Below are 72,089 nucleotides of genomic sequence, written 5' to 3'. Positions count from 1 at the left end.
AAGGTCCAGGCATGGCCGTGTGGCCAGCCCTTATGGTCTAAGAACAATGCGTTCAAAGATGATCCTAAGATCCTCAGATGATCAAAAGATGCCTAATACAATAGTAAAAGGTCCTATTTATAATAAACTAGCTACTAGGGTTTACATGAGTAAGTAATTGATGCATAAATCCACTTCCGGGGCCCACTTGGTGTGTGTTTGGGCTGAGCCTGAGTGTTGCACGTGCAGAGGCCATTTGTGGAGTTGAACGCCAGTTTCTGTGCCAGTTTGGGCGTTCAACTCTGGTTTTGGATCCTTTTCTGGCGCTGGACGCCAGATTTGGGCAGAAGGCTGGCGTTGAACGCCAGTTTACGTCATCTATTCTTGGCCAAAGTATGGAGTATTATATATTGCTGGAAAGCCCTGGATGTCTACTTTCCAACGCAATTGGAAGCGCGCCATTTCAAGTTCTGTAGCTCCAGAAAATTCACTTTGAGTGCAGGGAGGTCAGAATCCAACAGCATCAGCAGTCCTTTTTCTACCTCTGAATCTGATTTCTGCTCAAGTCCCTCAATTTCAGCCAGAAAATACCTGAAATCACAGAAAAACACACAAACTCATAGTAAAGTCCAGAAATGTGAATTTAACATAAAAACTAATGAAAACATCCCTAAAAGTAACTAGATCCTACTAAAAACATACTAAAACAATGCCAAAAAGCGTATAAATTATCCGCTCATCAGTGAGTATGAAGCTGAGAAGGATACTTTGAACACCTTAGTTCCTGGCATACTTTAAATGTATGGATACACTGTGTTCGTCTCAAAATATCTGTCGGTGCATTACTTTCTAGTTATATTTAAATTATGAAAAATGGCTTCTGTGCAGATGTGGGAAGATCTAATCAGAAGGCAAAATGGTTGTTGAGTCGCAGAGAGACAGTTAAGTGTTTCGATGGTGTTGGGCGTAACCGCCTTTCCCTTCACATACGTGGTTCACGTCCTTAGTCTGGTTGCCATCACCTCCTCGTCCTTGTTTCCCTACTACTTTTATAATGTTTAATTTAATTTAATTTATATTTTTTAGTTGTATATAGAGGATTTCCTGTGTGGCTGAAGTATATTTTAGGAATAAGCTTCAGAACAGACAATGAATCTTTCAAGGTGTGACACATAACTAAATTCAACATCTTTTATTTTTCTAATGAATTAAACCAATTTAGAACTTGATTTGCAGAGAGCAATGCAAGGATTTACTAGAAGATTGTAGGATTGATGAAGAGTGAGGGTCTCTTGGCTGGAATTGGTCAATCACGTAAGTTTTCCAACTTTCCACTACGTTTATTGGGTTGTAACTATTAGGAGACTCATTTTTATTGATTATATCAACATTGCTCTTTTCAAATATATTAGAGTTATAGATGTCATTCAAAAGAAATAGCTGGTTTTAATGTAGAAGATTTGGAGGATTAGATTATAGATCAAACTGATTGAGAAGTCGCTATTCATAAATTGAATGCATTAATTAATTGAGTATGCTAAATAAAACCACTAATACACTCATATACCGATCTGTATTGTGAAAAGGATGAAAAGCAAATGAAACAATAACTATCTTGTAAACATTGATATTTGATGGATCTTTTACTTGGATGATTCTAGCATCAATTTTTGTTATTCTTCCTCCTATTGTTTCATTTCATTGTCCATGCTGGATTTTTTTTTCTTATTCTTCTTCTTTCTTGTGTTAAGTTGCACCAAAATGCATGTGTTAGAGTTAACATGGGTCTAGTGCTTGTTTATGTTCATAAGATTAAGATGTTGAATTAGTGGATAGCTTTGTTTTGTGAAAATGGTATAAAGAAAAAAAGGGCTAAACTTTTTTGGTTATTTGAATGGAGATATATATAGGGCAAATTGATTGAACTATAGGTTCCAGGGAGTAGTATAAATTTGATTTTGTTCTTGGAGCAGGACTTGTTTGGTAGTGAGCTTGGAAGATAATAAATCCAAATCATCGCCCTCCTTTGAAGCAACTATTGCTTTATTACTTTATTTGTGTGTTATAAATATAAGGTTCCTGATTTTTGTATTCTAATATTCCACAGATTCTGGATCCCAAGGGACAGTACTAGATCCCAACCCCATCTTAGATTCTGATTGGTCCTACCTAGTTTTCTTGCACTGTTTGCTGCAAAACCTTCAATAGATACAACAATATGCAGGTACTTGCCTCCATGGAAATCTACTTCATTTCTTTATTTTCTCTTTCTTCACTTCAATTTCACCTTTAATTTTTTGCATGCTTGCTATAAATAATATAATAACAAGGGAGAAAGGGTGGATCAGTTCCTTGTGCACTACTTTAGTTCATTCCTTACTATTATTATTCTTCTTCTCCTTCTCTCCTGAAAATCTTATTCTCTGCCACTTTATTTTCCAAGAAGAAATAGGGTAATTTCATATTGCAACTCAAAGTGGTAACCAAGGTGTTTTTGAGATTGTAATAGCAGTTTTAGGATTGTACAATGAAGTTGTAACACAGCTTGAATTTCTTGACTTGAAGATATGCCCTCTGAATGTGAGTTCCTATCCCTGAATAGTTTAACAATATTTGATATTGGAGTATTTAAACAATATTTGATATTGGAGTTCCTGTCCCTGTAGTTTCTCTTCGATATACCCCTGGATGGTTAATAATTAAGTAGAATGATTCAACTCCCAAAATAAAATTCTAATCATATTTTGTATTTATTTATCTCTGACGTACATAATATTGATAAGTAGAACATATAGCAGTCTTCATATTCTCCTTTGCCAAGTTACTACATATCTTTAGAAGCCATACATTTAGTATGACTGGTTGCAAAATATAAAATAAAATAATAATAAAAATATGTAGTTTATTATCATTACTCATTCCGATGATTGGTCACCTCTTGCTGAAGTTAGTAGAACCTTTATTAGTTCAACTGGTTAGATGGAATAAAAACCCGCTGCTGGATTTCAATGAGTTCTTAAACATATAGAGTAGATGGTGGCATAAATCAAGAGTTACATAGTCACTTGCCTAATATGTATTCAAAGTTGATTGTCTACTATTTTGATGTTCTATTTTAGTTTTTAAGTGGCTGATATAATATTATATTAGTTGGTTTGTACTTAATTTGATATTGGTCATACATTTCACATTCAATGAGACATTGGCATATGGAAACATACATATAGTTACATCTTAGACTCAGTATATAATCTTATTCTTATTAAAGCTTTTCTGGAAATCTGCAAGCCTATTTTATCTGTTGTGACATAATAATTTAGGATTATATGATATCAGAAGGTAACGATATCTGTTGTGACATAATAATTCTTATTAAAGCGTTAATTGACCAACGTGCTAAAATGGTCATTCATTCTTTATTGGGGGGAAAAAGACTGACTAACGACGTATATATATTTGTACTTTGTACATAACAGCACCTTAGATTTGATTATTCTTTTTCAAGGAGCTAACTGTTTCTTTCTTTTAAAATAAACGAAGACATCTTAAATGTAAAATCCAATTCATTAATTAGTAATTACTTTAGAATATATAGTCATCAATGATGATCAGTTTATAAAAATCTATCTAATGAATTATATTAGAGATATAGCTATTACGTAAAATAGTTAGGTCAGCGCCAAAAGTGGTTAGCTCACTTGAGAGTTAGTTACAGTTAGCAAGTTAATTAGTTATGTAGTTAGAAGATATTTATGTGGAGTCAGGTAAAGATAGTGTAGCAGAGTAGTATATAAGTTAGAATAGAGAATTGTAGGTGTGATTTGTTCTTGTAAGTCTCACAAGTCAAAACTCATTTCACTGAATAAAAAGAAAACCAGAAAAGCTTAGCTTGGAAAACCAGAATTGTTTATACTAGAATGGGTCATGTTTTTTTTGTCCAGATCAGAGAAGATGTCAAATCTGGCGTCTATGTTGAAAATCTTACAGAAGAGCCTGTCTGTTCTATGAAGGATGTGACTCAGCTTTTAATTAAGGTGCACTTTGCCATACTTCTTGGATTCATAGGAAATGAAGATAAATCTTTTTACCTTGTGTTACCTCATTTTGAGTATCATAATGTTTGATTTTAAAACTAAAATTCTTCATGAGGTTAACTTTTGACGCTCTGAAGCATGAATAACTGAATGGAAAACAACATTCATTTATTCCATAATTCATGGAAAATTAAATTATTTTCTTCAGTGCCTTTATAAAAAAAACTCTATTTAATAAACTCTACTCAGAAGTTTCAACCAGCTATATATATTTAATAAACTCTAATTAAATTATTTGAATCAAGAACAATAATATCTTTTTTTGTGGTTAAAAGTTGAAAGTTGTTACTTGTCACTTGTCACTTTAGGAGCTTAAGGAACAAAATAGAAGTGTCACATGAATCAAGATGGCGAGCTGCTTCATTACCCATGTTGCTGTGTCATGGAATATGTAAGTATCATTATTGACTATAGTTCTAGAGGTTCAAGTAAAAGCAAATGTGTGCATCATTAAATTTCATTTTGCAGGTGATGATGTAGTTCCATGCAAATACGGAGAGAAATCAGCCCAATGCTCATGTTCAGCAGGATTTCGATTTGTTGCATTCAAAAGCTAATTACAAAAGGAGGAAACTTTTGACCTCCAAATTTTATTCATCATCACTTAGCTAAACTATTTGTCTTGTATATTATTAGATATTAAGATAGTTTGGGGAACTGGATAGTAGATTTGAGTGATTAGTGCTTATTGCAATGCTTGTATTTTGATAAGTTTAGTAAGACAAGTTTTTGTATAGGAGTTATTACTTGTAATTTCTAATAATAAAAAATTATATATTATATTAATACTTTTTTTATGAGTTATAATATTTTATTTATGGATTATAATTTTTTGTTATTGTGAAATTTTAATCACAAAATTATTTATTTAATGCGATAAAAATAACGGTAAAAATTGCTTTTTAAACAATAAAAATGTCACTATCAGGGTAAAACGGCAGTTCAAAAATGTCATTTTAACCAAATAAAATGCTACTGTCGGGGTAAAAAAGGCAGTTCAAAAATGTCGTTTTAACCAATCAAAACGCCACGTTGTCAGGGTAATAATGGCAGTTCAAACCGTCGTTTTAACCTATTCAAAAACTGTCATTTTAACCAAACAAAACACCACTCTGCCAGGGTAATAATGGCGGTTTAAACCGCCATTTTAACCTATTCAAAAACCGCCATTTTAACTTATTCAAAAACCGTCGTTTTAACCCAGAAAATTGTGGCGGTTTTCAGAAAACCGTCATTTCTGATAATAATGGCGGTTCAAACTGCCGTAAATACCCAAAAAAACCGCCATTTTAACCAGATTTTTTGTAGTGGCGGAACAATACACTACTCAATTGAGTTAAAAAAAATCAGTACACTATAAAATGATTAGTAGCGAGATATCAAGAACATAGATAGAGAATATTATTAAACACTTGCTCAAATTCATATTAAAAATAAAAAATAGACGATTATTTTAATTATAAATATTCACATTAAGGGAATTAAGATTCTTTATGTGTTTTGTTTTATCTTTGTTGATGAGCTGCTACAATTGTGACTATTATGTTTGTTTTTTTTTTTTACTTATATGATTATTTGATATGTATTGTTTTGTTTATAGTCTAATATGCTCATTTTTTATGTTAATATCACTAAGTCTACTTATATTTCTTAATTATTAACAATTCTAATAAAAATTAATTATTCATTATTTTTTATAAATTATTTTATATAAAAAATTTATTTTAAAAATTTTGTAAAATTTGAGTAACAATAACTAATATAACTCAAATAAGATTCAAGTTTAGTTTAAAAATATTAAGGTGTTACAACAGTTATTTTAGTGAGATTTAAATAAGGCTAAGAGAATAATAATAATATTCAAAAAAAATTTTCAACTATGTCATCGGTTCTTTAACTAATCCAATTTTATTTAAATTAATTAATTTCTTTCTTTTTATAGATTATATTAGGGAATTCTTGTCTAGTGGTATAATAAATTAAATTTCGGAGTGACAAAATTATAGCTTTATTAGAATTTCATTTGCTTATTTGCTCTTTTCTTCTTTTCAGTCAAAAGAAAAGAAAAGAAATATTTTTTTTTCCAAAATGGCTTACATTTTTTTGTTGAAATGACGGGCCAAATTTGTAAGTTAAATATTTATAGTATTTTGTTTTCCTTTTGATGATTTAGCATTTATTTACAAAATAACTATATCACGTCAACTATTTGTCCATATATTTGGAAGTCATTGAATGCTTCATATCTTCAATTGTCATATATTTCAGGAAGCCTTAGGTTAAGAAAAAGTGAAGTACTTAAAATTTGTCAACATATTCATACTCATATAATATAACCCGTATAAAAATTGTAGTCATGATTTCTTAATCACATAAATTGCACTCCCAAAAAATTTCTTGATCACATCGACGGTTGAAAACCGTACCATACATGTCGCTTCAACTCCAAAATTAGAACAAAAGGGTGCAAGTTAATTATACTTTTTGTTTATCTTTCTAGTAATTCCTTGTTAGGGGTTTACATAGTGAAGGTTTTTCGAAAATAAAACATAATATTAGGGGTGAGCACGGGTCGGTTTGGTTTGAGTTTATGATAAAATTAGAACTGAATCGATCAAAATATAATTGGTTCAGTTTGGTTCGGATTTGTATTTTTTTTGTATATGTACCCGAACCAAACCAAACGGATTAAGAACGGATTGGTTTGGTTTGGGTAATTGGGTACCCGACGACTTTGAAATTCATAAAAAAAAAACTAAACTTTTTATCTTAAAAATTCAACAAGTACAATAAACATGTAACATCAATAGAAATAATCCAAACATGTTAAACACTAAATACATTAAAAACTAAACTCATTAAAATCCAAACATATTAATAATGAATAATCATTTTTTAATAAAAAAGTCATTTTTATTTTTTATTTTTTATTTTTTATTTAATTAATATATGATCGAATTCGCGGGTTGGTTCAGGTTTTGCACCTCCAAAATCGATACCCGAACCAATCACTAACAAAAACCATCGATTTGGTTCGGGTCGGACCCGATTACCCATTGGTTTCAGAACTAATTTAATTGGTTCGGTTCGGATTCGGACGGGTAATCGAATACCTGCTACCCGTGCTCACCCCTACATGATACCAAGTTAACGAGAAATATAATTAGTTTAAGATGAGTAAATCAATCTGGTTTCAAAAGATCAAACTGGTTATTAACAAGTTTTAGAAATAATAATTAAACTGCTTTTTAATTGGTTTTAAAAAAAATCAAATTTTATACTAAAAAATGATTTTAAAAAAATAAGAATTGTTTTTTTTCTTATTAAATTACTAGTTTTATTAATGGCCAAAATTACTGAAATTTACTTGCCCCAAGAATTTTTCTTTTAAATATATTATGTTTTGTTAAATATGTTAAGGTATACTAGGGCCAACACATTTACGTAAAAAAAGGGAAAGAATTTGTTAAATGTTGATTCAAAAATAATATTTGAAAAAAGATAAGATAAATTGAATTTTAATATTATATAAAAGAATTTTTTTGAAATAAAACTAAATTATATTTTTATATCTTTAATTAATTAACTTATTATATATTTAAAGAACATGCATTATTTTTTTATACATTATAAATTTTAATTTTAATTTTTTATAATTTTACATATTTATTTAATTAATTATGAGATGGTCAGTAAGTTAAATTAATAATTTACGGTAAAATTAGTGATCTTATTAAAATACCCAGTCTCTCACCTTTAACAAGATCAGTTAAGTATTAAAAAGAAAGAAGATAACTAGAATAAAAAAATAAAAAACTGTCAAAATTACTTTGGAAGTGGCAGTAAATTAACATTCTGTTTTAAATTTTAGAAGATAATAAAATTAATTAAATATTATTATTAGTAAAATAAAATAAAAAGTAAGGATAAAAATCAGTTAAAAAGTCTTAATTTTAACTCAATCATCTACATATCTAGACGTTGACGTTAAATTTAATTTAAATAATTGGATTAATGAGGAATTTAAGAGGCACAAAATTTGAAATATACATAATTTAAATTTAAAAATTAATACATTACTTATAAAATTTAAAAATTTTGTTTTAAATTTTTTATGTACTCTTATGAGTATTAATTTAAATGAAAAATATTAGAAAAAATAAAAAATTTATAGGTTTATAGAAAAGATTTACCGTATGTTATAACGTAAGATAAAAATTACTTGTGAGTTAAAAAATAATTATTAATAATTTTTTCGAAAAACTATTTGCAGTTATACTTTATGATTTTATTTTGTTTAATTAAATTATATTATATCTAATTTTATTTATAAATTGAGCTTTTGCTTTCTGCTTTTACTTGAGCTTTTGATTCTATTTTTTCTATTTTTGGGTTTGTTTCTACTTCTACTTTTAATCTGATTTTGATTTGTTATTTTTTGATTTAATTGTTGTTAAATTTGATGTTGTTATTTTTGGATTTGAATAATGTGTTATTGTTGATGTTCTTAAATCTGATTATTAGTATTTGATGGGAGTAAGGGAGGTGGTGGTGGTGATAAAGATGCTGGTGGTGGTGGAGGGTATTTTTACCAGTAAAAAGTTAAAATGATGATTTTAATGTGAAATAAAACGTTAAGGATGATTCTAAATCAAAAATTACGTTGAGGACGGTTTCGATTTTGACCCTAAATATTAGGGATTAAAATAATACTTACCCCTTATAATGTAGGATAAAAATCACTCCTAAGTGAAAAAGTAATTATTAATATTTTTTCTCGAAAAACTATTTACAATTATACTTCATGATTTTATTTTTTTAATTAAATTATATTATATCTAATTTTTTTTATAAATTGATCTAATTTAATCTAAACAGTAATTAATTGTATCTTTTTATACATATTTTTTTATCAAATTAGATCGAATTAAATTTTACTTATAAATTTATCTAATTTAATCTAAATAATAATAAATTGTATCGTTTTTTATTTTATAAATTGATCTAAATTATACCATAAATATTATTTTAATTGTAATTTTTTTATAATAATACATATATCTTGTTTATATTGTAAATGAGATATATGTATTTTTTAAATTTTCATATATATCATTTACATGGTAAACAAAATATAAACAATTTTAATCGTTTATAGTGTAAATGAAATATATAGTAAAAATAAAAAATAATAAATATGCTATAAATTATTTATATTCGTAAACAAATTATTTATTTATAAAAAAATTCCTATATACTGTTGAAGTAAATAAACCTATATTTTTGGAAGTCACCAAAAAAAAAAAACCTATATTTTTGGGGTATATGTAAATAAGCCTATATATATGTTGTTAGGAAATAGGAACATCAGGTTTTTTCGGGTCTTAAACAATTGGGTTATTTTAAATGGCAGGATTAAAGTAGAGATATTGGGTCGGCCCATATAATTGTGTGATACTTTGCTTCTAGTGCTCAACTGTTCATTGCTCTTTGACCAAAAAAAAAAAATATTCATTGCTCTTTGACCATCTAAAAAAGGAAATGTTCATTGCTCAATCATTTTAAGATAACCTGATTCCAGGTATAATTGGTTTATTGATTTATTTACTGGATATATAGATTATGTATTTGTTTGGACGCTATTAAATCGATAGAAAAAGATTTTTTTAATATTTTTTTTTTATTTTTTAGTGTGTTTGACAAATTTCTAATAATAAAAATAAAAGTATTAGAAAAAAAATCTCTTTTTTGAGAAGTTATAATTTATATCTTTTTTAATAATTTTCTTTCTTTAAAAAAAATATTTTTATATAATAAATGAACAAAAAAATATTTTTATCTTATTTTATCTAAACATAATTAATAATAAAAAATCTTTTTATATTAAAATATTCAAACATAAATCACTTTTATTTTTATAAAAAATCTTTTAAAAAAGTTATTAAAAGAAAAATCTTTTTTAAAATAACATTTAAGCAAGTTTATCAATCGCATTGACCTTTTTCTAGACTCAATATGCCAATTTATTTGCATGAAGATTACTCATATATGAAACATAATGAGTGTGCACAAAGTACAACATGATTTTTTTGTATTTAAAGTTTTAAACACTTCCATCTTTTGCTAAACATTTTTTTATAACCACAATTGTTATACTGTCACATTTAGAAAGCCCCCTTCTCCTCTCACCTTTTTTTTTAGAAAAATATTTGGTAACAAAAAATTTTTAGTCATAATTAGTCAAAACTTTTTAAAATTTATTTTATTTATATAACTTAATAATATTTTGATTTTTTTTATCTCACTTTCCTATCAATTCACTTAGGTAGGTTTGTTTTGAGATATTGAGACTGAGACTCGGTATCGTATTTGTTGATTCAGAGACTGGTACTAAAATTTCTATCTCTGTCTTCAAAATTTCAGTATTTCAGTACCTCCAAAAAGGACACAGGGGACTAAAATTTTTAGAGATGGAGACTAAAACTTTAATAACATTTTATACCTAAAATACTCTCATTTCAATTAATTAATTTTAATTTTATCCTTTGTGCAAATTAAATTAGAGTTTCACTTTTGTTTCAATTCTTGTCTCCCATTTTGCACCAAACAAAATACTGAGATTTATTTCAATCTCTGTCTCTTAGTCTTTGTCTCTCAGTCTCAATCTTTCCATCTCTATCTCTCCACCAAACGCTACCTTATCATACTCTTATCAACGCCACTTATTAATAATACTAATTATAATATCATATCCCTAATTATTAGGCATTCTTGTAATTACTATTTAATATTTCTTTTTATAATTTGAATTTATATTTAAGAATAAAATAGATACTAATAATAATGAAAAACTATAATAATCATTAAATTACTTAATTAATTTTTAATTCTTTTATTTTATTTATTATCATTCCAGAAGGTAGCGAACATAGAAGTCTTGTTTAATAGGTTTATCATTGTTAGAAGAATCATGAAGGTCGTATACTCTCTCATAGGACAAAAATCACAACTCTAGTTCAATTACAAGCACAATTGGGATAAGTCAAAGAAGTTTACAAGAAATCGTCTTTAATATTGCAAATAATATGACATTTGAATTCGACCTTAACATGATACCTATGTCGGAAGGAATTAAAGAATAATTTGAACAATAAATAGACTCACCCAATAAAATTATTGCCAATCAACTATAATATCTCAATTTTTTTTAAAAAATTAAATAATAAATTATTCATAATTAATTATTTTATTTAAAAAAATTATTCTCCAAAAATAATTAAATTAAATTTTATAATACTTTAAATTTAAAATCTATAAAAAAATTTTAAATTATTTTTATTATAATAAGTTATTTTAAAAAAGATAAAAATTATTATTATTATTATAATTATTATTATTAAAGTTAAAAAAAAAAAAAGAAATTGGCTGAAGCCATTTGGGAGTAAAAGAAAGGAAATGAAGCATAGTTTCTATGTACATATACATGTATATAGTAATGTCGGGAGCGGGTAGGCAACCGACACATGAGCTCATGGTCTGCGTTAGGAATAGACATGCATCATGTTGTTTGCACATTTGCATTTGATTGTGTCTGCTTATCTAGTTTCTCTGTGATTGTGCTATTTGTCTTATTGCAATTTGTTTGTGTATTAATCTGTTTTTTGTGCTATTAGTTGGTGTATTGAGGTGACTGAGAACCGAGGTTGTGATTGAGAATTGTTTTAAGTTTAGAAATTTAAAGAAGGTAATTAGTTATATAAAGTTAAAGTAAAAAGTATTTTTAAAGGTTTAACAAAATAGTTTTATTGAGTAAGTTAATTATTTGCATTAAATTCATTACTTTTACGACATTTTCATTCCCTATTGAGAACGTGTGGTTTGTTCTCACCCCAAAATCTTCCACCCTTTCAGTGACAGGTTTGAAGATTCAATATGAAACTGCGGACGATTAGTAGATTTACTTGTGATACATGTTGTTTTTATAGAGTTCCCTCGCCCTTGTTGCTTTAGCTTTTATTTTATTCAGAGGGATAGGTATTGTCTTCAAGTTTTATATTGAATTCATTTGTATAATATTTATTATTATTAATAATTATGTGATTATTATTATGTGAAGATTTTTTATATGTGATTTTAATTACTAAAAATAATTTTTTAGAATTTTCTATAAAACTGAAACGCGATATCGAACTAAAGTCTCAATATTAAATAGTTAAAAAGGAAAACGAGTTAGTAATGCCTTATTTTTTGTACGATCATGACGTGCTAAAAGTTAGGGTGTTACATCAACCATCTTCGAGAATATGAAAAACCACACTAACTTTGACGAGGTATGGTAATAAACTGATTTTTTGTTTTTTTTTTTTTATTTTTTGTGCATTTATAATTATACTATATTAACTAAGTTCATACACATAACATTTATAAATTCATATACATAATATCCATAATTACATACAACTAATATCTAAAAATTAAATTCGTGTTTATTAGATATTACATCCATACACATATCATTTTTTAGTTATTGCATAAATAGTTATTGTTCATACCCTGGCCCAATAAATAGGGCCCAGGACACAAGCAAAGACGCCCAACCCAAAGGGTTGACCCTTTCTCCAGTACCGGCCTTCATCCCAGAAGTCGGTACTGAACACGACCTGTTCCAGAGAAGTCGGATACGAGGGTCAGCTGGCAGATAACACTCATTCGAATGAGTAACTGCCCCTAGAAACTCTCTAACCACTTCATAGAGCCATATCTTAACTTCCCTAAGATATGGGAACGGTTATCCACCTAAAAAGGTGGCACTACTTCAGCGGTGGTTATTGGTTCACCACTATAAATACACTGACACCCTTCAGGTATAAAAAAGGTTCCAATATACTCTCTAACCTGCTCCCACTCTTGCTAACTTAGGCATCGGAGTGTCTTTGCAGGTACCACCCCCCATTCTTTCTCACGCACAAGTCGGACGGAGGAACACCGAGTACCAGGTCCACTCGATAGTCACCTCCTTCATACGTTTGGGCCAACCAACGCCATCCAGCCCATTAATCTCCGGTTACCCACCGTAACATTGGCGCCGTTGCCGGGGACCCGAGAGATCAACCAGTGATGGCGGGTAGATCCCCTTAAGAGGGTCATGTGGAGACAGATTCTGAACAAGAGAATTTGAACACTGGAAACAATGAGGCAGATCAGACCCTCCACCAGGAAGCCAATGATCAACATAGGGAAGGCACCTCCGGAATCAAAAATCCGAAGGTGAACTCTTCGGAGGGGCGCGAATCAGAAAAAGAAGGACCCTCTCACACTAGTGAGCTTATGGGATTAATTCACAGTCGCCTCGAGCAGCTAGAACAGGAGCGGGAACGACAAAAGGAAGCCGAAAAGAACCTAAAAGAGGAGATGGAGCGACGAAAAGAGTTAGAAAGAAAACTCTTAAAATTAGAATCCTCCCTCAAAGGTCGGAATTCTCACGGCGATAGAGAAGATTCTCCCTTAGGAGAGAAAGATCCTTTTAGCGAGGACATAATGAGGGCAAAAGTTCCAAGAAACTTTAGAAGCCCCGATATGGACCTCTACGACGGAACCACTGATCCAAAGCATCATCTGAGCAACTTTAAAAGTCGGATGTATCTGACTGACGCTTCTGACGCTACGCGATGCAAAGCTTTTCCGACAACCTTGTCAAAAGCAGCGATGAAGTGGTTCGACAGCCTCCCTCCGAGGTCAATTACCAGTTTTGAAGACCTCTCAAGAAAGTTCTTGATGAGGTTCTCCATCCAGAAGGACAAAGTAAAGCATGCACCAAGTCTCCTGGGAATAAAACAGGAGGTCGGGGAGTCCTTACGGGCCTATATGGAAAGATTCAACAAAGCGTGTTTGGAAATTCAAGACCTGCCCACCGAAGCAGTCATCATGGGGCTAGTCAATGGTCTTAGAGAAGGCCCCTTCTCACAGTCCATATCAAAAAGACACCCCGCCTCATTAAATGATGTACAGGAAAGAGCTGAAAAGTACATCAATATGGAAGAAAACGCTAGGCTAAGAGACCCGAGTTTGCGATCCGGGCACCCTCCCTCAACGAAAGAAAGGGAGAGGGAAGCTAAGAAGAAGGAAGAACTCGGCCTCGATAGGCCAAGAAAATATCACTCTTATACTCCACTGAAAGTTCCTGTGGTGGATGTGTACAGAGAAATTTGCAATACCGAAAGGCTGCCTCCTTCCAGGCCCATTAAAAATAAAAGAGGAGGGAGCCGCGGTGATTACTGTGAGTACCATAAAATATATGGGCACTCCACAAACGACTGTTACGACCTTAAAAATGTGATAGAAAAACTGGCCAGAGAAGGTCGGCTTGACAAATATCTCATAGAAAGGTCGGACAGTCATGGAAAAAGAAAGCGAGATGATATGGATAAAAGAGACCCACCACCACAAACTCCGGAGAGACATATCCATATGATCTCAGGAGGGTTCGCGGGAGGGGGACTCACAAAATCCTCTCGTAAAAGACATCTCAAGAGAATTTACCAGGTCGAAGAGGGATCCTCCGACCTCCCAACCATTTCATTCACAAAGGAAGATGGGCGAGGAATAATCCCTGGGCACGACGACCCAGTGGTAATCACCATGATCCTGGCAAATGCCCACCTACACAGAACACTAGTAGACCAAGGAAGCTCGGCGGACATCCTCTTCAAGCCCGCTTTCGACAAACTAGGATTAGACGAGAAGGAGTTAAGAGCCTACCCCGACACCTTGTACGGGTTAGGCGACACGCCAATAAAGCCACTAGGATTTTTGCCCCTCCACACCACCTTTGGAAAGGGGGAGAAGACAAAGACTCTGAATATAGACTTTATAGTCATCGACGTGGGGTCGGCCTATAACTCTTTAATCGGCAGAGCTACCCTTAATCGACTCGGAGCGGTGGTATCGACGCCCCACCTTTGCATGAAATTTCCGACCTCAGCAGGGATAGCAACGGTGAGGGGAGATCAGAAGCTAGCAAGGAAATGCTACAATGAAAGCCTAAACCTGAGAGGAAAAGGCAAAGAAGTTCACACAATAGAGCTCGGGGGAGCAAGGATTAAAGAAGAGCTGCGACCCCAGCCCGGGGGAAAAACCGAGGAGATTCAGGTCGGCGAAGAGGAAGGAAAAAACACTCACATAGGGGCCAACCTAAGGGAAACCCTAAGACAAGGGTTGACCAAGCTTCTAAGAGATAACTCCGATCTCTTCGCCTGGAAGGCCTCCGATATGCCTGGGATAGACCCCGAGCTCATGTCCCACAAGCTTTCGGTCTACTCGGGATCTCGACCTGTACAACAACGTAGACGCAAGCTCGGCCCAGAGCGAGCTCTAATAGTAGAGGAGCAAGTACAAGCGCTCCTAGAAGCCGGTTTTATCAGAGAAGTCAAGTATCCAACATGACTAGCCAATGTAGTGCTAGTCAAAAAACAAAATGGTAAATGGAGAATGTGCGTCGACTACACCGACTTAAATAAGGCATGTCCCAAGGACCCTTATCCACTACCAAGCATTGACGCCCTAGTAGACTCTAGCTCGGGGTATCAATACTTGTCGTTCATGGACGCCTACTCAGGATATAACCAAATCTCGATGTATGAACCAGACCAGGAAAAAACATCATTCATCACGCCCAGAGCTAACTTTTGCTACGTGGTCATGCCATTTGGATTGAAAAATGCAGGGGCCACATATCAGAGGCTGATGAATAAGGTGTTTGCCCCTCACTTAGGAAGCTTAATGGAAGCATACGTCGACGATATGCTGGTAAAGACCAAGAAGGAAGTCGACCTCCTATCTGACCTCTAACAAGTCTTTGACACCATAAGGTTGCACGGGATGAGACTAAATCCTGCAAAGTGCGCCTTCGCAGTGGAGGCAGGAAAATTTCTAGGATTCATGCTAACACAAAGAGGGATCAAAGCCAATCCCGACAAGTGTAGAGCTATCCTAGAAATGAAAAGCCCGACTTGTTTGAGAGAGGTCCAACAGCTGAATGGCCGACTAGCAGCTCTCTCCAGATTTTTAGCAGGATCAGCACTAAGATCCCTTCCACTGTTCTCCCTATTGAGAAAGGCACACCAGTTTGAGTGGACTCCCGAATGCGAGGAGGCGTTCCAGGAGTTCAAAAAGTTTTTGAGCCAACCTCCTATTCTGACTCGACCTATAGCCGGAAAAGACCTCGTCTTATACCTATCCGTGGCAGACAAGGCTGTCTCAGCAGCCTTGATAAGAGAAGACGAGGTCGGTCAACACCCAATCTATTTCATCAGTAAAGTTCTACAGGGCCCTGAACTAAGGTATCACAAAGTAGAAAAGTTTGCCTACTCCTTAGTAATAGCCTCTCGAAGGCTACGGCCTTACTTCCAAGCTCACACAATAAGAGTCCGCACGAACCAACCCATGAAGCAAATCCTTCAAAAGACGGATGTTGCAGGAAGAATGGTTCAATGGGCAATAGAGCTCTCCGAGTTCGACTTGAAGTACGAAACTCGGACGGTGATTAAAGCCCAGTGCCTCGCCGACTTCATTGCAGAATATGCAGGGGATCAAGAGGATAAACCAACTACCTGGGAACTCTACGTGGATGGATCCTCCAATAAAACAGGAAGCGGCGCAGGCATAATATTGGTAGATGAAAGGGGAACCCAGATAGAGGTCTCCCTCAAGTTTGAGTTCCCAGCTTCAAATAACCAGGCAGAATATGAAGCCTTGATCGCAGGATTAAAGCTGGCAGAAGAAGTCGGTGCTACCAAGGTAATGGTATACAGTGACTCTCAAGTGGTGACCTCCCAAATAAGTGGGGAATATCAGGCAAAAGACCCAAATATGAAGAAATACTTGGAAAAAACTCTGGAGCACCTCGGGCGTTTTGCAGAAACCGAGGTCACGCACATAACTCGGGACCTAAATAGCAGAGCAGACGCCCTATCCAAGTTAGCAAGTACCAAGCCAGGGGGAAATAACAGAAGCCTGATCCAAGAAACTCTCCAAGAACCTTCAGTGGTAAAAATGGAAGACAAACAAGAAGTCTTCGAAGTGGTTGGATTAAACCTCGGATGGATGAACCCCTTGGTCGAATACCTGAAATTCGACATCCTCCCCAAGGAGGAAAAGGAGGCCAAGAAAATCCAAAGGGAAGCGCAACACTATACCTTGGTGAAAAATATTCTCTATAGAAGAGGGATATCAACACCATTGTTAAAGTGTGTGCCGACCTCAAAAGCCACTGAGGTATTAGAGGAGATACACAGTGGAATCTGCGGGAACCACCTCGGAGCGAGGTCATTAGCCAGAAAGGTGATCCGAGCTGGATTCTACTGGCCAACCTTGCAGAAAGATGCCACAGACTTTGTGAAAAAATGCCAACCGTGTCAAATGCATGCAAATTTCCACGTGGCCCCCCTAGAGGAGCTCATCAGTGTCACCTCCCCATGGCCCTTTGCAAAATGGGGAATGGATTTGTTAGGTCCTTTTCCCCAGGCGCCAGGACAAGTCAAATACCTAATAGTGGGAATAGATTATTTCACAAAGTGGATAGAAGCAGAACCACTGGCCACCATCACTGCACAAAGAAGTCGGAGGTTCCTCTACAAAAATATAATCACAAGGTATGGGATACCTTATTCCATTACCACAGATAACGGAACCCAGTTCACCGACTCCACCTTTAGAAGCCTAGTAGCCAGTATGAACATCAAACACCAGTTCACCTCAGTGGAACACCCACAAGCCAATGGGCAAGCCGAAGCAGCCAACAAAGTCATACTGGCAGGGCTGAAGAAAAGATTACAAGATGTGAAAGGAGCCTGGGCTGAAGAACTCCAACAAGTACTATGGGCTTACAGAACAACCCCCCAATCCGCCACTGGAGAAACACCCTTCCGACTAGTTTATGGCGTAAAAGCCATGATCCCAATAGAGGTCAATGAGCAAAGCCCAAGAGTGATTTTCCACGACGAGATCAGGAATATACAGGGGCACAAAGAGGAGCTCGACTTGCTCCCCGAAATCCGAGAAGAAGCCCAGATAAGAGAAGCAGCGTTGAAGCAAAGGATGACCGCGAGATACAACAAAAAAGTCATTCGAAGGAGTTTCACCCCAGATGACTTGGTCCTAATCAGAAACGATATTGGAGTCAACAAATCAGGAGAAGGAAAGCTCGCTGCTAATTGGAAAGGACCATACAAGATCAACGAGGTCTTAGGAAAGGGCTATTATAGGGTAACCGACTTCGACGGCAACGAGTTACCCAGGTCATGGCATGCTTGTAATATGAAAAGGTACTACAGCTAAAAGCGAACCCTACTCCCTGATGTACTCTTTTCCCGATTTCATGATTTTTTCCCAAAATCAAAGGGTTTTTTCTGAAAAGGGTTTTTAACGAGGCATCATAGTAGGGGCTAAGGGAAAACAAATAATCAAAAGCCCTTAGTAGCAATAGGGTACCTCCTCAATTAATAAAGATCTCTTTCATTTTGAATATCTCTTTTAAATTCCCTTTTTATTCCCTTTCTACGAAACGCGCCAACTTAAGCTCGACAAAACGTGAAAATCCCATGAACCGACCTAGATGGTCGTCAGGATAAAACGACGAGGTACAAGTCGGCGTAAAGAGGCTATAGAAGTCGATCATGATAAACTCGGGAGCAGTCCGACTCATAAGTCGGAATGCGAAACCGAGTAAAATTAAAATGAATCGCAAAAGTAGCCTAAGTCACGAAAAACTCAATAAAACAAAATTGAGTACTAGGAATAACAAAAAGAGATAGGAAAAAACTAAGAAAAAATTGTAAGGCTGCCTCGAGGATCAAGGAGATTCAAAAAAGCAGGCAAGCCCCAAAGAAAAGGTTTTTCCAGAAAAAATCAAAGAGTCAAAAGAACCACGAACAGAAAAGCATGCGCGCATAAGGTAACTCAAAACCCTTATCCAAAAAAGGGCATTTATTTAAAACACTAAATTAAACCCTTATTAAAAAAGGGCATCATAAATTGTTTTGTTTACGGCCTTAAAAGGCCAAAAATTGTTCAAACACCAACAAATAAATATAAAGAGTTTAAAAAGGGGGGGGGGTCCACAGGCCGGACCCCCAATAGCCAAATCACTTCTTTGCAAGAGGAGTAGGAGGATCACCACCACCAGGACCAGGAGTTGGAGAGAAAGTCGGAGGAGCAGCAGAAGAACTCGGAGCGTCCTTAGAGCGAGGAGGGGACTCTATGATCCTCTGCTCCCGAGTCTTCAAATCAGACTCAGACTCCACCACGGGGACAGGAGGATCCACGATGGCACCATCAATGACAACCTTATCAGGGTCCAAAGGAGAAAGGTCCAAGTCAGGAGCAATGACTCCGACCTGCTCCTTGAAAACCCTCCAGGCCTCATCAGCACCATCCGCAATAGAGTCCTCCAACTCGGTATAGGCCTTTCGAGCATTCAGCAAGTCATTCTTTACAGACACAAGATCAGCAAATAAACTGTTGTAGCTGGCTTGCGCTACTTTCCTCAAATTCACCTCCATGTTGCATTGGGCTTGCAACTTCTGCTCCTTCTCCCGGAGGCTGTCCCTCTCCTCCTTCAGCCTGGCAACTCTCCCCTCCAACTCCCTCTCATGCTCCTGATATATGCGAAGCCTACCCTCCAGCTCCTCGACCCTCGAGGTCGTCCCTAAAGAGCTGATAGGAGTCTTCTCAAATATATCCAAGAGTTTGCCACAAACCCCCGCCGTCTTGAGACTCTCCTCAACCACAGTGGTGAGGTAGTGCCGAACAGAAACATCATCCATACTCATACGAGCATGAGGATAGATGTTCTTTCGGACGAACGCAAGAGCGTCCGCCTCACCAGAAGCGCCAGACTCTAAGGTCTTGCGCTTCTTCGGCTCTGGTTCAGGAGTAGGTCGGACAGAAGGGGGTGGCAGAGAGGAAGCAGAGGAGGAAATCACAATAGGTTGGGAGGGAGTCCCAACATTCCGAGGAGGAGGAGAAGGAGAGACAACCACCCTAGCACCACCAGATCTGGCACGAGACTTCGCCTTGGCTTCCTGAACCCTCTGGAAAGACTCTTGAGCATTTTTCTTTGCCATCTCTGCAAAAACAAATTGGTAGCTAAAAGTCAGACAAATCGGTAAAAGAAATTACAAGTCGGAAATAAGTGAGAAACGCAAAAAGCTACCTAGTTGTGACTGGACAAAGGCCGGCGACCCCTGGAGAAATTTTTTAGTATCCAAGTATGGGGCCCTCCTCCACACTTCTCGGAGGAACCCCACGATGGCCGCCTCCACCTCATCCAGGTCGTCCAGACCATATTTCTCGCAGGGGGAGGCCTCCAGCCAATATAAAGGAAATCGGGGAGAAGAATCATCATCCAGGAAAAAGGGGTGGTGACCCTCTACTGCTTGAACTTTGAAAAAATAGTTTTTGAAATCGTGAAAGGATTCGTCAAAAAGGGTAAAAAGCCTCCGACCTTGAATGGCCCGGAAGGACACCCACTGTTGCTTATTATTTAACCCACTGAAGGGCTTGGTCATATGGAAGAGATAGAAGAAAATCCTCAGAGAAGTCGGGAACTCTAAGGCCTGGCTAATAAATTGGTAAATTTTCAAAAAACCCCAAGAGTTGGGGTGAAGCTGGGTGGGAGCAACCCGGCAATGACGCAACACAGACATTTCAAACTCTGAAAAGGGGAGAAAAACGCCCAAACGAGTGACCATACTCTCATACATAAAAAAGAAATGAGGGGCCGCCTCATCGGCCCTCCCAAAGCAAACCCGGTCTTCTGGACCCGGGACTACCAACTCGTACTTCGGCTCATCTTCTTCAGAAGTACAAATTCTATAGTGAGTACGAAGGTGGGTGATAAATTTAGTATCAACTGAAGGCTCCTCCCCTAGGACCGTAACATCAACCCACTGGGAGAGAGCATCTACGGAAGCCATTTTCTTTTCTTAAAAAGGGTGACAAGAAACCTACAAAAGAAAAGGAAAATCAACACACGGTCTCTAAGGGAAGGGGTACAGAACTAAAGCCTACAAACCAATCTACCTACAAGATAAAGGCACGCAAATAGAAAGCATGTTACAGAAGGGGAAAAAAAGCTAACCTTTAAGTCTGAAATCAAGACTGGAGGAAGTAAAAACCTTCGAAACGCAAGAAATGCAACACGAACGAATGCAGGGAAAATTTGAAAGATCGCAGAAACGAAACAACGAAAGAGAGGGAAAAGTATTTATAAGAACGTTAGGGGCATAATGGTAAAATTGGGGCAATCCTTAATAAAGGTGCACCGTTACCAAGGCCATTAAATCCCTACGCACACCCAACGGACACGACGCTTGATTAGACGTAACCGTCAGAACCGAAAGGTCAAGAAAAATCACGTCGGTTCTTAAACCATCACGTCGGTCCTCTCGCAAATCGGCCAAGATCCGAGTTGAATACTCGAACCCAACTCTTAAAAAGAAATTGGGCTCGAGTAGGGGCACTGTTCATACCCTGGCCCAATAAATAGGGCCCAGGACCCAAGCAAAGACGCCCAACCCAAAGGGTTGACCCTCTCTCCAGTACCGGCCTTCATCCCAGAAGTCGGTACTGAACACGACCTGTTCCAGAGAAGTCGGATACGAGGGTCAGCTGGCAGATAACACTCATTCGAATGAGTAACTGCCCCTAGAAACTCTCTAACCACTTCATAGAGTCATATCTTAACCTCCCTAAGATATGGGAACGGTTATCCACCTAAAAAGGTGGCACTACTTCAGCGGTGGTTATTGGTTCACCACTATAAATACACTGACACCCTTCAGGTATAAAAAAGGTTCCAATATACTCTCTAACCTGCTCTCACTCTTGCTAACTTAGGCATCGGAGTGTCTTTGCAGGTACCACCCCCCATTCTTTCTCACGCACAAGTCGGACGGAGGAACACCGAGTACCAGGTCCACTCGATAGTCACCTCCTTCATACGTTTGGGCCAACCAACGCCATCCGGCCCATTAATCTCCGGTTACCCACCGTAACAGTTATCAAGTTAACACATATGTTTTTAAATTTTATCATAATTGAATTTAAAAAAATATTAAACTCTTAAATTAATTTATTTAATTGATAAGTTTACTCATATCATCCATAAATTCATACACATAACATCCATAATTTCGTATTAATAACATCCATAATTTTGTATTTATAATATTCATAATTTTATACGTATGATGTCTATAATTAATAAATTTTTATAATTAATATTTCTAAATTTTAAACTATGCGTCATATTGTATTCTTTAAATTATATCATATGTATACTAATAAGTCATGATTTTAATGATTTTAATATTTTTTATTTAATATTTATATGTATGTTTATTTATTGATTTTAATATGACGAGTTAATAATTAATTTTAAAAATTTATTTTTTAATTTTTGTTTATATTTTATATTTTATTTTTTATTTTCTAAAATCTATCTGTAAAATATGAGTCATATAGTAAAAGTTGTTAAAATTTTTTAATTTAACTTCCATAATTTTTGGAATTTTTTTAATAAATAAATTAATTATAATAATTACTAAAATAAATAATTTAAAAAATATTTACCGAAATAAATACCCATCTCTTATCTCATTTAGACTGTAAACAAGATAATTTTGTACGTATCTTGTTTGCAGTGTAAACGAGATACGTGTAGTTTTTTAATTTTCATATATCTTATTTACACTGTCAACGAGATACATGTTATCTCGTTTATACTGTAAACGAGATATATGTATTTATAAATAATAAAATATAATTTTTAAAAATAATAAAAAATATTAATGATTTAAATTTGACCAAACTCTTAAAAATGGAACGTTTTAAATAACAGAAAAGATGGACGATTTTAAATAATAGAAAAGATAAGCAATCCATTTTAAATAATAGAAAAGATGAAATGTCAAATAAGCACGTTAATACATTTACCTTCTTAACCGTTAAAATAAGTGAGAACACACATAAGTGTACCGTTAAACTACCCACTATTAACACGGTTATTTTTTTTTTTAACTATCCATTATTAATACTATTGCTTCTTCCATTCACTTACTTCCATCTAGGGTGACAAACGAACCTAAGTCTGCCGGGTCGGCTTGCGTAACCTGCCAAAAAAGGCGGGTTGGGCTGAAAAATTAGGACCGCCAAAGAGAAAAAGTCCGCCTAACCCGCACCGCTTGAACTGCGGGTTTTAGCGGGGAGGAACGGGCTTCCTGTGGGGCTTAATTTTTTTGGCAAGGTTTTTTTTATAATTTTTTGGCCAAACCCAAGTTTCCTCAACCCAACTTTCAAGAGTATGAAGATTAAAATTGAGTGTTTTGGATTATATTTATGTTGCTTTAGAGACAATATTTATAATTATGCTTTAGATTATGTTTATTTTGCTTTATAGACAATATTTATAATTATGTTTTGGATGAAAATTTGGTTTATAATTATGTTTATTAGATATTTATAATTACAAAAACTTTAATATTTGTGAATATAAAAAATATAATTTTTTATGCCTTTAGAAATTATAAATTTATTAATATGGTTGTTAAATTATATATATTATTTAGTAGTTAATAGTAAAAAAGAAAAAGGAACCAAGGGCGGAGCTAGATGAAATATTAGAGGGGGGCCAAAAATATTTACACAATAAAATAAGATTAAAATAAAATTTTAAGGGGGGCTAAACTGAAATTTACATATAATTTACATGTAAAAAATTAAAATTAGGGGGGGCGATTGCCGCTCTTTCTTTATAGGTAGCTCCGCCCCTGAAAGGAACTTTGACGAGCTTAGCCCGCCAGCCCGAAATTAAGCGAGGCGGGATGAGATTTTAGGACCACCTCACTAGGTGGGGTGGGGCGGACCAGCCCACCAAAGGGCGAACTTTTGGCGGGACGAAATGGGGCAGGCTTTCCCGCTTACCATACCTACTTCCATCCATTAACCGTTTTTTATTAGGATTTATATAAAAATTTAAAATTTCGTTTGTTGACATAAAAATTTCATTTGTTGCACGAGAGTATATAAAAATTTGAAATATAATTTAAATAATTTTATCCCATAAAGAACTGAATCGAGATGGGTTGATTAGTTGGATGATTCCCATTAATGAATAGAGTCAATCACTGTTCGATCGAAAAAAATGTAATCGTGTTAATAGTGTGCAGTCTAACGATGCAATCTGCTTTCAAAGTAAACTTGTTAACGTGCTCATTTTAAATGGACAGTCCAATTTTTTTTATTATTTAAAATGGACTATTTATCTTTTTTATTATTTAAAATCGTCCACCTTTTCTATTATTTGAAACATTTCATTTTCAAGAATTTAATCCAATTTAAATCATTAATATTTTTTATTATTTTCAAAAATTATATTTAATTATTTATAAATACATATATCACTGTAAATAAGATAACATGTATCTCGTTTACAGTGTAAACGAGATATATAAAAATTGAAAAACTACACCTATTTCGTTTACATTGCGTGAAAAAATTTTCTCGTTTACAGCGTAAACGATAGATAAGAGAAAGGTATTTATTTCGGTAAATATTTTTTAAATTATTTATTTCAGTAATTATTATAATTAATTTATTTATTAAAATAAAAAAATTCTAATTTTTGCAAAAAAAGTGTATTTTAATGGATAATAATATGATTAAAAAATGTTAAAAATTTGATTTGGAAGAAACTAAAATTAATTTTAAAAAGAACGTTATTAAATCCAAGCACCTAAAAAAATGATGGATGATAAAGAGGATGAATAATAAAAAAAAGTGTATATCACTTACTTATTTTTACGTGATATTTCTATGTTATAATTATTTTTAGACTACTTTTTTTTTTTTTTAATACTCTCCTCCTTCCCTTTTTTTTTCTTAATTCAAAAGAATTGCTAGGATGGGGAGGCACTCCAAAAATAGAGTCTTTTCTTTAAAAAAAAATAAATATTTTATATTTTATGATAAAATATTTAAAATGAATAAAATATATTACTATAATAATAAATATATATTTTATATTATTTTTATTATCTAAATAATTATTGATAATTTAAATATATTATAATAATGAATACGTACTAACGATAGATGTTTTAGTAAAATGAATTAAAATATATATTATTTTAATTTTGTAAGAGGAGAGAATATATATCTTATAAATAGAAGGAAAAAAGACTCTCATTTAAATACATACATTTATTTTCATATATATTATACATGCACTTCAATTTCAAGTTCTCGTTTTTCCTTCAAAAAACTAAAGACCTAATTTTCATTATTTTATTTTGTTACTCTTGCACATAAAATTCGAAACTGCAATGGGTTTACGAATTCCCCGTCGGAATGTTCAAAATCGCAGTCAAAACTCAAAAGTGTTAGTTTTTCAAAAATCAGTACATTTTCCTTCACAAAATTTCACCTTTAAAATTCCTAGTTCTTAAATTTTCTAATTCAACGTGCAATTCGGTGATTAGCCTTAAGAACAATCATGCAGAAGAACAGTGTTCAACTTTTATGACTCTAATGGTTTTAGCTTTTATAGTACTTTAGATTATGTAGCTAATTTAATGAATATAGCTGTGTTGATTTCAATATATAGTTTAATTGCAAGGAAGATAAAAATCAGGTGACTGCTAAAAAGTTATCGTTAGATTCTGTTTTCGGACGGTAAATTTATCGATAATAATTAAAAAAAAAAATTAACACGTACATGAATTAGTAAAATTTATTTGTTGAAGATAATTTAGTGTTTGTACTAATTAAATAATGACTAAAAATTGTAGATCCCAAAAATTTTTTTCTACATATATTATCTTTTGTTAAATATCTTAATATATGCTAGGGCCACTTTTACATTAAAAAAAGGAAAGAATTTATTAAATGTTGATTCAAAAATAAGATTTAAAAAAAATAAGATAAATTGAATTTTAATATTATATGAAATAATTTTATAAAAATAAAACTAAATTATATTTTTATATCTTAAATTAATTTATTTATTATATATTTAAAGAACATGCATTAATTTTTTATACATTATAAATTCTAATTTTATTTTTTTTAATTTCACATATTTATTTAATTAATTATGAGAACGTGAGCAAGTTAAATTAATAATTTGCGTTAAACCCAAGATCTTATTAAAACACCCAATCTCTTTACCTTTAGCAAGATTAGTTAAGTATTAAAAAGAAAGAAGGAGTAAGAAAATAAAAGACTGCTAAAATTATTTTGGAAGTGGCGGTAAATTAACATCCTATTTTAACTTTTAAAAGATAATAAGATTAATTAAATATTATTATTATTAAATTAAGATAAGAAGTAAGGATAAAAAGATTAACTTAATCATATCTAAATGAGGAATCTAAGATGCACGTCGAGTTTTCATTAAATTCATACTTGCAAACCTTTCGTTAAGATTCAAAACTCCGAAAGCTATGGCTTATGCCTAATGTAGAAATTTAATCCGTGTTACTGTTAATGCCTCGTGCCTATTATATTTCTATGGCTTATTATTTATGGACAATGTATTTGTATAACTTCATACATTTTGTATCACGAGTTGTTACTAAGACTGGTATATATAGGCATCTTCTCATCAATCCACATTGTTCATAATCCGCTAGAGGGTGTAGCGGATTATGAGTGTAGCACCATATGAGCATAAACCGCTACAGAGTGTAGCGGTTTATGAGTAACGCAGCCCTCAACGTAATCCGCGGTACCCTGTAGCGGGATTACGTGCAATTGAGTTCCGCTACAAGGTGTAGCTGATTATATATAGTTGCGTTTATTGCATTTGCGTCTGGAAATTGCCAATGTTGTATTTGCGTAAAGGTTTTGCTCATTCATTTTATTTGTGTAAATTGCTCTAATATATATATATATATATATATATAAATAAAATGGGAATACGGAAGGTTTAGTATCCAATTCTTTTTTTTTTCTATTCTACCCTCGTTTTTATAATTTAAAACTATAGACTCAATCATGTACTCACGTTCTCTAAATTATGTAACTGCTTTACTTTCAAATTGTTCACCCTCAATAGTAAGATTATAAAATGGCTCCAATTGCACAATAGTTTAAACAGGGTAATTTTTTAATTAAATGTAGAACGAATACTTTTTTTTAAAATTATTATCATACTATTTTGGTTTAATATATTTTTGATACTTATACAATATATAATGATAATTGGTGTCTAAATTTAAGATCCAATATTACTCTTAAAAGAGAGATTTATTATTAAAAAAATTCTTTCGTCAATTACGTTAAATAAAAAAATTTCTCCCCATTTTTTTACAGTAACCTTGTTAAGATATTCCTATTAGATATAAATTATTATTACAGATTTTTTTATTAGAATATGTTTTTAAGGAATAAAAGTAAAATAGTTCAATAAGGATAATCTTTCTTGAAAATAAATTTACACAAAATAATTTTTCTCTTCAAATTATTAGCGTACCCTTTTAATATACTTTACGTATCTACACAATATATAATATTGATTAGCGTTCAAATTTAAGTTCCAATATTGTTATTAATGAGAGAGGTTTATTATTTTTTTAAAAATTTATACACAATAATTTTTGTGTCAATATATTATGATTCATTTTGCATGTAATATTTATTCATCTAAGTTCACGGAGTGGCTTAAAAAATTATATTTAAGTAATTTTTTATCTTTCAACTATTTTATATTTTAGGATTTAAAATTTTGTATTTTTATTTTTATTTAAGGTTTATTTTTATATTTTATTTTAATTCTGTTAATCAAAACTATGAATATTAATTTTAATTTTTAATTTGTAGGATAAATAAAAAGATGAGACTTTTTTTATAAATTAAATTATTGAAAAACTTACTTATTATAGAAGAAGTTAAGTCTATGTGTTTGTTTGGGTGCCATTATTTTAATAAAAAAAGATCTTTTTTCAATAAAAAATATTTTTTTATTTTTTAGCGTGTTTGGCAAATTTCTAGTAGTAAAATTAAAAGCACTAGAAAAATAAAAAAACATCTTTTTTGAGAAGCTATAATTTACATCTTTTTTTAAAAGATCTTTTTCCCTTAAAAAAAGATGTTTTTCATGTAATAAATAAATAAAAAAATACTTTTACATTATTATACCCAAACATACTTGATAGATAAAATGATCTTTTTGCATGAGATACCAAACATAAAATTACTTTTACTTTTCCATAAGATCTTTTAAAAAAAGATAACTCGAAAAAAGATCTTTTCTTAGAAGCTCACCCAAAAAAGCCCATATGTATTTCTTGACTATAAGAATACATATCATTCACTCTTGAGTGTAACCAAAATAAATATTAATTTATTCAATTTTTAAAATTTACATTAATTATTAAAATTATGATATAATGAATGTCCTCCTATAAAAACATAAAAATGACTTCATAACTATTTTTTTGTTAGGAAAAAAGATGACTCAATAAATATAAAATCTAATTAAAACAATTATAGATAAGTAAAATAAGTAACAAAAATGAACATAAAATTTAATTTTTTAATTATTTGGTATAAAAATAAATATAATAAAATAAATCATCGTTCTCATATATAGTGACATAAAATTTGATATTATCCTTTTTTAGAACTATTTATTTTTTTAATTTTTATCTTTATTTTTGTACTTTATTTTAATTTTATTAAATAAAAAAAATACTAATATCATTTAACTTTAATTTTTAACCTTTATCATAAATGAAAATATATGACTTTGTGTGCATTAAATAATAAAAAAAATACTCATAAAAGTAAAAATTAGGGGTAAGTACGATTTTGGTCCCTTAAGCTTAGTGCCAGAATTGAATTCGTCCCTCTTGTTATTTTGCCATTAAAGTCGTCCTTAATGTTTTTTTTCGTATTAAAATCGTCCTTTTTAATAAATTTTTTTGTTTTATTCCTAAACTACCCCTATTCCTATTTTAATAATAAAAATAAAATTAAAAAAAAAAACAAAACAGGTGTTTGGGGAAGGGGGGAAGAAAACGCGTGGGTGGGGGGGGGGGGGTTACAAAGGTGCAGGGGAGGGGGGAGGGGAGGGGAGGGGAAGGGGGGAGGGGGCTGGCGCCGGGGAGGGAGCAGCTCGCTGCTGCTCGCATTACTGCTGTCAGACCTTGTCGCCGCCGTTTGTGCTTCAGTCGCCGCCACCATCGCACCGTTTGGAGCCGCCGTCAGACCCAGTGAGAGGGGTCACGGGCTTGGAGCCGCCGCGCGTTCATCACCACCGCGTCCTCGCCGCGCTGCCGCCGTCGTCCTCACCACGCTACCGGGGGGTGGAGGTGGAAAGAAGGGGGGAACAGGGAGGTCGCCGCCGTGACCTCCTCGTCGTCGTCGCTTGCGCTCCGCTGCTGATCGCCGCCTCGCCACTACTGCTCGCCGCCTCTGCTTCTTGCTTCGATTTCTTTCTGTTTCGTCTTCTGCTTCTTGATTTGTTGAATCTTTGATTTGTTGAATTGTTGTTGGTTTTGAGTTGTTGGTAATTTCTTGATTTCTGAATTGTTGTTTGCTGTTGATGGAAGAAGTTTGTTAATTTATCTCTGTTTGTTGTTTGCTGTGGTGGTGGTGGTGGTGGTGGGGGTGGAGGGGAAGGGAAGAGCGGGGAGGGGGGTGACGTGGGGTGGGATGGGGTGCTGGGAAGGGAAGACAGGGAGGGGGGTGACGCGGGGTGGGAGTGGGGGTGCTGGGAAGGGAAGAGGGGGAGGGGGAGGGGGAGGGGAGGCGGGGAGGACGATGCAGTGTGGTGGTGGTGGTGGGGGGAAAGAGGACGCAGGGTGGTGGTGGGGGTGTGGGGGTGGGGGTGGTGGTGGGGGGTGGGGACGTAGGGGTGCTGGGAAGGGAAGACGGGGAAGGGCATTTTTGTCCAAAAAAAATAAAAAGGACGATTTTAATACGAAAAAAACATTAAGGACGACTTTAATGGCAAAATAACAAGAGGGACGAATTCGATTCTGGCACTAAACTTAAGGGACCAAAATCGTACTTATCCCTAAAAATTAAGTTTACTCCTTCGTTATATTTATAGGAGTGTAAATGATTCACACAAGTGTTATAAGACTTTTTTTTTACTTTATTTTTAAAGTAGTATTCACTTTTGAGTGTAATAATTACGAATTAATATATGGTCATAACTAATTGCGATTGAAAAGAAGGTAGAAGGAGAAGAAGAGAGAACAAGCTAATATAAGAGTGGCGGTGAGCCAACGATAAATATGTAGATAGATAATGATAAGAAAAAAGAATAATGAAAACAAAAATTAAAAATTTTAAAAGAATAATAAAACTAAAGATAATTTAAAATGTTGAATATAAAATTATTAGAAATAAAGGTTTTTTAGCCATTAAAATTATGCGAAAGAAAAGAATGATTTAAATATAAATTTTTATATCTACTTTAGATTAAATAAAATTGAGAAATAAATAAATTTATAAATATTTATAAATTTTTATCTTCATTGTTACACATAATAACAACTTAATGATTTTAGTATTATACCTAAATTAATTTAAATTATATTATTCTATATATTAAAAAAATTAAATAACTTATAGATTTTTTTATTTTTATTTATTTATTCTATACAAAATTTTTGAATGCTTGATATCTTAAATATTTTCTTAAAATGATAAAGTATGAAAAATAAATATCTATATAATAGTTGTACATCTAGATATCTAAATCAAATAAGAAAATAATCCTTTTAGCAAAATTTTAACAACTCAAAAGTTAACACAATGGATAGTTATGAATCAAAGTGATAAACAAAAATGAGAGATATCATAATGGTATGGTGGTAATTGATTACGATTGGGGTTAATAAAAAAAGAAAACAAGGAAAGAAAATAAAACAAGGCAAAGTGACGATAAGACAATAATAGTTATTATACATTGTAAAAAGAAAGATTAAAAAAATGGATATAATCAAAATAAAAATTAATAATTTTAAAAAAATAATAAAATTAAAAATAATTAAAGATATTTAATATAAGATTAAAGAAATAATTTTTTATCTATTAAAATTATGCATAAAGATAAAAAATATTTTAAATATAAATTTTTAAATTTATTTTAAATTAAATAAGATTGAAAAAAATAAATAAATTTAATATATAAATAACTAATTTGTAAACAATGTTAGTAAATTTTTATCTTAATTTTATTATACATAATAATATAATTTTTTCTTACTTTTTTCAATTTAAATTTAATTATTTTATATTTTTTACGTATATTAAATAATTTAAAATATTTTATTTTTAATTATTTATATTAAATTTATTATTTTAAAAATAAAAATATAAAAATAATTTTTTAATTCAATAAAAAAGCAGATGAAAAAATTAAATTAAAAATATTATAAATTAATAGACAACCTTCAAAGTTTTTAAAGAAATACAATAGAGGTATTATCATTCTGAAAATACTCTTTATATATTTAAGCATAATTGAAAATAAAAATCTACTCTATCCAATATTTCACTTCATATATTATCTAAAACTTTAAATTAGGACAATTTTATATTACTTCTTTATCATGTGTTTTTATAATTTAACATTTTAAAGATTTTTTACAGTAATTTTAATTTCAACAAAATATGATATAAATAAGATTACATTAATATTAAAATAAAAAATACTTATCAAATAAATTTAAAAAATAAATAATATATTAACAGAAAAATAAAATTAATTTTTTAAAAACAATAAAAAAGCGGCTCAACAGACACTAACTGCTTGTTCAGCCGCTAGTATATATAATAGGAATATTTTAATAATTTTTTATAAAAGAAATCTTGTAGTTATTTTTATAAAAAATATTAATTTATACCAGTTCAAATATTAATATTTTGGTTAAACTGATTTGTTAGTCTAATTTTAATAAAAATAACATAATTTAATTAACTATATATTTATATGTATTAAATTTTAATTTTTAAAAAATATCTTAAAAAGAAAGATAATTTTAACATCTTTATACAAGTGGCTCCCAAACAATAAATGGAGAGACGTTTATGTTTATCCCCTGAAGCAAGAGAAAGGAAAATCACAAGGAATTGATTTTGTTTTTGCCTTTTTTTTACAAAATTTAATTTAATTCCAAGATTCCAACGTCTAACCGAGTATCTCTCTACAATCCTATCTATCCTATCCAAGCTTCGTACAGTAAAAAACGCGCCTACAACACTTGAATGAAGGTCAAGTAAAACGACGTCGTTTGACAAGGCGTCGCCAACACTTCCAGAGTGGAAAAGAATAGAGACCAGCCCAAATACAGAGTGTACCGAGTAACGAGTCAGGAAGTAAAGTGCGTTTCTTCTAACTTTCAATTCCTCAACACTGTCCCACCCACCAAAGCCCAAAAGCAGATTAAAAACACAGACTAGCGTTTCAAAGAAGCAGATAAGAGATTCGAATACTGAGTGTAGGAGATGGAGGTTTCGACGCCTCTGTCAATGGCTACTCCCACTAATTCTACCAAGCACTTATCCATAACGCCGGGTTCTAGGGTTTTGAGAAGCCCTCTCAGTGATGAAGAGATTTGGAAACGTCTCAAGGAATCTGGATTTGATGAGGAATCGATTAAGCAGAAAGACAAAGCTGCCCTTGTTGCTTACATCGCCAAGCTCGAAGCTGAGGTTCTTAAAATTCTTCATTACAATTTCTTTTTTTCCATTAGTTTGATTTTAGGTAGTAAGAAATCGTGGGTTTCTTAGGGATTTTGGACAACCGAGTTTGCATTTCTTGGTTACATTGAGCAGAGTCATAATTGTATGAATATATTGGGTTAAATTGTTTCCGGTTTAAGATAATAGGGATGAAAACGGCCTTGTTTTCATGGTTTTTATATTTGGGTGTATGTTCATTAATGATATTTTGAGAGGGCTTAGATCACTGTGTTTTCCTTTAAGACGTACTTTGATTCCAGAAGATAAATGCCACTTGATATGGCATCTTGTCAATTCTTTTCATGTTGCCGGTGTTGCTTGTCAACTATAACCTTAATGGGTTGATGCTTTGCCATGTTCTATATTGGTAAATAGCTAAATAACTTGAAATGTTGATGTTATGGTTGTTTAAAAAAAATGTAGTTTTTTGGATTATTAGTGGGATTTTGGAACCTGAGGATTAATGGCCATATGTCTTTTTATAGAATGCTTTGAAGTTTGGATTGCACATTCTAAAGTTTGGATTTTGATATAGGGACCATGTAACTAAAGCGGTTCAAATTTGAATTTTTAGCTTCTCAGCCTAAGAGTTCTAGGAAGTTAGATCACAGAGCTCTGAGTTGAATAGTTTTGTTACTGCTTACACCAAATCAACTTCTGCCCCTCACTTAATTATCTATTGAATTGCATTTTCAAGTGAAAACTCTGAATGATGTTTGATGTATTTCGTTTCAGTGAGAAATGTATGGTTTGAGGCCTTATATAATTGCCTAGAAAACTCATTATTCATTTCTTACTTTTACTTTTTATCTAACCTGCAACTTTGATGTAGATATATGATCACCAGCATCACATGGGCCTTCTCATAATGGAGAGAAGGGAATTGGCTTCCAAGTATGAGCAAGTTAAGACCTTGGCTGAGTCTTCTGAGTTAATGCATAAACATGATTCAGCCATGACTAAATCTGCTTTAACTGAAGCAAGACAACGCGAAGAAAGTTTGAAGAAGACAGTAGGTGTCAAAGAAGCATGCATAGCAAGTGTAAGCTTGTTCAATACTTTCTCTCTCCCAACATAAGAAAAAGTTTGTTCTGCCCAAATGTTATTCTAACGTCTAGAGGGTTATGTTTTATTGATTTTGGTAGCTTGAGAAGGCGTTACATGAGATGCGTACTGAATGTGCTGAAACCAAGGTTGCAGCTGAGAGTAAAATTGCGGAAGCACACCAGTTGATAGATGAAGCTCAGAAAAAATTTACGGAGGCTGAGGCGATGATGCGTTCGGCTGAGTCTTTGCAAGCAGAGGCTAACCGATTTACTGGTGTTGCAGAAAGGAAGCTTCGTGATGTTGAAGCACGGGAAGATAACCTAAGGCGGCAAATCATTACTTTCAAGTCAGAGTATGTTATTTTCTATATAATTTGCATTTTTCCTTTTATCCCAGAGTCATTTTAATTATGGTATATTGATTTGCTAATTCCCTTGTTATTGGAAGCTTGTATGAATAGATTATGCAACATACCTACCTGTGTTGTCTAGAAAGGCTTGTTTAGGAGGATACCTAACCTTTCTTTTTTAATACACAAATCCTGTATACAGGAGACTGTGAAAATCCTAGAAGCAAGATTGATTAATGAAATTTGTTATTCCTTTGGGTTGAAATCTTCTTTTACATAAAAGATTTACTCAATTTTTGGATTGGAATGCTGACAATAATCAGATCATGAATGGTGCAACTCACAGTCAATGTTAAATTTCATATGTTGTTAAAATTTGATTGTTTAAAAAGTATGATGATCTGTGTGTGTGTGTGTGTGTGTGTGTGTGTGTGCGCGTGTGTGTTTCAGTTGTGATGAAAAGGACAAGGAGATCATACTTGAGAGGCAATCCCTTTCTGAAAGGCAGAAGGTTTTACAGCAAGAACAGGAAAGGCTACTTCAATCACAAACGTTGCTCAATGAGAGAGAGGATCACCTTTTTAGTAGGTCTCAGGAACTAGATCGTCTTCAAAGAGAATTAGAGGATACAAAAAAGGAGTTTGAGAAGGAACTTGAAGCCCTTCATGATGAGAAAACCAATCTAAAACTGATGGATGCCACTCTAAGACAAAGAGAAGAGGTTTGTCTCTGAAATTCTTGGTCTAGATGAAATTAATATGAACTATATACTATCTTTCTGTTATTCATGTTTGGATTTGCATTCTGTAAATATAGGTACTTGCTAAACGGGAAACCGAGCTGAACAAGAAAGAGCAAGAGTTGGTTGAATTTCAAGGAAAACTTGATAGTAGAGAATGTGTATGTTCTCTCACATTTATTTACTTTAAAATTCTAAGTTTTTTCTGTACATTAATTTAGCTTGATTGAAAATGTAGGATGAAATTCAGAAAGCTATAGCTGGTCAGGAAGCTGCATTGAAAACAAGAAAACATGAGTTGGAAACTGAGCTACAAATGCACCGGAAATTGGTTCAAAATGAAATCGAGAGGAAGAGAAGAGCTTGGGAATTGAAGGAGGTTGATCTTAAACAAAGGGAGGACCAAATCTTGGAAAGGGAGCATGATTTGGATGTTCGGTCAAGGTCACTGAGTGATAAGGAGAAGGAACTGGAAGATCTGTCAAGTACTCTTGAAGAAAAAGATAAAAGCTTGAGAGCTGCTGAGAAGGAATTTGAATCAAATAAAACCCTTTTGCAAAAGGAGAAACATGAAATTGAACAAACAAAACAAGATCTGCAGAAGTCTTTGGCATCTTTGGAGGATAAAGGAAGACAAGTTGATAATGCAAAGGAGTTATTTGAGGCCATGAAAAGTGAAACAGGTGACCTGTCAATTTTTGAAATGAAACTGAAGGAAGAGATTGACCTTGTAAGATCCCAGAAATTGGAGCTTTTGGCCGAAGCAGATAAGCTTAAAGCTGAGAAGGCAAAGTTTGAAGCTGAGTGGGAGCTTCTTGATGAAAAGAAAGACGAGTTGCAGAAGGAAGCCGAATTTGTTGCAGAGGAGAGGAAGGCTGTTTCCACTTTCATTAAGAATGAGCGTGACAAGCTAAGAGAAGAAAAAGAAAATATGCGGAATCAGTACTCCCAGGACTTGGCATCACTTGCAAGTGAGCGGGAAAGATTCTTGAACAAGATGGCACTTGAACATTCTGAGTGGTTTACCAAGATGCAGCAGGAGCGAGCAGATTTTTTGCGGGACATTGAGATGCAAAAGAGGGAGCTGAATAACCTAATTGAGAAGAGGCGCGAAGAAGTGGAAAGTTATTTGAAAGAAAGAGAAATGGCTTTTGAGGAAGAAAAGAATAGGGAACTCCAATATATTAATGTTCTTAAGGAAAAAGCTGTAAAAGAGTTGGAACAGGTTTCCTTTGAGATGGAAAGGCTTCAGAATGAGCGTGCAGAGATAAATCTGGATCGAGACCAGAGAAACAAGGAATGGGCTGAGTTAACTAACTGCATTAAGGAACTAGAGGCTCAAAGGGATAAGCTCCAGAAGCAGAGAGAATTGTTGCATGCTGATAGGATTGAAATCAGTGCTCATATGGAAGAATTGAAGAAGCTAGAGGATTTGAAAGTTGTCTCCGAAGACATTGCTGTTGTTAAATTGCTTAATTCCGACATGGAATCTAACCGGCAGAAAATATCTGCAAGGAAAAACTTGAAGCAGATGATTCTTCAGCAGAATGTTGATAAGACCAGAAATGAATTAGTTACTTCACTTGTGAAGAAATCACCTGCTTCTCCTGGCCCTATTCTCTCGTTGATTAAAGCCTGCACACAAAGGTTTTCCAGAACTTCAGACAAGTCCATTATGGCAAATGAGGGTACGCACCTCATATCTGGTACCAGTAATGGTAATGTTAGCAGCGGACAGCGGCATGTTGAAAATGACAACCCACCTCGTAAATCTAGCCGTAGCCAACAAACAGGATTTTCTTTTGGAGAACCAAAAGTAATAGTCGAAGTTCCTTCTCGGGTTGAAGATGCCAGCAGAGCAAGTGCCATTGAATCTGAAACTAAAGATGTGAATGGAAAAGCTGCTTTATTTTCAGATGAGCGTCTTGTTGCACGTCGGAAAAGGGGAAGTTCCAACATGAACAATAAAGCTGGTGATTCGTTTGTAGGTCTGGGACAGAATAAGAGACCAAGAGCAGAAGAGACGACAATCAAAAGTCCTTCTGACTGGTACAAAATCATTACCTTGAATCATTTATATTTATTTATTTATTTTCTATATACATGTTTACTTGATAATCTTCTGTCGAAGTTAGGTTCATATAGTTACATGAAGTGTGTTTATTGTTTTCGCTTTCAGTGTCTCGACCCAGTCTGTGGGTACATCATCAAATCAAACCCAAGGGACCACTGAAGAAACTCGTGTGGTAATGGTAGATAAGGTCATTCATGTGTCACAAGTGGCTTCTGAGAAAGTCGATGTTCTGATCAACCCTAATGAGGAGCCTGGGGATAATTTGCAGAATCCCAGAGCAGATCAATTTAATCATGACGAAATAATTGATCAATCAAATTCCAAAACTATACAAGAAGATATTTTACTTCATGATTCCAGTGCATTGGGAAATATGGAATAAAAAGGGATATAATTTTCTGAGCAGTGTTAACTATTTACTTGACAGTAAGTTTTCCCAACATGGGCTTTTGCTTTTTCTGCAGGATAGATCTTTTCAGTTTATAGTGCCTTTTCTTTTTTTCCCTCTTTCTTATTATCACCTGTTACAAATTTTTTCAGGTTGTGTTTGATTGTGAAGAGGGATGGCATAGTGTGGATAATACATTAGTAAATATATTAGGAGTTTGTGAGGTATATTGATGGGATTTATTCTTCTCATTCAATACAGGAAACTGAAGATGTTTGGAGCTTTGTGTAGAGAGAACTTTGAAGGGTGCTGTTGTGTGTAGAAACTATGTTGATAGTTCGTAAATGGGGATGTTTTATGAACTCAGTCCATGAGAGAGAGAGAGAAGAAAAAGTTGAATAGTTAGAACTTAGAAACGGCTCAAGGGTGAAGGGACATCCTTTAGCTTTTCCCAAATATAAGCTTTATCATTTCGGGGGTGGTTTGGTTTGTCGTTTTGGGACCATGCAGGTCTAGTGTTTGATTTTATCGATTAGCTTCGAGTTAAAAGAACTTAAATTTTTTGGTATTCTGTCTTTTGGAGCCCCTGAAATTAGTCCATCCGCCTCGAAATAATTCTCCTATATTATGTATAAAATTTAAAAGTATTGACATTTAATTTGCGTCAATTTTGTTATTGTCTTAAAATTTTAATTCTAACTTTGAAGTAAATTTTAGTAATCGATACTAAATTCATACTAAACTTTTTAATTCTTTATTCAATAAGAAATTCTAATTTGCTTATCATGGTCTCATGAATCTCATATCCTGATCTGTAGCATACTAGCTAGCATTCATGACAAATTCAACGTAGGGAAATGATGAAAAAGGTATATTTAGATTATTCGTAGTGTTGGATCAGATAAAACAACCCATAGCTTTATTTTGTTTTAGCTAAGTCACATTATTGGTAATTTAGATTTCAAAGTAATCCAACTTAACTGATTCATGGTAATATGAGTGTTTACAAAATTTTAAATGTTTCATCCTTGTTAAATGACAAAATAGTACATAACTACATATATGAGTAAAAGTGAATTCTCATGTAAAATAAAACTATTCATTATTCAATATAAGAATTTGTGTTTTTTAAAATAAAAATTTATTTCTTTTATTTACTGAAATAGGTAATTTATAGGTTATTTACGTTTTTAGGTCTTATTACTTATTTTGTTTAAAGTATAAACAAATTAATTATGCACGTATCTCAGGTACATTAGAAATAAGATAAGACACGTATATTGATAAATGTGTCGTGGGTGCACACATGTGTAATAGAATATATCTCGTTTACAGTGTAAATAAGATACGTGCATAATCATTTTATTTATACAATAAACAAAATAAGTAATAAAACTTAAAAACTTAAATTATTTTTAAATTATTTATTTATTTAAAAAAAATCCAGAAATTTATAGAACTCTACGTAAGATTGTCATCATTTTTAGCCATATTGTCACATGATTGTTACCTTCTGTTTCCTTGAATTGGCTTCGGGGTTCAACGGGAATTAAAAGAAAAATATTTTGGAAACCGATCGAAATCCTTAATATTTTTCATCAATAATACTCAAATTCGCAATAGAAAGATTCAACAACATCATTATGCATTGGGATATTAAGGATAAATAAGTTTTTAATGTTAGAACTAGAATTGGTACTGAAAAAAATAATTTTTTGTTATTATTTTATTAGCTTAGATGTAAAATATATATACACATATACATACACATATCGATTTATCTCAACAAATCATTAATAAAATCTAACAAAAGAGATTCTTTTTTAAATAAAGTTAACCAACTAACTATAGTAAATAAATAACAATTATAACAAATAAAGTAAGATATCAGTTAATATTTTCTCTCAAGTTAGAAAAAAAAAATGTGAATGATTTTCAATTTACTGATCAAGTTCTTAAATAAGGTAGGCTGCACAACTTTTGTTAAAATGTTAGCAAGCTGATGTCCTGACTTCAGACACCAACTTCACGGTACTGTCTTGTACACGTTCTTAAGTAAAGTGGCAATCCATTTCAATATGCTTGGTACTCTCATGGTAGGTGAAATTCTCAGCAATATATATTGTAGTTTTACTATCATAGAAGATGAAAAGCGGATCAACTTGTATCTCAAAATCCAAAGCAGTCTCATAATCCACACAACTTCAGCAGTGACATTGGCGAGTGATCGATACTCTGCTTCAGCCGTGGACCTCAAAACGGTGTCTTGTTTCTTCGACTTCCATGAGATTAGAGAATTGTCAAAGAAGACACAATAGTCAGTAGTGAATCGTCTGGTTTCGGCACAGCTCTCCCAATCAGCATCCCCATATGCTTTGACCGATAAAGAGGAAGAAACTGAAAAAAGCAAGTCCTGTCCAGGTGCATACTTCAATTATCTCAAAACATGATAGCATCCAAATGGTTAGTGCGAGAAGAAGACATGTATTGGCTTAGTTTATTCACAGCAAAGCAAATATCGAGTCTTGAAATAGTGAAGTAAAATAACCTGCCAATCAACCTCCTATATTATTCTGCATTCTCGAGCAAATTTCCATTAGTGGCAGTAAATTTTATGTTTAAATCCAAGGATCCAAAGGTAGGTTTACACTAATTCATCTTTAATACGATACTTAACTGTTATATTATCACTCTAACATGACACATAAATAAGCTCTATTTTGTTTCAACATTGAATTTTATAGAAATATCACGTTGCCTAATGACATCTAAATTTAGAGACTAATTTATTTATTTTATTTTTCAGAAATTATATAGCCCTTCAAAAAAGGAATGAATAGGGAATAAATTGGATACTCATAAAAAAAAATTATCCTATTTGTAAAAGTTAATGTTGAGTCAAAAATTAAATATTAACCCTTATGGTAACAAATATAATTAACAAATCCTATTATAACCATTTTTTTATAAATATTGTTGGTATTAATTGAAAGACAATCAAATAGTCACATAAAACAATTCATGATTCATGCAAAATAGTTCATGATTGATTATTATCTTCAATAATCATATTACTCTATGTAGAAAAAGCTGCCGCACTTTGTTATGAAGCTAAATAAAGATGTTATACTCAATCAAAGCTAATAGCTATGTCCTTGATGAGTGCAATGGTTACTACAATAAAAGAAGAAATGATTCCTATATTGAAGAAAAGATTAAGCTGCATATATGTATGAGGAAATCAACCAAGAAAGAAGCAACCGATTCAGATTGAAAAAACTCAGCCTTTGCTGCAATCGTATTTTTTTTAGTTATTGAGTGTGTTGCAAATTTTCTATTGTCTATAGATTAAGCTTTAATTGAAAGATACAAAAGGTAAAGAGAGTGAAATCACACAAAAACTATTTTCATTTTTGTTTGAGTATTTTGATTTGAACTTGTGTTAGTTAGAGTGCATTTTGTTCTCCTTTCTTTAAATTGGGTGAACTCTTTGAGGTGTTATTAAGGTAGGAGTAACTTAGGTAAGTAAAAGAGTGGTAAGACTTTTTGAATTGGTATTTATAATCAAATTGCCATATTTTGTGGTGGAGTCTCTCTCTCTTTCTCTCTCTAAATAATCTCCTACTTTACAAGTTTTACAGAATTACTTTTATAAGCTACAAAATGTGATTTTTTAATTCAATCTCTCTTCACATATCACTTGGAAACCTTTAGTTTTAAAATGTCACAAGTTTAATTTTGATGTACTGATAATGTAAAATATTTTATATAGTCATCCAAATACATCCGTTTGTTTAGATGACTATTCACGTAGTCAAATATAAAAGATAATTTTTTTGCGGATATGTAATTTGATGCATGTGTAAAATTGACTTACACCGACAGTGTATCAAAATTAAATTTATATCACAATCGAAAAAAAAGCTTTAAATTAAAATATCTTATTTATTAAATGTGGTATTAATTCTTTTAACTATATTACATATATACAAAAAAACAACTATTAAATGTGGCATTAATTCTTTTAACTGTTTTATATATATTAATTTATTTGGTGATTTATTTTTAGTGTGTTTATAATGTTTTTGTAATTCTTTTTCTCTCTTTACTTTTGTCTTTAATAGTGATGTTTGTTTTAGGGTTGGGATAATTAATTGCTTAATTAAGTTTTTTTTAAGAGAGTAATTAAATCTACATAAATTTTAGCTATATACTAAAATTAGCCACCATATATTTATGTATAAATATATGTATAATTTAATTTATTTTTTAATTGTATTTTGTATTTTAATGTATGTTCTAGTTAATTTTAGTAACTAATTTTAATTTACATTTAGTATTGATTGTTTAATGCATAACAAAGTTTTTTTACCCTTTTTATCAATATTAATATTTTTTGTTTAATCTGTGATTTAATGAAAGGCGCATGTTAACACTAAGTCACTAACATGGAGATTAGCAAGTTCTACAGTTTTTGACAGAGCAGAAAGAAGTGTGTGTTTTGATTTTTGGATTGGAGTGGAGTAGGAGGGGGATGGGATTGGTGGGACCGAAGGAACAAAAAGAAGCATTTTAAAGTTTTTGGTGTACACGAAACTGAAGCTCCAAATATTTTGAACTTTGAATAGTTTGGGTTATCCAGCAAAATGTCACCCTTAGAGTTTGGTTGACCGTTGACACCCTGATCACAATTATTTGGAATCTCTGTTCACAACGTCCTATTAAGATTTATCTTATGACCCATATTTATTTTTTCTGTTTTTTGGTCTTGATTCAAAATGTCATCAAACCCATCAAAATAACGGACCATAAAATAACATTGTTCTATTGTTTGGGGCCTGTTGTCTAAAATGGTTTCAAGCTGAGAAAGTGGTATGAATAAGACATGGTCCATGCTTGACCCCCCCCCCCCCAAAAAAAAAAAGACATGGTCCATGCACAACCTTAGACTTGGAACCCAAAATGAGAGGCCAAAGACAAACCTTTAAACAGAGCTTAATAGGCAATGAGCCTTAGCTCACACGGTATTCTGCCTCCTCCCCATTCGAAAGGTCTCGGGTTCAACTCTTACCGACTGTATCCGAGGAGAAAAAAATTGGTAAGTATATAAGAAGTGTGTGGGTGTGTGTTGTATTTGTACTTAAGATTGGAAGTTGTCTAATTTATTTGAGGTACCTAGAATTGAGAGTTTCAACTCTTACCGACTGTATCCGAGGAGAAAAAAATTGGTAAGTATATAAGAAGTGTGTGGGTGTGTGTTGTATTTGTACAAAAAAAAAAAACAGAACTTAATATTACAACACATTTGTCCTTGATTTGTTGAGTTGGAGAATAACAGTAGGAAACAAAAAAAAGAAGTGTTAGAGAGTCTCTAATCATGATTTCCTATTATTGTTATAGGCTCAAATTCCTATGAAGTTATTAATTTCTCTGTCCATGAACAACCTTAATAGTTCAAGAATCCTCTAAATATGGTTTAACAATGGTTAGGAAACAGCGTGAAAGTGAAAATGCATGATTTACACAAATTGACAAAAAAGAATTCTAAATATTTGATTAAACAAATGTACGATATAACAGAGTTATAAAATTAAGTAATTTCTTTACTCAAACTAAATTTCTGACACAAATATATAAAGTGATAATTTTATTCAAAATTAAATTTTAAATAGATCTATAATAGCGATTAATACTAAACTAAATAATATAAATACTCAATCTAAATACAAAGAGAAAATACTAAAAAATACAAAACAAATTTGTTTAATTAAAAAAGTGATTAATAATTTAGTATACAAAATAAATATAATATTTTTATCACACTTTTCCTCAATTACATTCTCTAGAATTTAAACCCTAGACCTTGAGGTGGGGAGGGAAGAGAAATGCCATTAGAGCCAAGGCTCATTGGCAATTCTTCTATGTTTATCATTCTTTTACAACTTGTATACAAGTATAAGTTGGATATTGCAGGTCCTAATGGTCATAAAGATTAGTCTACATTTTTAATTATATCACAGTATGACACATGTAGCTGAATATTTACACCTTGATTTTATGATTCTTCTAATATATTCTTTAACAATTCAAATTGAGTTTGCAACAATATTTTATTTTTATTATTGTGTAATGTTAAAAAAATTTAGGGGGTGAAAATTGTATTGTATCAAAGAAACGTAGCCGTTATTTGAATAAAATGGCAGTGATTTAGAGATGTTAAAATTTAAAACACACACAATCTCTATATATTATTTTCACACACGCATGTTAAGTATAAAATTATATTTTTAACCATTCAAAAATTAATGGTGTGATATATTATTGATAAAAAAGAGTAGAAAATGCACAAAGCAGATTTGGGCAACAAACATCGTCTCATCTTCATTATACCTTTTGGTTTGGATTATGAAATATCAAATCGCTTCTAAATGCTTAACAATTTTACACGGGAAGAAAAATTGCAACAAAACAAAAAGGACTTTTAGACCCCAAAAAAAAAAAAAGAAAAAAAAAAGGACTTTAGTACTTTAAACCCTAATAATTAGAGTAGAGAAAGTCTAGGGGGCCAGTAGATTTGTTAAAATTTAGCCAGCACTTAGCCAGCAAAACACAAATGAGTGATTATCTACCATTAGATAAAATCTCACACCATTAAATACACTATTGATGATTAATTGATGACTATAACTTATAAAATCTACTGACCCCTAGCACTCCTCATTAGAGTTTACTATTCAACTAACAATGGGCGCTCTTGGCAAAAAAACAATGGGCGCTTATTCCCCTCATGTAAGGGTGATTAGAGACCACAGTACAAAATAGAACATTTAACTACGACAAAAATATTTGCATGAAGAAAATGTTACTTACTTTTGAGTGCTTCATTAGCTTTTGTCCTTTTAATTTGAGGCACCGCCATAGATGACAAGAGATCACAATTTGGAGCATAATCTTGTACACTTTGGGGGATCATAAATAAAGTTTGTTCTATAAAAGGCCAAGCAGGACCAAAAGTTTTGTCCAATAAGTCGTAGTTAGACTAAAAGGCAAGGCCCATTGGTATGGTTCGTAATGGAATCTTGCCCATGCTTCTCTCTTTCTTTTTGTTTTCAAAACTATTCCGTGTCTAACTTTTCCTAACCCTTTATCGTCAATATGGCAATCATATTCAACCAAACAAAAATAAAAAAAAACCTCTTTAGATGTTTAAAATTATATTTTTAAAATATTTTTTTAAAATATTTTTAATAATTAAAATTTAATACATATAATTAATTAAATTATATTATTTTTTTTAAAATTAAATTAAACAAATTAATTTAACCAAAAAATTGATGAATTAAATCTTGAATTAGTGTAAATTAATATTTTTCTATAGAAAATGACTGCATTTTTCTTATATATATATATATATATATATATATATATATATATATATATATATATAATATGTCCTCATGGAGTTAAAATTTAGGGTTTTCAAAATATATATATAATATGAATATTTTAGTTATTTTTTATAATAGGATATTACAATCATTTTTCAAAAAAAAAAATATTAATTTAAACCGGTTTAAAATTTGATTTATTAATTTTTTGGCCAAATCAGTTTGTCCAATCTAATTATGACAGAAATAATACGATTTAATTAATTACATATGTAAAATTTTAATTGTTAAAAATTATCTTTAAAAAAAAATGTTTTAAACGTCTTTATCTTAGCATCTCTCAAATAAAAAATCACTTCCTGCTTTAGACGTCTATTATTTCTAGTGATGGAAAACTAAATTACATTATTAATATTTTTATTGTATTTAGTTTATATTTAGAGCAAATTAGCCAAATTTTCACTTTTTTTAACTAAAAGTATTGATCCTTTACTAACATTTATCATTAAAATTAAAGATCATAGAGTTCATAATTTTATGATACTAAAATTCTCCTTTTTTTTAGTTAATATAGATCTATTTCTAAATCTTTAGATCATAGAAATTTTAATATTATCTCATAAAATCACTTATTTCAAAATCTTAAGTTGATAAGAATAGATACATGAATAATTTTATCTCTGTCATTTAGTACGTAGTATTATGATTGATGTCTAAATGAACACCAACCACTTTGGTGAATAACTAATGTTGTTGTTAATCAAATAATGTTAATTGTTGTTCCTTGAATATATAAAAAAATATTTATGTTGGTATATTTTAGCTGAAAAATAGTCATCAAAAAAATATTTTAACTGCAAAAATAATGTTTATATAATTTATTTTATTTGAATTTTAATTATAAATCTTTTTATTCGATAAAATTATTATAGAAAGATATATTTTTTAAATGGTATTTGATATATTAGACGTAAATTTGTATAACAATGTTTGTTCTATGCGAAGCGATCAAAATAAAATGATCAATACTTAGATTTTTTTTTTTTTGTCAGAGATCAATAGTTAGATTTAAATTGACCAAAAAATGACCTAAGCATGTTCTTTCATAATAAAACAGCCCTATTTTTCTTACTTGGAAAAAAGCTATGGTTTTTAATTAGATTTTCAGTTCTTCAGGCATAATCTTTACTTTGAGTCTTCTAAATAATGTAAAAGTTGAGAGAAAATTTTAATTAGGGTAGGTAAAAGATTTTAATATTGATTTAAAATATTTTTTTTCCATTAAAGTGGATTAACTAGTTATATTTAGTTAGGGTAAAACTTTTTAATATGAATTTAAAATGGATTTTTTCGTTAAAATTGATTAACTAGCTAGGTAAAATACCTTGATATGAGGCTATCTTTTTTTGCAACTTACGAAAAGAAATATATACTAACGCCTAACACAATTTGTAAATTGCGATAAGTAACTATTGGTTCAATATTAATGCATTATACGAATTTTCTTTTCATGTAGAATTAACTTAGAGCGATAATAATAGTAGATTACAGCAAAGTTTATTTGGTCCGAAAAGGGAAGGCAGCTCGAAAGTACAATGCTCACAATTAAGAACAAACGAGAAAAAACAGTACTATACACCGCCCTTATCAAATTCTTTTTCAATTAGATAGCTTAGTCAAAATCGTCAGCTTCAATTCAGCATTGATGAACTTATACTAATTCTTCCTATGTACTTTAAGATGATGAATGAATGGATGAATAGACTTATAGTAGTATAGCTATCCTCCTTGTTTGTATTTGTAAATTATTGACGTTGATCGATCATATATGCATGTCTTATGGTCAAAGTGCCAGAATCTGAATCACGATCATCAATAATGCGTCACCTATAAATAATAAAAATTAAAAAAAAAAAAAAAACCATCTAGCTAACTAGGTTCATAAATATACTGATATTTTAATCATTTTAATCATTGATCTTAATTATAAAAAAAATATATAATATATATAATTAAAATTAACAATTAAAAATTATTAAAATATTAATGTGCTGATATACTTCAAAACTTTCCAAAACTGCATGCCATGCTCATGTGGAATAGTTAACTCAAATAATGGACTCCATGTATCTCCTTAGTGGGATCATACAAAAAGCATAGCCAACAAATCTGATTTTGATTGACCCATATATGAATCATTCATATATTCTTTAGTTAAGTATCTTTTCCTTATAATTAATAAAGGCTATTGTATCTTTTGTGATCATTCGGCCCCTACTTTGTGTTTCTTGAGCACGATGATGAAACATTTTTGTAACGTTAATTATATATCGAGAATAGTAAGAGAATGTATTCTCATGCATTGTTAATAGATCTATGGAGATATCATTAAATGACATAAGTTGTGGGCTATAGTTTTTCTAAAATTTAAAAGGTTTGAGTAAAATATTAGGATTACATTGAAAATTAAATAAATTTTATGGGTGGAAACGAAATATTCTTTTCATGTTGATGGATGCAAGGTAACTTAGTTAATTACATACCATACAAACTTGTCTCTTACTATTAAAGATATAATTATTTGTATGTCTCTTTCTATCAACTTCTTTGATTTAAAAATCTAAAATTTAATTCTTACATTGGTGATCCCAAAAAAAAAAAAAGAATTTTGGTATGAGTTAAATAAAAATTAGCGCAAACTTATAAAAGAGTTCTTACCTGAGAGAACGTGTTAAAGAATAATTTATGTGCATTCTTCTATCAATTTAAGTTTTTAGAAAAAGTTGTATCATAATATGATATAAAAGTTTTTGTGATTTAAAAATTTGGTGTTCAATCCTTATTCACCCTAAAGAAAAGAGTTTTAGTACAAGGCAAAAAAAAAAAAAAAAAAAAAAGAGAGAAAAGACCTATGCAAAAGAAAATTTACACATTTAAAATGAGATTTTGTATAAAGAAATGTATTAGAGATGTAACCATTCATATATGGTCTCTTATCCGCTTAAATTTTTGATAAAAAAGTGGTATATTATGACATATTGGATTTTATGATTTGGACATGTTCCAGCATGTTGAATCACACACAACTTTTGTGTTCTAGGAATGTTTATGATTGGCGCTCTCTTTGTCTCAATATTTTTAGATGTGGTTTAGTACACAAATATTAAGATTGAAAATAGTTTGTATGTAGCTCTAAATAGTGTATACCCGCCTTTTCTTATTGACACTTTCTAATTTTGGGGGAAGTGTTGGAGTATAAATTTGTAGGTTTGTTTCTCTAATTTCAACTATATTATTATCATCAAACCTTGCCTTCTCAAGAAGCTTTAGCAACCGATAATTTTGGTTGCAAATTACAGCTTTTCTCAACTAAATTATGAAGATTTTATCATAATTACAAAGTTGGCCTATTAATACTAAGTTAATTAAAAATAATAATAATTAATCTAGGTGAACGTTTTACTATGTAAAATTCTGTTAATTATTATTATTAAATATCATATGGTTTAATTACTTGATTATTCCAACAATATTAACCTGAATGTTACTAAGACAAGATGATTTTGCTACATACGACATGATAACAATAGTATATTCTAGTTCTGTACGAGTAAGGATCGGATCTAGAATAGTTTAAATTTAATTTCATTATTTATTATCTTTAGTTGCCACCAAGATAGAGTTTTGATTTAATTAGTTAACCTTGGATCCTAATATTCCCCCCGAAATCATCAATTAAATATTAATCCTACAGTGGTGTGTACACGATTTAAAATATTAGATCACATAATGTTCTAATATTCCTACCATAAAATCCTGCAAATCTGTATGTCAAAAAAAGTGAAAAATTTGCATAAGATCATGTTTGTGCTTTACGCAACATCTAGATTAAAACCATGCTTATAGGTTGATACTATTTTTAATCAATTAGTCATCAATGCAAGCTGGCGATTTTTTATATATTATTTTAAACTTTAAATGAAATTAAATATCATTCCAAAATATACTAGTATCAATGGGTTATGTTAATTGACATGATAATTAATTTTTTTTAATAATATTTTTAATTTAATAGGTCAAAAATTAATATGTAACAGTCTAGCAAATTTAAATTCTATTTAAATTTTGTTGCTGACCAATAAAATTAATAAAATTGTTGCATGCACACGACCCGATTGAATTCTCATACTTGCTTAAAGAAGACAAGTAAAATAATTATTTATCAATTCATGGTGATTAATAAGGTAATTAGTCTAATAAAATTAACGTAGCTATGAATGAATAGGTTGCCATTGATCAATAATCATTTAGCAAAACATGATCATATTTCAAACTCTGGTTGTGTAATTGACGAATCATTCATAATCACTATGAGAATTTCTAACATCACACTACTAGGCATGGATTATTATCCAAAGCAGACCAATGGGACCCAAGATTTTAGGATACTAAAATTGTTGTATGGGTTATGGGTGAAAGAGCATTATTAATTTATGTAAGAAGCAAAAATTAAAAAGGCCATGTTCCTTTGACCCTCCATGTCCCCATCAACAAAGGAATTGATCAAAGGGCTTTAATTTACTTTGCTACATAGCTCCTTCTATAAGGAACAACCAAATCCTAATGCCTAAATATTTCTCTCTCTCTCTCTCTTACCCCCAAATTAATGAACTTATTCAAATTTTGCAGGTGTTCTCTGTTCCCTTACATGTGCTAAATCATGTGAAACCCACATGTCACCCATATCACGTAATCTCAAATTTTTACAACATTTTCGCCCAAATATCAAAACTACAATTACTTGGAAAATTTTCTATTTAGCTCAGTTTCGGAAACAGGTTTTTTACCAGCTACTAATAAAAAAAATATAGAAATAAAATAGTAATAAATAATAAATAAAAGAAGTGAGGGAAAATTGCTATATACTATAGAATATTGATTATTTGATTCGATACTGTCTATGATGTACATACGATAGAATATGAAATATATTGACATATAAATTTTAAAATCTTTTATATATATATATATATATATTATACTGATATTTTGAAATTTTATTGATATTAAAATATAAATTAATTTTTTTATTATTTTTAATATTTTATTTTAATTATATAAAATATTTAAAATATTTTTTATTTTAATAGTTAATAATATATATTATTTTTAAATTAATTTTAAGAATATGTTAAGAATAAAATTGAATACGCTGTCATTTAATAGTATTTAGGTGTGTTTAATCATGTTTGGAGAATTTTTTTTTATTTTTTTATTAAAATACAGTTAGATACAGTAAATATACATATCAGATAAGTGCCAATAAATATCATGTTCAAAATATATCCGACACACGGATACAACAACTTAGTAAAATATCCATACTTTCTTATTGGGTTCTTTTCGTACCCTGACCCAATAACTAAGAGCCAGGCCCAATAACACATAAAGGCCCACTAATAAAGGTAGACTTCACCATCAGCCCGACTTATTTGAAGAAGTCGGACATCTACGTAGAGGTCCAGTTCTACTTAACCAAATAAGTAATTACCCTCTTTAAATCTCTTACTATCTCTACCTCATCTAGAATGTTAGATCCCAACAAATTCCCAAGATAAAGGGAATGCTTATCCATTAGAAAAGATGAAACTACTCCAATAAAGATAGTTATCGGTTCTGTTATAAATACACTGGAACCCCAAGTATAACTTACGTTCTAATTTACTAAAAATCTGCTTAAAACCCTTGTTAACTTAAACATTGGAGTCTCTTGCAGGCAGGGATGGATCCAAGTGGAATGTTGCGGGAACAAGTGTCCCTATTACAATTTGAAATTTTTTTGGGTATTACATGATAATAATATTTATTTGTCCCTATTAAATTATTAAATTTGACCCCATAATAATTTTTTACTCACTTATTGGTACTTAATCATCAATTTAAAAATTTTTTATTAGATATTCGTTAGAATGATCAATTCTCATATTTAAATGAAATTATTAGTGTTCTTTCTTAAAGATCAACTCACAGAAATATTATTTATCTTTTTTTGAAATTAGCTTTAATTTTTGCGTAGCAACTATGTTAATTGAAAGAACTTTTAACTATAAATATCAATAAAAGTCGGCTTCTAATTGTTTTAGGAAGTAAATTTTTAAATAATTATTTAGTAATATATAGAAAGAGAGAAATTTTGATGATAGTGTTAAGAGAAAAATTACTTAATTTTTTAAAAATATAAAACCTAAAACAATAGAATTTTAAATTATATATTATTATTTAAATTATTATTTTAGTGTTTTAATTTATATATTAGATATTTTAAAAGCTAATCGTATTTTATAATAACAAAATATAATTATAACAATAATCATGTTATATGTACATAAAAAATAACTATCCGTATAAAATATATATTGAGATATAAAATACACATTAAAAATAAGTTAAACAATATATATATTTATATACATATATATAATGGTTAATAAATAATTTAATATTTAATTTTTTATATATACATACTATTTTTATTATAAAAATTATTATCATATTATATAAATTTTGCTCTCACTATCAAAATTTTTTGGATCCGTCACTGTTTATAACTACTATTTTTTACTTTCTCACGAAAAACTCAAACAAACAACACTTAAGCATTGAAGAGATCGAACACTTTTGTATTAAAAATTTAGACCTCACGTCCTGACTCAATTCAACGTTTTAGTTAACCGCAAAACAAATTCCACGATTCGCGAGGTTCACTTAGTATAGGTTCTTTTTCTGACGTGAGCTATTACTATACATATAGAATTATTTTTCTAACGTTCATCCACATATTATTTCAAACATATCTATTTTAAAAAATTTTAGATTAAATTATGATTCAATTAGATTAATTTAAATTTAAAAAATAAAAATAATCCTTTGTTAATTGTTAGAAAAGATTAATGAGAATAGTGAGAAGAGAATTGAAACGGTTATCTCCCACGTGGATAGTAGGAGATAACGTGAGAGATAATCGTTTCAATTCTTTTTCCATTATCCCATCAATTTTTTGAATATTAATTGATCAAATATATCTATTTTAATTTCTTCTACTGACATTTTTATGTACTAATTGTATACTAAAAATTTGAATTATTGATATTATTAATATTTTTTATTATTTTCAATTTTTTTAAAAAAAATACATGTATCTCGTTTACACTGTAAATGAGATACATATAAAATTATTTTGTTCACGGTATAAATGAGATAAGAGAAAAGTATTTATTTTAATAAATATTTTTAAAATTATTAATTTCCGTTATTATTATAATTAATTTATTTATTAAAATAACCCCCCCCCATGAGTGAATAAACTGCCAAAGTGACAGCATGAAGGATGAACATTCAATAATTTTCTCCCGTGAAAACAGAAAGAATTATTCCATTAATAAAGGAGTTCACTTAAATAAATTAAAAGAAACCCAAAATTACATGTTTTTCTTAGAACGAATTTAAATATGTCACTTTTTTTTTATATATAAATCGTGCTTGAACAGTATGTGTTAGTATTAATAGGTAAATTGTGATACCTGTCATGATTTATGTTTTAAAATTTGAAATCTAAAAACATATAAATTATGTCAGAGTATTGATAGTACGTAAATTTAAAGTTGTAAAAACATATAAATAGTGGAAAAATGTGGTGATCTATGTGAAAATTGAAAAATACACCATCTTTTGGCAATTTAAGACCATAATGTTGTATTTCTAGATTTAAAAAAATTAAATATAAAAATTTCAAATTATTTAACTTTTGCATTATATTACTTATGTCGTTTATGTTGACAATGAAATCATATCATTGAACAATTAATAAAAAGTGTTTGTAGTACAATTTAAATTAATTTAAAAAATAAAATAGATATATTTTACTACAATTTGAATTATATAAGTTTGATTTTATTTTTAATCTAATTCAATTTGATTCAAACAAGTATAATTTGCATTTTATTAATTTAATTTTTTTTTAATCAAATTCTATTCAAATTACTAATCCAAAAATTCTGTAACATTACCATTCAACCTCCAAACTTCACTATAACAAGTCATATCTTTTTTCAGAATGCTCTTTTAGTCTCTATTTTTTAACGGCATAAAACTAGACATAACTAAATTTTTGACAAAACAAATTCTGTAACACCCTACCATACAGAGTCTTATGCTTAAGTCATAATTTAGAGATGGCAAGGTATTACGACCTCTAAAACCAAAATTTAGTACGTATAGTAGTATGAATAATTGATTATAACTAGGAGCCTTTGTAGAAAAAGGGGTAAACAAAAACCGTAACTCGAAAGCGCAACACTCCGATCGATAACGTAACAAACAGGGATAAGCTAACGCGAGATCATATATATACAAAGGAGTGTCAAAAACAGGAATGTCAAGACTCAAAATCCGGCTGCGAAGATAACCGGTCCGAGCATAGCAATATATACATATAATAAAATAAGGAAAACCCCAAAGGAAACCCAAAGGGACACAAATACAGAAATCTATTCTCCAAAATCCCCTCTAGAAGGAGTCATCACAGTTTGTATTATTTAATGGAGATAAAAGTATCTAAACAAGATATATAAACCAAGACGGAGTCCCAAGAACAAAGGATCTTCGCTAATCCAGAAGTCTCCAGCATGCCTTAACGAGAAGCCTCGCGTCCTGCATCTGAAAACCACAAAATCCGCATGGGTGAGAACTAGAGGTCCCCAGCACGGTAACAGCTTCCACATATATAATACATAATAATAGAGGAAAGCCTAAGGCAATCCTAGAACTTCCTCCAGATAATATCAAAGCTCATAAACAAACTAAACCGTAAGTGGCAACTGACTAAAGATCCTTCAGTCTAACTAATACATCCCTTTCCAATTCCTTCAGACCTCCCAACCACCAGCAGGAGTATAATATAGCAAACACAGTTATATCAGACAAGAGATTCACAAATAGGAACGAATAAGGCATTTAGACAATTAGCAAGTAATATGCAGTCAAATAGGCAATCTCAAACAATTCATGTAGTATGCTTATGATGCATGCCTGTCCCTAGTGGCTGATGATATCATCTGTTGGTTATAGAGCCAACTCGACAAGTCCTGGTAGCTAACCATTGGACTGTCCCTCTATCGCGCATCCCCAACTCGAGTTATACTCATTATAAACTTGATCATAATCATGATCCATATCCATCACCCTCACTGCTGAATATTTACGGGAGCGAGCTCATCCGGGCCTTTCACAGTGCCCGGCCACACTTACGACATAGGGTCAAAAGAGCTTCGAGTCTCAACCTGGAGCACGTGGTGGCTAGCCACTGCTTCCTCCCAGGGAAACCCTCATCTCCGATGGTGGAAGTGCAAACATTCACAATTCATTCAACAGCATATATGCATTTATACTTAGCCATAATCATGGCTCCGCCGTAACACGGCAATAATCTAGCCATTTGGCTCACGGTTAAATCCATAACCAGCCAATTCATTAACAATTACGGCCCTTCGGCCCATGGCACAACAAGCACTTCCACCGCCATCCTCCGCATCTCACATAATCATCTTTGATCCTCAATGATCATTCATTTTTCCCCTTGCTTCACTCGCAAGTTACCACATTCACTAGCCCTTTTTCTCATGTTAGGCATATCATAATGATTCAAGACATAAGTGGTGAGATCGGAGGCTTAGAAGTATGAAATTTGGCTTTTAAAACTCAAAAACCAACTTTGGGATGAAAACAGGGCCACGCGTACGCGCACTCCACGGGCACGCGTGGATGGCCACAAAACTCATCGACGCGTAAGAGTCATACGCGCAGGCGCGCGGGTTGAAAAATAGTCAAACGACGCGCGAGCGTCAACCACGCGTACGCGTGGGTGCTCTTGCGCCCCAGGCACAAAACTGGCACAACTCTGGCACAACTCTCTGGAAAATGGCTGAGCATTTGGTGCAGCGCATCGATGCGCTCGCGCACACCACGCGCACGCGTGGATGGTGCTTTCTCGAAGAACGGCGCGTATGCGCCAAGTGCGCCTACGTGCGGGGGGTCATTCTGCTAAAAATTTTCTAAGTTAAAAGCTGCAGAATTCACAGATTCAACCCCCAATCTTCCGACGGACATAACTTTCTCATTTTAAATCGTTTTTCACCCGTTCTTCGAATGACATGGACATCCTGGATTCAATTTTATTTCTAAATAGATTTGGCATAAATCAGAGATCCGTAGTCCAAGTTATGTCCCGTCAAAGTATGCCCAAAAACCATGTTTTCATACAAAACCATAAAGTGCCATTTTCAAAACAAGCCACTTTCAACTCTTTTCAAAATCAATCAAAACATGCCAATTTTATCCCTTCTCTTTGAAATCAATCAAAATGTACCAAAATCAACATCAAGCCATCCTCAACTCACACATTGACATTTTACCAAATTTTCCAAAATCACCATCCAACCCTTTTAACACTTCTCAATCAAATGGCTAAAGGACAAACACAATATCATGTCATACATCCTCCCTCACCCCAATTTCCAATAATACCATTTCCAATCAACCATCATTATACATAATCAACATCATACTCACCATCAACATGGTATCACCCATCAATTCAACCTCAATCATCCATCAAGCATATATCACAACATGCATTTCTCATATATCACAGAATCAAGCCATCAATATTCATAATCACATATATGATCACATCATATATCTCAACCATTCAACAACATCAACAATTCAATGCCTATCTTAGGGCCTCTAGCCTAAGTATTTCCTACCACATTACATATTAGATACGGAAAACCGAAACCATACCTTAGCCGATTTCCCACGCTCAACCGGAGCACTTCCAAACCACTTGTCCACAAGCTCTCAAGGTATCAATACCTCCAAGAACAGATTTTATCACACAAAACTATTTTCCAAGCTTTCCAAAATCACCAATCAAGCTCCAATATTCACATATACACAACCTAAGCCACAATCATCATATCCATACACAACATCTCAATACCCAAACATCATAGAATAACAATTTACACTAGGGTTGAGAATCTTACCACACTCAAAGTCCAAGGAGACAAGATTAACCTTCTCCTTCAAGAGAGTTGGGTCCTATAACATCAAAGAACCCAAAATCTCAATATTTTACCCATGAAACTCGAAAACAAGGGCTGGAATTTCGAAGAGCAAAACGTGACTTAACTCAAGATTGATTGTATGGGTTTTGTAGAGCTCTCCGCGGTGAACGCGTGGCCACAAACGGTGCGGCAATCGGAGCTCTAGATCAAAAGTTATGGTGGTTTGAAAATCAAGTGAGAGATAGAACTTGAGAGAGTGTTCTTCCCTTCCTCTCCACCATTTCAGCGTGAATGAGAGTGTTGTGAAGAGAGAGAGTACTGAAAACTAGGGTTTTGGTTTAGTTTAGTTGGGCCAAGGGCCCACTTTGGGTCCGGTTGGACCGGTTTGGCCCGTTCGGTCCAATCTTGGTCCGTTTTCTATAAAATTGGTACCGAAATTCTCGTCCCAATCTCCTCTATCATATTAAGCCATAAAAATAAAATTTTTGGCTTTCTAGAATAAATTCTCATTTATGGGTTAATTAGCCGTTAATTAACCGGGTCTTACAAATTCTGCCTCGGTCCCAATGACTAAGTTATGATCATTTAAAGTTGGGTCAAATTTTACAAATTTTGTAAAATTTTGGTGTTCTTTGTACTTTCTACCTAGTTCCTTTTATTCTCTCCGACTTAATCTCTACATCTCAACTAAAAACCAACTCCATCTCTCACATTTTCACACCACAGTCCTCATTCTTAAATTTTCTAAAACATCTAATTCAAATAATCAAACTTCTATTTAACCAAATTCAAGCTACATCCCAAAATCCCAATAACACTGCACCTTTCAATACTCAATTTGATCTTAAATCTATAAAATTGTATTCCTTATTTTCAAACATAACCCAAAGAACCTATAGACATCCACAACAAAGATGTTCCTGCAGATTGGATCCCGAACAATATCTTCTCCCAGTTAAAGGAATATTAGAACACAGAAGATTATCAGGCGATCCTAGCTAAAGCACGGGCCAATCGAGCATCCGAGACTGAAGGATCTATGCACACCAGAGAATCCACTACCTACTTATAGTTATTCAATATTATAGTTTATATATTTAAATTGTGCTAAAGCTTTATCCGATATAAAATCAGTGCCCATTCAAAGAGACCGTGGCCAAGGCCTATGAGGATCATGTGACTTAGATTGCATAGGCGGCCTAGAGCCGCGGGACAACAAGGAGGATGAGTTACGGACACTCTCTGCATGCAGATGCAAAAGGGGAAGGTATACGATGTCAGACGTCTCTCTACCACCACTATTCTGCATTTTCTATGGTTGAGTCCATTGCTAACGAACCTATTATGGACATTAAAGAGCAAGTTACCCTGCTCAACAGGGAGCTGTAGTAGGACTTGGAGCAAGACCTATTATAATAGCACAAGACGAAATACGTAGAGGTTGAGGCACACTACCAGCAAGAGTAATAGCAGTGGATGTGTGCTCATCAGAGGTACGAGGGGGCGATCAACTGCCTCCAACAAACAGTCAATAACCAGTTCTCTGAGATCGACCTGTGTATGAACACGATAACCGACTTTTTTTCCTTCGTGCGGAAGAAGTTGGGGAGCAGTTTGTCCAACGATGTGCCAGCCATGTCGCCTCTTCCACCTCCTGTAAGTCGTTGTTCATCTAGCCCTCGACCACCAACATCACCACTACCACCAGCATCATAGCAAGGAGGTAATAGATCAAGGGGTGATGATAATGCTTCATCTCAGACGATTACATGTAGTTCAGATGATTTTTATTTGTAGCTGTATTTTCATTTTTCTTAATATTTTTGTATTTATTTTGTTATGTGGTATTTGAATTTGTAAATAAGGTTGTACATTTACTATTTATTCAGTTTCAAATAAAAACTCTTTTATATGATTAGTGTAAAATTCTATTGGTTTAATTACTTTTTGGGTACTTATAATTTTACCGAATTTTCAATTAAATCCCTATACCATATTAGATTTTGTAATTACATCCATACCATGACAAAAGTATTGGAATTAACGTAATATTCTATTAAACTAAATGAATATACCACACATTAGGCCACCAACCCTAAACGAAGACACTTTCATATTTCTAAAATTAAAAAATAGTCCTTATTATTTTCTCTCACTCATTCCCAACCTCTTCATTTTCGGAGAGCTCTGCTATGGTTTTCCTCTCTCTTCGCAATGAACGTCCCACACCTAACACTCGATTTTCACACGCTCTTCAATGCTCAACGCCCCTCATTCTCCTTCCTCAACTAACCTCAATCTCTTTCCCACATGTTCAGGGAGGAATTTTCATATTATTACAGAGTTCGATTTTGGAGTTTTCAAGTGAATTAGATTTTTTTTTTAGTTTCTTTGTTATATTCTAGTGTTTTTCAAGATTTTTCACTTTGAAGGTAGGAAATTAAGGTGAATTTTTCTTCTTTTCTCCCTTTTTTTCCCTTCACTTCTATGCACTTAATTGGTATGTTTGTTGTTTTTGTGCATCTACAAATAAATTTTTTTCCTGAAAAATCACACAGACTTTTGGAGCTCTAAACTTTGATAGTCTTGTATTACAGGGACAATCGTGGCCCGCTTATTTTTACAGCTATAGTCGAAGACTGAAGCTCTGAAATGCCACCATTATTTGGATTTTAGATATAGATTCGTATTTCTGCAAAAGTAATAGATAAGGGATGCTCACCCTGTGTGGTTTATAACCACACAAATTCCAATACTGGGACACGTTCACCTGAGAATCCTACCAGATCTCCAGTGAAGGACTAGAGTATGTTATACTTATCTTCATTTGCTGGAATATAGAGTAGAATAGGATGTCTGTGTTGCTTCCTAGATCTAGCAACACTTTGCATACCAGAAGGTCTCCAAGTTGAATAGAAATAACAACTGGGTCATCCAAATTTGTGGCGTGTGCATTGAAATCAGATGTCTAAAATGTCATCTGTGGGAAATGGAGAGGTGACTGGGTCTCATTTAAAGTTCATTCTATCGAGAGCATAGCTAGATATGTATGTTTTCGGATAGAGCTTGTGGATCCTCCACCTGCAAAACCTCCAGAAATATAGTTAATAACTCATCGTGGTTGGTTAGGATGATTATGAGCTGTTTTCTCCTTGTCTCGGGAATACTGCCTGACAAAGTTGCCGACGAAAAAAGATGTGGCACATTTTTGTATGTGGCTGCTGATGTATTTATCTAGGTGGCCTTACCGAGCTAATCGCTCTAATAAATCTTTGGCAATCACGCACTCATCAGTAGTGTACCTATGCTTTTGGTGAAAGTTGCAATATTTAAGTTTATCCACGTTCTTTGCATCCTAATAATTGCCAGCCTTTCGGGGAGGCTTGATGAGCTTTGAATTTAGGATCTCTTTGATTATGTCGTCCCTTTTTGTGTTAAACTATGTATATAAGTCATAGCGGGGAGCCAGGGAGTTAATTTGAAAGGCTTCTTACTGTCTCAAGCTTTATCCTCTTCTTTGTTAGTGTGAGTTTTTTCTGATTTCTGAGTTTGGCAGAGTTCCTCTATCTTCATTTGACCTTTAGCCTTCTTACAGAACTTGGCGAGTGTTTTCGGCTTGGCCACCGTGATTGCTTCTTAGAATTTTTCTGGTCAAAGTCCACTTTTGATGGCATGCAGATACACTTTGGGGTGAAGATCTGGTATGGTAATGGCTACCTTTGTAAAACGGGTGATATAGTCCTTCAGGCTTTCATTTTGACCTTGTTTGATTGTATTCAGGTAATTAGAATCATGCAGGTAAATGGAAGAAGCAACAAAGTGATCTTCAAAAAGTTTTGTGAGTTCCTGAAAATGAGAAATAGAATCTGCAGGCAAAGAGCAAAACCAATCAAGTGCAGGACCGTCTAAAAAAGTAGGAAAAGAACGACATAAAATAGGGTCAGAAGCACCGTTCACTATCATTATAGATCGAAATTTCTTAATATGCTTCTTTGGGTCGCCAAACCCATCATAAGGGATTAAGGTCGTTGGTAGAGTGAATCTCCTAGGCATTTGAAAGTTCATGATATCAGCAGTGAATGGTCCACAGCATTTTTGAGTTCATTTTCTTCGTCGGCTTGCCGACCTTCATCGTGTCGCTGAGTTTCAGAGACGTGCGTCGGAACAGAATCATGTCCTTATCTTCTTCTCCTTCATTACGATTGTCGATATTATCAATCCGAGCATTGGTCAACTCGGCTATTTGGTTTGTCATTCTTTGATTTTCTTCTGCCATACGCTGATTAGCCTGTTGTAACTCGGTTACTATCTGAAGCAGCTCGAAGGGTGTTGGAGGAGGTTGATCAGCCATAGGTGGATGATGAGATTTTGAGACCTAAGAAAAAGGAAGAAAGGGTTTTATTTCTTAGGCCCCACGATGGGCGCCAATTGTTCTTGTGTGGATGAACTATAAATCGGTAGGATGTATCTCGTCTTCTGTTGGATGAATCCGAGCTTTCTCCTTCAGTAGAGTTATACCTCGGATTAAGTAAATAAAGGGGTGCAAGTACCTACAAAAGACACTCCGACACTCAAGTTAGTGAATGGATTATCAAGATGTATTTGTCTATATAAAAATGTCTTACCTCCATTTTTATAGGATGGAGTATCCGATCATTACATTTTGAATATTTCCCGTTAGACGTTTTTAACTCGGCGACTGTTTGGTTGATAACCGATCTTATAATGTCTATCGCCGAGTTATAACGTATGGTCGAATTATAACAACTATATCAGACCTAATTAAAAATTCAGTAAAATAATAAAAACCTATCAAATAAATAAACATATTTTATTTACATAATTAAATGGTATAATATGTGTTTGAATATATAAATAATAACCCTATATATATATAACCCAAAAAAAAAATCAATTTTGCCGAAAATACGTCTTGATTTTATATTATACCCACATAAAAAAAAAAGTCAATAATTGCATAACCTGTTCAATACTCCCATTTTGAATTCCCAACCCTTTATCCCCCTTAAGGCTTTAGACTTTCGGTTTTGTTTCTTTTCTCTCAATCATTAGTGCGTGGTTCTCTTTATATATATGCAAGTAATTTTGTTAATCAATCGTTGCAATTAATTAGAGACGCAGTAGCTACAAGATTACAAAGAACCCAAAAAAAAAAAAAAAGAAATAACGAAAATTTCAAAATCTATTGTTAGTTGGCCTTGACCCCTTAATTAGATGCGCAGATAATCAGTGACGGACCCAGAAAATTTTAGAAGTGGGGGCAAAATATATATATATATATATATAAAATAAATTTTGTTAAATATTATTAATTATATGGAGATATAAAAATTAAAAAGAGTTAGCAAACACTTTTATTCTTAAAATACTATTTATTATATATAATTTATAAAAAATATTTTTTATTTCTAAAATTTAAAATTAAAATATTTTAATTAAATTATAGATAACTTATTATCCTAACTAATCTTTTTATACACATTTAATAATAAAAGACTGAATTAACTGGCATATTAGCGCATAATAATACATTAGTATTTATAATTTGAAATTAGAATTATATATAAATACTAGAAAAATTAAATCTTTATATAAAAAGTATGTTTATATAAAAAAATAAAAACATAATTTTTATAATTTTTTTATTTTTTAAAATAATTAAATTTGTTATATATTTTTTAATTTAATTTTGATATAATGTTAGATAAAATATTTTATGTATCTGTTTAATTATATATTATAATTAAAATATTTTTTATCATTATTTTTAAAAATAAAAAATATATTCTAAATTAGTAAATTAATCAGTTCATTTTAAAATTTTATATGCAACATAGGTACATATAATAGAACAAAAGATAAAAAATAAGTAATAAGGATGAATAAGTCGAGAATAAAATAAAATATATAAAGTCACGAAAAAATAAAATATTAGATTGATACCTAAACTATAATTGTTTGAATTAAAAATTGTAATTGAAAATATCAAAAAAATAATAAAATTGAAAGATACATAGAGTCATGGAGAGCTATATAAAAAAATTGGAGAATTTAAAATTTACTTTTTGATGAAGAGAAGATGACCATTAGACAAGGAATAAAAAAAGAAGGTTGAAAATATAAAAATAAAAAGAGGGTTTAAGAGAATAAAGAATTGACGGTACAATAATTAAATTTGATTAGGTTAAATAATAGTCAAAATGATAAAAAAATAAAAAATAAATTTAAAACTTTAGCTAATTAAATTTATTTTATTTGTAGTGAGGTCATTTAAAATTTGAAGTAAAGACATATTATATATAACTATATTTTTTAAAACAAAAATTAAAAACATCATAAGAACAAATACTCCCTCATTTGTATGCTTAGGTCCGTCCCTGTAGATAATACTTAGAATTATTTTTCAACGACCTTTTATTTTATATGTTTAACTAATGTGTTCTAAAACACATACAAAAGTTATTATTAGTAAAAACTTAAATATTTTTATTTAATTAAGATGAAATAAATGCATTAAAAATTTGAATTTTTTTATATTTTTAATAAAAAAATTTTACTAATAACAAACTTATCATATATATTTAGAAATTAGGATATATATTAATAAAGATACATATTAGTTAAATTTTTATTTTATTTTATTGTATATTTGTAGCTATTAATGCAATTAGATATACTTTCTCAGTTTCATGTTCCGCTGCCGCCCAAAATCTTAGACGCGGTCAACAAATCTTAACAGAAAACCGCGTTGACATATTTTTCTGTTTTAAGTTCTAAGGGACGAGACTATTATTATTTTTTCTTTATTTTATAATATTCAATAGTACTTACTTCTATAATCATGCTCAAACCTACCAAAAACGAACATCATGACATGTTAGTTAGATGCACCCACAGTATTAATTGTTCAAAGCGAAAGCGAATTTGTAGCTAAGAAACACTATTATTATTATTATTAGCTGCTAGGGCACATGCATGCAGTTGACTAGTATATGAAAATCGACCAAAATTCCTACAATTTAACACTTTTGTAATCTCAATATAAATTAAAGTTGTTAATATGATAGTTATATTATTATACTATTTTTGCTATTAATTTAATGAAGTCCTGAGACTTGCAACGCTTTTCTTCACATGTAAGGATAATATAATGGTGCTTTACAAATTTAGGTAGCATGAAATTACGTTAACAATGTTTAGTTTATTGGGTTAATAGTCAAATTAATTTTTAAAAAATAAAATATTCTTTAAATTTATTTTTAAAAGATTTTTTCAATTAAATTGATCTTTCAAATATTACGAATTAATTATATTTATCCTTCAATTACTCCACTTACAATTTTTGTCAATGATTGATAATGTGAAATGTTAACTGATAGTATACATGACACATAACATGTTCAATTAGACGTTGACTAAACATGTTTATGAAAATCTATCAATTTAGTCATTAGGTCATACTATGAATAAAATTTTTGTAATTGGGAAAAATGAATAAATTTTTATACATATTTGGTCAATATCCAATTAGACATATCAAGTATTATATATGTTATTAATTAACATTTTACAATATCAATCATTTAAGAAAATTGTTAATGGAGTGACTAGAGGACAAATATGATTAATTCGCAATTTTTGAAGGACCAATTTGATTGAAAAAAAATTTCAGGGATGAATTTAAAGAATGTCTTATCTTTCAGGGATTAATTTGACTATTAACCCTTAGTTTATTATTAAATAATAACTGAGAATATATTTAAAACAAGAATAAAGTATATTTTTGTCCCTAATATTTTTAAAAAATTTTAAAAATATCTTTAATGTTTAATTCGATTTGATTTTATAACGTTTGAAATAACTTTCAATTTTATCCTTACTATTAAATTATAAACAATCAACAATTAGTCAATATTTTTATTTCAATTTTATCTTTAAACTTTTCTTTCTATCAACCACTCTTCCTCTCCTAAGTCTCTCAAATCTAGAAACCCTTCTTTTACTCTCTTCTACATATCTTTACCATCATATCTCCACCGCCCCTCACTACAAAAAATACGTTGATTACCATCGAATTTAGTAGCTCACATTGGTGTTGAATTTACCTACAAAATCAAAGACGATTTTTTTGTGGGATTCGTCATACCAAATAGTTATCGGCAGATAACCGTTTCCAACGGTAAAGTCGCCGATAAATATTTGACGAGAACACTAGGCAAATAGGCATCAAACGTAGCGTCTTTGATGGTAGACAGGATTAACGGAATGCTGCGTTTTTGTGACCCGTAAATCATTACCGTCGGATTTATCCATTGGTAAATCCGACGATAATCATGTCCTATATTCGAATCACGAACTCTCTTCCCCTTCATTTTGAATTCTATTTTCGCTCTTCTTCTTCTTCTTCTTCTTCTTCTCAGCTCTCAATCTCTCTCTAACGCCCCTACCGCCGCTTCTGCTAATTTTACTTGTTATTAGTTATTTTAAATTATGATTTATGTTGATTATTGTAGAATAGTGTTAAATATTTGGATTGCTTAGTAAAATCTCCATTAGGTATTTTTTCATTATTGTTAATTTATTCTTAATGTTTTACTTGAAAATTATTTTTTGGGGTTTTAATTTCCTTTTCAAATTGTTTGCTACTTTATATTAGAGAATGATTGAAGGCTGATTCAATTTTGGTAGCCCTGGAATACAATTATTCAAGTATTTTGGTTTGAAATTTTGCTAGTCCTAAAATAATTTCCTTTAGTTCATTATCTTTCACCTGACCTTTGTTTGGATTTGAAATTTTGATTGGAAAAATTGATAACAAAGTTAGAAAGCTTTGAAAGTTAAAATGTTTTAAAAAATTGTTATCAAAGTTAAAATACTTTAAGAGTTATAATGTTTTGAAGGTTAAAATGCTTTGAAAGTTAGAATATTTTAAAAAATTGTTAGCAAAGTTAGAATGCTTTGAAAAGAAAATAAGATGGAATAAAGTTAGAATATTTTAAAAGTTTAGTAAATGTTTGAAGCCTCTTGGTAGGCGGATTCGGATTTTAGGGTTGATAGGTATTTGGATTGGATGAAATGCTTGAAGGATAAAAAAAATTCAAATTTTAGGGAAGATTCTGTCAAAATTTTTATAAGATTATTTGATTTATGATATATGTACCTTCTCTTATAGTTGTTTGATTACAACCATGTCATAGTATTTATTTTTTGTATTTAACTAATTTATGTAATTTATACATGATATTTTTATTTTTGAGAAATTCTAATGTAATATATTTTAATATTGAAAAATGATCATATCTTTGCTGTGACTCAAGTTTTACTAATATAATTACCGTATTGAGTGTGTTAATATGCTTTAAAATTGGTGAATTTAATTATGCTTTGTTTAGTGTTAGTAATATATTCGCTGTGCAAATATGACGACAGGTAGCAGAGGTAGGTCGAGTGGGTCACGTGGTCGTGGTAGAGGGCGGGCTTCCACCGAATTCCCCAAGGTTGCCCAGTCATTTCCCTCTACCCTGACTACTCCCTCGACCCCTGTGACGTCACAGGCGGGTCCAGCAGACCAAGAATTCATCAAGGTCTCAAACCCAAACTACATGCCTCATTCTGCTACGTGCCTCCTTTTCTTACCCCCCTCAACCACCGCTCATCATCTGGCTAAGGATTTGGCCAGATGATATGCAGTTGTGAGTACATAATTTATTTTAATATTATGTTTATGCGTTTCTATGTGTTTGTTAATGTTAGGTTTTTCTCTGCTAGGTTTGCATCAAACCTCAATGCTTGCACATAGAAGATCTCCGATGTCATTAACTAAATGTATAACCACCCATGGCTAACCTACACGTAAATCCCGGCTGAGACCAGAAATCAATGATTTCATAAGTGGGTGGTAAGAATCCAATAAAGTTTAATTAATTAACTATATTTGAACTGTTGATTATTCTGACTAACTAATGTTGGTGAATCATTTTGTGCAGTTGACATTCATATGGGATGCAGAGCATAATCTCTTGATGTAGAAGATTTACGACACTGGGTAGCCAAACGTTTTTAGCAGAAGATGAGCGACGTTCATAAGGGACGCGATCACCTGACGTTGTGGATCCGGTCATCCATAAAGAAGGAACTGGAGGCCCATTTTACTCACGATGAGGGGTTCAAGCGTCAACGTCTAACGAACGTCGCTAACAGGGCTTCGCCCAAGTCGTCGAAGTATACGGATGGGTCGGCGACCTTCATGAAGACGAAGAGTAGACTGGTAAGAATTTTGTCGTTGTTTAATATTTTAGTAGTTACTTGAATTAGTTATTTAATTTGTTCATTTATTTTTTTTTGGCTGATATATTAGTTTTTACTTTTGTAGTCTAAGTCGTTAGACCGAGAGGCGACACTAGCGGAGACCTACAAGTATACTCATACTTTGAAGGCCAACAAAGAGAGATTTGTTGACGAATAGTCAGCAGCCCATTTTATAAGTTTAATTAGTCTTAAGTTTCATATTTATTTGGTTTAAAGTCAATTATTTAACTGTTATCCTAACCACGATATGTGTGATACAAGAGGATTACACGCAAAGGTTGGAGGCTGCGATCCAGTAATCTCTGCCACCTAGTAGGAATGACGAAGTTGGCTCCGAGACCTTAGTGGTAGATTCTAATCGAATTTGGCGTGAGACCGCCTATGAGCCCCACAAGAATCGCCACTTCGGGTTGGGGTCGTTCTTCGCCAGTGACCTCCGCTCCTCTGTGTTGGTGGCCTCCTCTTCCTCTACCTCTGCCGCTAGCCTTGTTGATCCCCAAGAGGTTGTCGACTTGAGGGAGAAGGTGCAGAAGCTAACACAATAGCTTCACCAGCAAGCAGAGCAGTCTTAGCAGAAGTACAACAATCTTCTTGTACGCGTGGGAGGAGTCGTTGCCATCAGCTCGGACTTGACAGAGAAGCTGGAGTAGCTCGATCAATTGCAACAGTAGATATGGAGGAGTACTACAACCAACAGATGCACGCTGGAGCCAACGGCAACGCTGCTGTTGGGGCATCCTCGTCAAAACCTTTTTTGCCGCCTCAGCAGGGGACCATGACGACGACGACGACGATGACGATTATCAGGATTTGTTGGCGTTAGAGTTTATTTTTTTCTTTGTCTACTTCATTGTACTCTATTTCTGTGACATTAGTTTGTATGCAGACTATTTTTAATAAAATAATTTGTTAATTTCTGCTAATATTTTTATTAACTTAATTTGACTACTAACACTACAAGAAAAAGTAATATTTGCAAAAAAAAAATTTATTACAAAAAATTAAAATTTTGAAATAAAAAGATTTTGTAACAAAAAAAGAGGCCGTTGCAGTATGTGCCGTTACAAAAAATTTTTGTAACAAAAAATGGAACTGTTACAATTCAATGTAATATTTTGTAACAAATTTTTCTGATATAAAAAACCAAAAGTCGTTACAAAAGTGATAACAAATTTTGATCTTCAAAATATTTTTGGTGACTATATTTTTTCCTATCATAAAATTTTATTACAAAATGTAATTTAATTTTGTAACAATTTTTTTTCTTTAGTTACAAAATACTATTTATTTTGTAATAATTTTTTTAATATAAATTACACGCATAATTTGCCAAATTATATTATTTTTTTAATTAATTAATATATTAACAAATTTATTCAGCAAGTCAACATTCATATAATATATAATGATATAGATAATTCAAATATCTTTCATTTAACTAAGATTGTTTTATAAATCTTCAACATATAAACTTTAAAGTACAAACTAACAAGACACATTGAAGAACCTTAATGAACTAGATAGATACATAGGACAAAAAAAACAATGAATTATAAATCTTCAAAATATAAACTACAAATTACGAATTCTATCATGTTCATACATCTTCTTTCTCATGGAGAAGCTTCTAATAAGTGCCACACACCTGAAAAGACGACCAACAATAACAATATGATGTCAATTAATGCAATTCTAAAAAATTGTCTAGAAAATTTGAGCTTTACTGCCTCTAGTACCTATAGTTTCAAATTGTTTAGTTAGCACAAACATGTGAGAAAATCACACAGGCAACATAACCAAACGGTTCAACTCAAATTAAATGAGGCCTGCAACATTGAAAATAAGACACTTTGCAGAGCATGGTTCTTCACATCCTGTCACCTAAGGTTTGAAGCTCCATGAACAATGGCAGAGTTTTGCCAATATCAACAATCTGTTGAAATTCAAAACCTATTGCATTACCAACCAAAGGCATAAGCACATGCTTATCAAAGCATCAATATCCTCATCACAGAAACTATACACCCATCCTAAATTTTCCATTCAACAAAAAAATAAATATACTTGACAAAGGAACAAAAAAATTTACAGCAACAAAAGATTTAGCTAAGTGATTTTTTAAGAAACATAACAACAAATTCAACTATTCAAGTATTAAACTCAATCCAATGATGTTATCCAGCAACAAAATTTAACCCCGTGATGTTATCCAGCAACAAAATTCAACTCAATGATGTTATCCAGCAACAAAAAGTTTTGCTCAGGTTCAGCAATAATTCTAAAATACCAAATACTACAACAACAACAAGAACCACTAGTCCACCATCATAAAATTCTAATTTCAAACCCGTGAGAGTGGCATAATAAGTCATTACTTGAATACTTATTATTAATTTGTCCCTCTATATATAGGAAAATATATTTTTCTTTACTATCTCTCTCTTGCCTGATTAAAGTCTTTATATACACGTCTCACGTTTTTTTTTTCAAAAAAAAAAAGGCGCATTTCAATAACTAAATAATTCATTTTCATTATTTCATACACTAATAGTGAAAAAATAGATAATAATGCTATAAAATTAGTATAATTTATTATTTTTTAAAACAGAGAAGAGCGAGACAAGAAATTGCAAGAGACGAACAGAATTACTGTTCTCTATGAGTAAATTTTGAAAAAGACCCTTCCAAAACAAAATATATATGGATAATCTACTGTAATTTTCATATAACAATAATATATGTGATATTTAAATGAAAAATAAAAATAAAAACCTTCATAATCATCCACATGCTGTTTGAATGATAGTAATGTCCTTAGACTAACTATTAAGGCCATTAAAGCCATTCATCCTACCCAAAATTATTTATGCCTCTTAATTTGAAGAACAGATAAAACACACACTTATAAGTACACTTGTTACTGTAGAGAAAGATAAGCTGAAGGCAATTAAGTTTTAACTATGTTCACTCTTTAATTCTTCTATCTTTGGATACCAACTGTATTGTTACATTATTAATTCAGTTTGGGCTTATTCAGTAAAAAACCAAACACACCAAGTTTCACTATATATTAAACCCCCAGAAATTCTAAAGAACTCCAGCCGTTGGTTGCAAGTATAATTATATTCAACCAATTCAAACTTCAAAATTAATACAAGGCAGGTAAACAATAGATTCTATCATAACTTACCTCACCAGCACCAACAAGGATATATGATCCTACAGTTACATCATGCATATGAATACTCTTGTACGCCAAGTTGAATGTATTAGGAAGGTTATTATCACCACTGGTGTCAAGAACAAGCGCAAACTCAGGATGATTCTCTTTCAACTCTGAAATTGACACTAAAAGTCTGAAAGAACTGGGTAGAAGGGAGCTCACCTAGGAAGCTGACCAACTGAACTAATGGCCGAAACAAAAAGACCCCCACCACCACCACTCAAGAGAGCAGATGTTGGTTCCATCTGCTTTAGCAATTCACCATAATGGAATAAAAACAGCAACAAATCAACCCTAAATACTAATAATCAGAAAAACAAAAGCATCAATCAACTCCTAAACCTACATATATTACAATGTATCAACAAAATTTGAATAATCTGCCAACAAAATTTTGGGAGGATGGTGTTTCTGATGGTATATTTGATGAAGCCATCTAGAACAACAATAATATAAAACAACAATTTGGCAGCGTCCTCTCCTCCATCGCGTGGAGACTCCTTTCTCTTTTAATTTCATGGCAGCAGCAAGCATGCAACCGAAACAGCAGCAATGTCAATTTCTTATGGCAGTGACGATGGTTGCAGCAAGACAAGGATTCAAATTAGATAAGAATCAAAAGCAAACATAACTCTGGAAAATTCAAAACAAATCCAAGACTAGAATTGAATTAAAAGAAGAACATGGCAATTAAAATTGACAAAACAGAACTTGCAAATGGTTCAGAACCAAGGAAAAGAACATACTAGAATCAATATAACAAAACCAGAACCAGCAGCAGCAACCCCGGTAGCCCTCTCTTCATAGAAAAATTCCTATCTCTAACGGGCAACAACAACAATCAGAGTTTCCAGTAGCAATGATAACCAAGCTAGGGGATGATGGCAGCAGCAACGGTGGTTCTGGGAAGCAAAGACACGACGTTGGTTCACCTCCACAGTGACGATGACAGCACCATCACCCTCCGCTGCCTCCGTCTTCGAGTTCTGTTCCTTGCGTTATTGACAGTGGTTTCCTCTGGTGGTAGCAACGGTGACGAGACATGGTGTCGGTGACAGAATCAACGACTTCCTCCTCGGTTAGCGATTCCATCCGTGGTGGCAACTTCCCTCGACGGCACCAGGGCACAACGGCGACACGGGCAGGGGGCGACGGCGCAGACGACGCGAGCTCGCAGCAACTCCCCCGACGGCCAGCCCGCTTCGGCGCTCCTCCTCTCCTTGGCCTTTGCTCTCTCGCACGCTCTTCGTCTCAACATCTCTCTTTCTCTTCTTCGTCAGCGCCGGCGACGACGCGTGGGTCAGCGGCTTCAAGGCAGATCGGCGGTTCAGCGGCGACGGTTTGGGCTGGACAGCGCAAAGCGCGGCTCCCTCTTTCCCTTCCCGATCTCTCTTCTCTGATTCTCACTGTGTGTATGTTGCGTTTTTAGAAAGGAAAGGGGGTGGTTGGAGGCTGTGTTATGCGAAGGTGAAGGGGGTTTTAGAGTTAGGTTCCAATTTGGGAATTAGGTTTTTGATTTAATTTAAAAATTTAGAGTTAAAAATTAGAGATTTTATAAAAGAACAAGAATAAATATGAATAGATATTTTGATAAAATTGGAGAGTAGAGTAATTTTAAAATTAAATATATTTTCTTAAAAATATTTAAGAACATTATTTATTAACATATTACTAAGTTTAATTAATTATTTTTAATTTAAATTATAAAATGAACGTATTAATCCTTTTTTATAACATATAGTTCATGCTCAAGATATTGATTATTTAAATTAAATGATATAACTTTTTATTATTTTTTCTATCACTGGGACTTTAATTTTAATTTATAAAATAACTAATTATAATAAAAATTGTACATAAATATTAATTGGCTTAAACTTAAAGTATTTATAAAAATAAATTTAATCACTCTTAATAACTTAATCTCTAAAAGCTCAATTTAATAAAATAAATCATAATTTAATCATAATACAAATTTCTCAAATTAAATTATATAATACTACAATTACTGAATTTTAATTTTAAATTATATGAAATAACCAAATTAATTATTCTTGAAATACTATTTTATTATTAAAACTTTAAATTAATTATTCTTGAAATACTATAAATTTTTATATTTTTTTAACTACAAAAACTTTAAATTATAAATAAAAAAATATCCCGTTTAATATATAAATCTCTAAAAATTCATTTTGAATAATATAATAAATCATAAATGACTTATTATTTAATTTTTAAAATAATTTTAAACTCAAAGTATCATTAATTTGACTTAAATATTTTCGGTAAAATAAATTTTTGAATATAAAATCTTAAATAGATATAATAAATCATAAATAACTCATTAGGTTAATTTTCAAAATTTGAAGTCTTACATTAATATGTTGAAACAAAATTTTTTATTAATTACAAAAAATCTTTGAATTTTGTGACAAATAAATAACTTGTTACAAAAATATTGTATTTTGTGATAAATTAATTTTTTATTACAAAATATTTAAAACTTTTGAAATAAATAGATATTTTATTGTAAAATGTTTTGAATTTTTACAACAAAACAATCTTTTATTACAAAACATTATAACATTTTGCAAC

At 32.0% G+C, this 72,089-nt stretch overlaps 2 protein-coding genes and 1 pseudogene across 3 annotated transcripts; 1 reads left to right on the top strand and 2 right to left on the bottom strand.

The window, feature by feature from the left end:
* Positions 1-19,213: 19,213 nt before the first annotated feature.
* LOC148576068 (uncharacterized) lies at positions 19,214-20,194 on the bottom strand. The gene has a single exon (XM_088501326.1). The coding sequence runs from the start codon at positions 20,192-20,194 to the stop codon at positions 19,214-19,216; it is 981 nt and encodes a 326-aa protein (XP_088357452.1).
* A 12,014-nt stretch (positions 20,195-32,208) lies between these two features.
* On the top strand, positions 32,209-38,093 carry LINC4 (crowded nuclei-like protein). 2 transcript variants are annotated; one of them, XM_088501305.1, is made up of 8 exons: positions 32,209-32,798; positions 33,661-33,870; positions 33,974-34,227; positions 34,675-34,945; positions 35,041-35,124; positions 35,202-37,012; positions 37,143-37,463; positions 37,687-38,093. In XM_088501305.1, the coding sequence occupies exons 1-7, from the start codon at positions 32,592-32,594 to the stop codon at positions 37,417-37,419; spliced, it is 3,114 nt and encodes a 1,037-aa protein (XP_088357431.1). In that variant the 5' UTR covers positions 32,209-32,591; the 3' UTR covers positions 37,420-37,463; positions 37,687-38,093. The 2 variants fall into 2 exon arrangements, with proteins under 2 accessions (XP_088357431.1, XP_016186317.1); XM_016330831.2 differs by having other exon boundaries at positions 37,578-38,093.
* A 1,358-nt stretch (positions 38,094-39,451) lies between these two features.
* On the bottom strand, positions 39,452-60,570 carry LOC148576067 (uncharacterized; annotated as a pseudogene).
* Positions 60,571-72,089: the final 11,519 nt, after the last annotated feature.

The sequence above is a fragment of the Arachis ipaensis genome, chromosome B1 (assembly GCF_059453495.1).
Source record: "Arachis ipaensis isolate K30076 ecotype BB chromosome B1, ASM5945349v1, whole genome shotgun sequence".
Lineage (NCBI taxonomy): Eukaryota > Viridiplantae > Streptophyta > Magnoliopsida > Fabales > Fabaceae > Arachis > Arachis ipaensis.
The sequence above is the reverse complement of the archived record's forward strand: the minus strand, read 5'-3'. Positions and strand labels throughout refer to the sequence as shown.

Excerpts from the sequence above, each read along its gene's own strand:
- LOC148576068 (XM_088501326.1), bottom strand. The coding sequence starts at position 20,194 with ATGGCAAAGAAAAATGCTCAAGAGTCTTTCCAGAGGGTTCAGGAAGCC.
- LINC4 (XM_088501305.1), top strand. The coding sequence starts at position 32,592 with ATGGAGGTTTCGACGCCTCTGTCAATGGCTACTCCCACTAATTCTACC. Across the intron at positions 34,228-34,674 it reads ATCATTACTTTCAAGTCAGA|TTGTGATGAAAAGGACAAGG; the intron begins GTATGTTATTTT and ends TGTGTGTTTCAG. Across the intron at positions 35,125-35,201 it reads AACTTGATAGTAGAGAATGT|GATGAAATTCAGAAAGCTAT; the intron begins GTATGTTCTCTC and ends TTGAAAATGTAG.